We start from the raw sequence: 72,089 nt of genomic DNA on the forward strand, positions 1-72,089 counted from the left end.
TCATGCATCAAAGCCACATATTCATCCTTTAGTTAATTTTGGGCGTGACTCCACATTTTTGCTCTCATGGCACACGGGTATTATCAAGAGCACTTCCACCAAAATGATCTTGTCAACACCAATTTTGGTCTGAGACTTCTGTACTCAAGGTAATAACTTTTACAATTACCCTGTTTTCCCCAAAATAAGACATCCCTGATAATAAGCCCAATTGGGATTTTGAGCGCATGGCAATAAGGCCAAGCGCTTATTTCAGGGTTCAAAAAAAATGTAAGACAGGGTCTTATTTTCAGGGAAACACAATAGCACTAATAGCATGTTTATGCACCAAAGTATCACATTGCTATACAGATTGTTGTGGTCAAAAATGTTATAGCTTTGCTCAGATCAGCCAATCTGAAACTGGATAAAAAAAACCTTAACATTCTTGAGAATTGTAAAACCTATGCTGAACATGTCAACAAAATAAACTGAAAACACTGCAGAATGTGAGCATCTATGCCTATCCCAAATCACCTTTAAAAGAAGGGGAATTTCCTTTAAGCCTAACAGATTGCAACAGTGTTTCCAGGTAAAAATGAAACATGTCTAACATTTGTAGCAGAATCAGTTAAAACTTATCATCATAAATGCAAAAAAAAAAAAAAGCAACAGGGCAAATGATAGGATTAAGCAGTGCAAATGACATAGTAACATGGAAACATCAGTCAAGGATATCTCAAGATTTCATCAGGGCAAAAATGTCCTGAGGCAGTCAGGTTGATGCCTCATTAAGCTTCTCCAGAAGACATCTGCAGTGAGCTTTTAGATACATCAAATCTAATTTGTCATTATGTTAACAGTAGTTGAGAATGGATTAACGCTAAATTCTCTGGGAAGGCAAAAAACAAGAATGAAGTTGTAATTAATACCAAATCTACCAAGATATGACTATTGACTTTCTCGCTTTCATGGTAGAGCATTGAGCAATTATGCATGTTATACAGGTAGTCCTTGATTTACGACCACAACTGGGACCAGAACTTCAGATACTAAGTTAAGTAAGTTATCACATGATTAGATTTTTGCCGCCATTTTTACTGCTGTTAAGTGAATTATGTGGTCATTAAAATGAATCCAGCTTTCTCAATTGATTTTGCCTGTCAGAAGCCAGCTGGGAAGATCACAAATTGCAGACACATAACCACAAGACACTAAATATGAAACAGATGCAAAGCATTTGAATTGCAATCATGTGACTGCAGGAGAGATGCAATTGTGATACCTGAGGATGAGTCTTAAATCACAAACTACGTGTGTGTGTGTGTGTGTGTGTGTGTGTGTATGTCTACCTCACAATTTAGACCTAATTTATTAGCTTATATACTTAATTCATGAAATCATAGGAATTCTTTGGAATCCATTGGAAGGTAGCTTGGAGGCTTTATAATCCAAGTCTTCCCTCCCAGGGTAGGAATCCTCAGATAATCCAAGGCAAGTGGTTGTCCAACTTTAGCTTAAAAATCTCCACTCAAGGAGTACCAATGGTTCTGGGAAATACACCATTTGCTTTTGTCCTACATTTAGGCATTAGGCAGAACAAATTCATACCTTCTTCACTGCAACAGCCTTTCAAGCACTGGAAGACGGCTATCACTGATATCATGTCTCCTATTACCCTTCTCTTACTTAGGCTAAACAAATCCAGTTTTTGAAAGAGTTCTTCATAAGAATTACCTTCCAAGTCTTTTATCATCTTTATTGTTCTCTTCTGCATTCTTCCCTGGCTCATGCTCAATCTGTGGTCTACTAGATCTTTTTCAGGAGATCTTTTTCACAAGTACTATGGCTGAGCCAGTTACGGTCTATCTTCTACCTGTGCATCTGATTTTTTTCCACCTAGGTGCAGAACCTGACTTTTTTTTTTTTTTTTGCCACTGAATAGTATTTACTTGCATAAAGTCCAATTGTTCAAGCATAATGAAACATTTCGAACCTTGAGCATGTCATCTGATAGCTTTGTGCTATTTGCAAATTTGGTAAGTTTCCCTTCCATCTTTTTCTCCAAGTAATTTATAAAAATGTTCAAGAATTCTGGGCCCAAGACAGAACCCTGAGGTATCCTACTTTCTATTTGCCTCTTATGTAGACATATTTCATAATATAACTTCTGAGATACAAATACGACGTTTATAGCTTTAGCTGTCAACCTTCAAATGATAAATAACAATCGAATTTGGCCCACTCCTGACTGTACAGTAAGTGGCTCTGTTTTAATTAAATTTTTAGCACACGTCAGCTACTGATAATAGTCAGTTATCTAGCTCACCAAAAGGAACAACAGAGTACACTAGATATATATTTTGTCTTATGACAGAAGAACGATTTCCCCTTTCCTGAAAAGCATACTATTTTTCCAGACTGACAGTCTAACTTCTGCTTCAAAGATCTTGATTTTTATGAATCTCACCCTTCATTTACAGTTCTGCAGATTCTTCATATAAAAAGATAGAAAAAGCAGCTGCTATAGGTGAAAGATTTTTCATGTAGCAAAAAAAGGCATAAAATGTGTATTTATTTATTACTGCTGCCTTTTGATTTCTAAGAAGGAAAAAGTGACACTACCAGAATTTTGCTACCTCGGGTTAACATTGTGACTTTTTTCTTTTTGAAACAGGAGCTTCATTTGCTGCTCCCCTCAGGGGTTTAAAATAATTTAAACCAAGCTTGGTTTTCATAATTATATAACAATCAAGACTGGACAATAGGCTATGATGTTCCATCTGTACTACGAGGCTGAAAACCTTCTCTTCGGAGACTGCTTAAGTCCAAACGTGTTAAAACTTCACAGCGAACCAAGAGAATATCATCTTTTATGTATGTTCTTTGTTTTAGGGCTTGCAACTGCATAAAAGTTACATATCCAAAGCCCTTTGGGTTGCGATGGACCATAGGACGTTGGAAGGCTAGCAACTCAGGCTTGGTATCCATTACTTCTTCATGGTTGTGTCTTGGAGATCCTTCAGACTGATCCAAAATTGATAGACGTATGGTGCCTTGGAAAGGCCAAGGGAGGTGACTGTCATAGTCTCCTTGCATGGTATGAACAAAAAGAGAAATGTAGTTAGCACAACGTTGAGCGCTTGGTAACTGGATATGCAGACGCAAGCAAAGTTTATATCCTGGTTTCCCTGTGTAGAAACCTGGACTATGGATCACAACGGGTCTTTCTTCCTCCTGGGCTTTCAGGTACGCACTGAAATTTTCAATTTTCCACAGGAAAATACCATTACATTGTTGGGCTTCAATGTCAGCCATTTTTTCCTCTAGAGTTCGGATGGTGCGTTTGAGATCTCCCATTTGGGAGTGTTGTGTCTCCATTTTTGCAATGAGTTCTCTAATTTGGTGATCTTGCCTTACCAAGCGACCTTCCAGTTGCTGAATAGTTTCCTTGAAGTTCTGGACCTCTGGGCTACACTCACACGAGGGTGGCATGCCTTGAGAGAAGAGTGATGGGTCAAAGGGTAAAGTTCCAGAAAAATTCATGGAAGTTGGAGTAGTAACACTGATGCTCCGAAGAGTCTGAGCCATCATTCTCATATGAACCTGAGTAAATTCTTGCATGTGGCGCGCCAAATCATTTCTCTTCATCTGCAATTAGACAAAAGTAAATACAACTCTATTTCTTTTGAGTAAAATCAAGGACTAAGTCTTAATGGCGAAAGGAAAATGCTGCATTAAAAAAGAAGTAGCTTTATTGCTTTATATTAGCTGAAACAAAGAAGGATAAACTGAACAGAACTGAACTATTAATATTGTAGGGATTTCAAATGGTCAGAAGCAGATCAGGTCTATGAAAATACTCAGGTGTAAAACAAAATATTTTCAGCTACTTAAAATAGCATCAGTATTAATGATCATTAATGTAATATTCGAACTATGTCATTTTGTATGTAAACAGTATTTTTAGAACTTTGTTTTTAAAATTTATATTTGTCAAGAATGTAACCCTTCACATGCTAACAATAACTTTTTAACATTAATGGTCGGGCAAACAGATTAGAAAATATGAAGACTGAAATGAATTTTTTTCTTATTTAAGTACAGGAAGAACATAATCAGCATATACTCTTTTCCTTGTAAATGTTGATTTTTATAATAAACATTTGAATAAACATTTTCACATGAATATATAAAGATTACAAAACAGCAGTTTAAGATGGGAAGCCGAAAAACATTTATGTATTTTAAAAAATCTGCAAAATTATAAAAACTTACTGAAGTATTTTATTTTCATTTTTACAGATCTACATTGTTAAAGTACTTTATTTTTCATATACTGAAATATTTTGCTTAACTGTGTAAAAATATTTTTGCTGTTACTCCTTTTTCTTTAAAAAGTCATGGTGATACTCTACAGAATTGATTTACCAACATTTTCTGGAATTTATTAGTTAATCCCCATTTTAGAATAATTACAAATTTCCACTCCAATAAATTAGCAAACTGAGACCACACACACAGATCAAATATATAGAGATTATTATTATTTATATTATATTAATTATTTGGCTTTATTTTTACATTAGTATATACTTTAACTTTGGAATAGTTTAAACTTCAACCAGAAGCCCTCCAGAATGCGTTGAGCTCAATTGCTAATCACCAGTGGCTAGTTAGAATCCTGGTTAGAATTTTGGACGTCATAGTCTAATGTTATTTGGAAGACTCTCAGCTGCGGAAAGTCATATAAAGCCAGAAGGACAAGCTTGTTCTTCTGAAATAAATATGAGATTTAAATTCTGTATGTGCTATCCATTATTCAGCAGCTCAAGGTACTGTATTTCACAGCCTCATTGGAAAGTTCCTTTTCCTCCCCTCTACATGGAATCTATTTCATCCTGCAAATTTTATTTACAATGAATTATTGCAAGAAAAGAAATTAATAATTCAGAACAAAAAACTACTATATTGGTTGGAAAGAAACTAAAAAGCCTTAGCAGACACTAAATTGAAATCCCACTAAATGAAAGCTAATTACTTTCACATTAGCAATTACAGAATTAACTCATTCCACGGAAAAATCAAAATTAATTCTGAACTGATTTTCAGGAAAGAGAGACTTTTTCTACCCTAGAGCCTGGATTGAAAAATGGGCTACATTTTGACAATAATATACACCTGAATAAACAAAGATTTTTCCCCCTCCAAGGCTCTATTTCAGCCCCAGCCTTCTTCTTCCTCTGTTGATGAGGTATGCGTAGTCCTATGCAAGGCAGTTGATTGTTGTGCCATGACTTCTTCCCAAGACTACTGTATTTGATCTTCTCCAAATTGTGCAACGCTTCTCATGATGCTTCTGAGGCCTCCCAAAAGCTGGTAAGATGCCCTTATGCAAGTCTTCAAATCACGGACTGCCTTATCACAATGCTTCTGAGGCCTTCTAAAGCATTGCCTTGGTAAAAGCCTTGGTGGCGCAGCAGACTAAAGTTCTGTTAAGTAATACCAGCTGCCTGCAATTATTGCAAGTTCAAATCTCACCAGACTCAAGGTTGACTCAGCCTTCCATCCTTTTGAGGTAGGTAAAATGAGGACCCAGATGGTGGGGGCAATAAGATGACTTTGTATAAAAAAGAACACTGCTTGGGGGGGCAGAAAGCCCTACTAAGCAGGTATATACAAAAGTATGAAGGCTATTGCTTAACGCATTGTAAGCCGCCCTGAGTGTCCGGAGAAGGGCGGCATATAAATCGAACCAATAAATAAATAAATAAATAAATAAATTGCAAAAAGGCCGTGTGTGATTTGTAGGAGCATGCAGCCTAAATTTTCTTTGTCTCAGGGCTAACCAAATGATCATAGTGGGATCAGTCTTTATACATTTTACATTAATTACAATACTGTTTGATAAATATTCTTCTAAAATCAGCAAGCATATACATATATAAAACTAATTTAAATTACCTTTTCAAGACATCCAAATGCACTAAAAGTACATGGTACTGGAGCAATAGGGCAGTCATTATCATAATGATTAGGCAGCTATAAAAAGAAAAAAGAATGATCTGTAGTTTCCAGAAATCCCACTGAAAAGTAGATATGTATCATTTATAACAAAACAGAATTTATTAAATTAATATTCCTGGTAGTGAAAAAAGTTGAAAATTCATAGCAAATTTGACATATATTGTTTAAATGTTTACGCTCAAGTTCAGATCATTTTCCAGGCATCAAATAAAATAACAGATTCAAAAACATTGCCATTATTACTGTAAACATAATTCATCAGTAGCATTATACTCCACTGAAATTACATTATATTAAATGTAATACTTTTAGATGGTATTGGCAAGTTTAAATAAATTATTTAATTTATTTTTATAAATTTAATTTAATTTTATACTAAATTTATTTAGTTATGTATTTTTCTTTTGGATAACAAGACCCAATTAGCCAAAGTTTTGATAAAACTGACAAGCTTTGCAAACATCATCATAAAATGAATCCTAGGATTATATTATTATCTATTCTGTTTTACGTTGCCTACAATATGAGTGGTACATAAAAAAAACTGATTCAATTTCTATTTAATTTGGCTGCCAGATCTGTTATTGGAAAACAATGGAAAATAAATTTTCTTCAGATCAATGGTATCACATTGATAAAAAGCTTTCAGATACTCAGGTCCCAAGATATTTCTGCCTGTACATACAAACACACACACAAAAGTCTTTTGAATCTAATTATAATATAGATCTAAAATCAGGTAGGACAAAACACAAGATAATGTTCCTCCCTGGCATTTAACTCTATGTAACAGTTCACACTAACCCTTTGCTTCATGATAATGAAAGAATTCTTTATAGAATAGAATTCTTTATTGGCCAAGCACAATTGGACACACAAGGAATTTGTCTCCCATGCATAAGCTCTGAATGTACATATGAAAAACAAGTGATAAATCATGATAATGATCATAAAATACAATCATCACGAATCATAAGATACAACACTCAGTCATAAGATACTAAATAAAAGCAATCAACATAAATCGTAAGATACAAACAAGGTGATAGTCATAAGATGTTAAAGGAATAGGTAATAGAAAAGATGAGAAGGATAATAGTAATGATATTACTATTAATAGTAATAGTGATAATCAGAACTATGACTTAGCAATTTGTGCTATTAAGGCTTTGAGCAAAGTAATAAATAAAAAGCAAATAAAATATGTCCCTTACCTGTTCTCTGATTAGCGCTGTATTACAATATGTACAGAAGACATTTGCCAAAAGGCATATTTCATCATGAACCTTTATTTTAGTGAAAGCAAAAAAATAAAATAAAATTAGTTGTCATGGAAAGGGAATGATTCATAATTAGGATTATTGGATATTTTACAATCTAGGATACAACTTCTCTCTCATAATTGCAGAAGATTGTGAAATAAGATTGTCTGCCTTTCTTCCAGAATAAGAATTTTGAATTAATAGAGGGTACCCACTCAGATGAAGTCAGAGGGATTGAGAGCATTTTATAAAGCCATGCTTCTAGGGTAGAACTATTATCCTTTTTCTCAACTCATGTATGTAGGCATGTACATTCAAATTTTGTTTTCCATGGGAGTTACCTTCTTGAAAAATCCCATGGAAATAGAAACTGTGTTTATCAAAACACTTATGTGAAAACAGGTGAACTAGTAGCAGAATGGTGTGGAGATTCGTTAGCCCAATAAACACCATGAGAACAGGAAGGTGGTTTCCCTTGGTGTAACTCATGTCAATGCTGCTGGTAAGGCTCTCAAACTTTTTTCTCTACTGCTATGGTTGTGTACAGCTGCATTGAGACATTTGACAAAAAAGTAACTTCTACAGAATCTACAGCAGAATATTCAGATGAGGAATGAGTATAGTTTATGTACAATTATGGTATGTATATAGCCATTGACTTATAGCCATAATGAAGCCTGCCCATTACAATGGTAAGTTGTGATGATCATAAAAATGGGTCACCCACATGACTTTTTTTGTCATTAAGCAAAGCTGGCAGTCGCCAGGGGTGGTTTCTACCGGTTCGGGCAAAGTGCATGCAAAGCGTGAAGCAAACTGGTTGTAACACTGTTGAAACCCACCACTGGAGTACACCGGTTGTAAAGTAAACCCAGTGTTCATAATGGTGTTTTTTGCTGAAAACCAAAAATGCCAGTTTTCAGCAAAAACATCATAAAACATAGTAGTCACATGACGAGATGTGGCAAACAGCCTTAAATACAAGTCTGTTGTTGAGAGCCTGTGATTGTAGCAGTGCCCTCCTGTCAGAACTTCAGAACCAGGTTGTAAGTAGCTCTAGGGAGATCTATTGTAAGTTTGAATGGTCACTAAGCGACTGGTCGTAAAGGACTACTTTTACAGTTATTTTAAAAGTAAGTGTAACACAAACATTTTTTTCAAATCATTTAGGACATGATTGAACAGAAGGATAAAAAAAGCCGTATACCACTTTCTGCTCTGACACCAATAAATACTGGTCTACATCCAATATTATCTAGAAAGAGTTTTCATTGTTTTCATCTAGATTAAGATAATGACCAGGCAGAACTGAAGAAGGATCATTTCCACAGAAAGATGTTATTACCTCAGTGGACTGAGGAATAGGATACTCCATTTTATGGAATATACCATTTTATATGAGACAACAGAAAGAAACTTTAGAACAGAGCCTGTAGTACAGTGGACTAATGCACTGTTATTAACATCTGCTGCTTGCAATTTCTGCTGGTTCGAATCTCTCCAAGGCTCAAGGTTGACTCAGCCTTCCATCCTTTCTAAGGTAGGTAAAATGAGGACCCAGATTGTGGGGGCAATAAGCTGACTTTGTATAAATATACAAAAGTATGAAGGCTATTGCTTAACGCATTGTAAGCGCCTGAGTCTCCGGAGAAGGGCGGCATATAAATTAAAGCAATAATAATAATAATAATAATAATAATAATAATAATAATAATAATAATAATAATAATAATAATAATAATAAATCCATTATTAAAATAAGCTTATTAAATTAGTATAAATATAAAAACAGTTCTGTTTTGCAACATACCTTTTTTTCTTCATAAGGCATACACATGGCACAATTTGGACAAGCAATTTGCCGCCGTGGACATTCTAGCTTAATATGTTCTTGCAACTGGTTCTTCTGGAAAATCCCTTGACATTGAGAACATTTTTCTGATGCGAATCCACAATGTAGCTCATGATCCTGGGGAAAAGCCATTAGAAGAACAGTCACCAAAAACCAAACCAAATCAAACCAAAGTTCTACTAATTTTTTACATAATTCCTGAATATAGCGTTTAACCATAATTATAATATTAGCGGACAAAAACATTACTGGTAACTAACTATAGCTTTAACAACTATAAAAGCAAAAATAGACAGATGGTTTCATATGGTTTTTCTCAATGGTGTTATAGAAATATTGCAGTGGTGAAATCTAAAATTTGTTACTACCGGTTCTGTGGGCGTGGCTTGGTGGGAAGGGGGGTAATGTGACTGGGTGGACGTGGCCAATTTTTTTTTTAACTTTTAAAACCATTTTTTTTACCTCTTCGACAAAGAGGTTTAAAAATGCTTTTAAAAGGCTCTGATGATCCCAGCTGAGTTGCCTGATCGGGAGAGGCTTTTTTTCTTTTAAATGCCTCTGACGATCCAAGCTGAGTTGCCTGATAGTCAGAGGCATTTAGAAGAAAAAAAGCCTCTGCAGATCAGGCAACTCAGCTGGGATCATCAGAGCCTTTTGAAAGCATTTTTTCTACAACCTCTGAAGAGGTTGTTGAAAAAATGCTTTTAAAAGCCTTTGACATCCCAGCTGAGCCGCGCGATCATCAGATGCTTTTTTTTTTTTAACTTTTAAAACCATTTTTTCTACAACCTCTTCGACAAAGAGGTTTAAAAATGTTTTCAAAAGGCTCTGACGATCCCAGCTGAGTTGCCTGATCGGGAGAGGCTTTTTTTTCTTTTAAATGCCTCTGACGATCCATGCTGAGTTGCCTGATAGTCAGAGGCTTTTGCTACCGGTTCTCTGAACCATCCGCCTCCATCACTACTGGATTAGACGATCCGGTCCGAACCCGGAGCATTTCACCCCTGAAATATTGTCATACTTTGTGACCCACAATCTATTTTTTTTTCATTTAAAATCAACCTGTATTACAAAATCAATAGTAAACTTAAAATGTAACAAATATTATGACCTGCTGCAGTCAGAGATAACACTCGTGAGCAGCTGAAATCCATTTATGAAGTACTCCTAAGGGCATGGCCTTCAGAAGACTCTTAATGTTATTACAGGTGGTTCTTGGTTTCCAACTTCTTTGCTGACTCAGCAAAGTCAATGGAGGAGCCAACAGGAAGTTGCAAACCATGAGGACCTCACCCGTAGCGATTTGCTTAACAGCAGCAACTGAGAGTGTCAGAATTGCTGTCACTAAGCAATGCAATTTTGTGACATTGCACTTTAGGATTGTTGCTAAGCTATAGCAATTCCAGCCCAATTAACACTGTAACTGAGGACTATCTGTAATTTATTCTAACAGATTTATCCATTTTATCCATTTCTTTCAAGAGTTGTTGCTTTGCATATCCTAAGTATCTCTTTTTATAAATCCTAAATATACTGATCAGAATGATATAGAACTGAACTTTAATTCTTAAAACAAAATACACATTAAAACTTACCTCTAAGTGCCTTAGCTCCATCTTTTGACTGCAGCCTTTGTTGGGACATTTCACTGTCAGTGAGAGGATTTCACGTTTTGCAAAGTTATCAGGGAAGAGTTGATTTTCTAGTAAGATTTCATTGTCTATTGGACATTTATGACCTGCATCTCTGTCAAAAAGAAACAATATAAATGTATGCATCTATGCATGCTTGTGTGCATATACTGGTATGTGTGTGTATGTTTGTATGTAGCTGTATGTATTAATACCAAATAGCATTTGGCTATAATATGGTTCTTCACATTTCTTCAAACAATCAGCTTTGGTTCAAAAGTGTCTCACATGAACTGGAAGTCATTTTTATTCCTGCTTGATTGCCCCTCCTCACAGCCACAGTCTGCAAATGTCTTCCTCTAACTACATCATCTTTTATAGCTCATAGCAGATTAATTGAAATACCTTAGGAGTGGTGGGAATAGAGATTGCAGCTGGGAAGGGAGTCAAGGAAAAGTAATATTCCAGATTTTTTTTTCTTTTTGCTTGCATTTATCCAGGTCGCAAAATATACACTTCCACTCTCTCTGTGTGTATATGTATGGCTAACACAAGATATAAACATATTCATTTCATATATTTACGACATGTAACGTGGTGTATTTATTTCTTAGACAATATATGTGTTTCATTTCCATTTTTTAAAATATTTAAAACAGAACATACAGAATCAGAATCAGTGGAGAAACCGGAATTTGTGGTTTGATGCTGAAAGAGAGTTCCTGGATATGTCCATATATCTAAGGTCTGGACTTTTTAAGTCAGAATTTAACATACTGAGTTTCTAGTGCTAAATGGATGGATATACGTATATGTGGGATTCACACTGCTATACTATTATTTTTAAATAGATTGTAAACAATTAAAATATAACTGAACCAAAAAAAGGTTTAATTTTTTAGACATTTGTCTAATAAATTCAGACATTATGAAAATCAAGAAATGTTTATTTGAGGAAGGGAAAAGGGAAGCTTATATTTAAAACTTAGTCATTATAGGTGTTGAACTTCATGGGAAGGTTTTAAAATGATTTAATTTTTTTCCAGTGGAATAAAAGCTAAGGCCCATGATTCTAGTACTAAAATAATGGGAAAAAGTATTGAGGACTTGAGTTCCTACAACATCTGTCACACTAACATAATTTATAATGCAGTAGAGGCCAATTGCTTGATCACAATTCTCATAACAGCAATCCAACTTCCAATTAAAAATGGACATTGTAATTTTAACTTCCATTCATAGTCTACGTTTACCATATATTTCAACCTTTATTTAACATAAAAACACAAAATACTGGGAAGCTGCCTTGGTTTTTAAACAAAATAACTTTCATAATAATGGAGACAAAGCAGTGTAGGTGGAGGAATGAGATTAATACATTATAAAAAATAAAGATTTACTGAAATCATTACACTGCATTTTCTTATCCAAAACTGCTATCAAGTGCTACTCTTCATTTTTATCCATAAGGCCAAGTGATAGTTATGTATCATATGCAAGTCATTTATTCAAAGAAATAAAATGCCACGCCATTTATTTAAGGTTTCAATGGCTCAGTTTTAAAACTTCTTTGCTTATGTGGGGCAATCACCAGCTGACTGTTATAACTCAACGATTACTATTAAGACCTGAATAAAGGTAAATATTTTGCACTTAAATAAGATTAACAGAGTCTGAGGAATCGGCCACTTGCTTGATACTATATTGATTCTTAGGACAGAAATGGGAAATGAAAGAATACAGTGATGTGGTCTCCTGGTTATTCATTCTTTGTTAATAAGATGATTGTTCTAATTTGAACTGCTGTGGGTTTTTAAAAACTGTTTTAAATTGTTTTTTGATTCTGTTAGACACTAAGTCTACTAGGGCAGCAGCTATAACAAATTTAACTGAATCAACCCATCAGTAAATTATTGTGCAATACTGTATTTTACTTATTGATATTTATCACAGCTCTCTAACAGTAACAAAGGTCTACTTTATATCAGCATATCACAGTTTAAAATCAATCAACCATCAAACCAATCATACACAGAGAACACAAACTGTGTCATGAAAGACCACAACTGAATGATTAAAAACAATTCTGACCTTGCAATGATTTGTTGAATTATAAATAATTTTGGAAACGGGTAAGACAAAAAGGCCTTAAAAGCAGACTGTATGAATTTCTCTCAGGTGATTCACAGTAATCTTTCCTTTGATACCATTCATTCGCACTCACAAGAAATTTTAATTTTAATTTTTTGAAGATTACACAAGAAATCTGATGGAGCAATTAACGGAAAGGATGCTGTTAGGATACTGAACCTGGAGCACTACTGATTTCCTTTCAACATGCTCACTGTCTTACCTTATGGATTTGACAATGCAAGCTTTGCAAAAACGATGTCCACATGGCGTCTGTACTGCTTCCCGTAGAGCCATTAAACAGATAGGGCATTCATATTTACTTTCCAGTGGTGGGTCAAACTCCACATCATAGCCTTGGGTTTCCTCCATGAAAGAGTTTGAAAGTGTCCCACCAGTACCATTGCTGATGGGGGCAGTGAAGCTTTCCTCCTTGGTCCCAGCACTGCAAGCACTGGCCATGGCTGCACAGCAGTCACTCTCTTGATCATTGATTTCAAAACTTGTGTTACTATGTAGTAGACTCATAGTAATTTAAGAAGTGGCAGGATACCTACAGGCATGAAAAAGAAAAGAATAACTTGTCATATTTAGATGTTTATTACATTATTCCCTTTCGGAATATTAGGAAAAGTGTAATTTTACACGAAAGTGCTACAAGAGCAAAAGAGCCATCACTGGAGAATATTCTATACTTCTCCATATCTTTTCTAATGCTTCTAATGTGTTTAAGTATCATTTTATACATTGCTTTTCATTCCTTTATATAATGACTTATAAGATTTAATTTTGGGAAACCTTACCAATTCCATCCAACTACAACTATATTTCTACTCAATCTATACTTCTTTCCTTTTTATTCTTATTTTTTTCTATGATTTAATCCTTATTTACTTCTATATGAGCAAACCTCTTCAACTTATTTAATACCAGTCACTTATTTGAGGCAAAATGGTTACTGTAATGCTGAAGATAGAATGTTCCAAATCCATGTACCACTCAACAAATGTACATCCTAATAGTTCAATCGTATCCTATTTCTTTCACAATCACTGTGACTCATGTTTTATTATATTTCTATCATCCATCCATCCATCCACATCAACTTGTCTATCTGTCTATAATCTAAGTTGCCATTATCAAAACCAATAAAAAAAATCCCTTATATTTATGCGAATGGATTATGAGAGTAAGGATATATAATTCTACTATGATAGGATAAAAAAAAAAGCTAGATCCATAGCTATTCAAGAACTTTATATAAGTACAGTAGAAACTATTCCATGTTTGTTACACATTACAAGAATGCACTATCCTATGTAGTGGAAGGTTTGAGCAGTTTCTATTCAGATATAACATGTTTAATTTGAAGCTTAAGAATGCAATTCTGCCCAATCTGAAGGAGTGTTCAATTTGGCAGAATTCCCCAGAATTTTTAACGAACAAAGTAGCTACACCCTTCACAAAACTGTTTCCTAGACAGTGGGCATTTTGCCAGTTAAACATTTAAAGCAGGATGGACAGCCCAGGAAAAGAACATGCTTAAGCTGTACTTACATTGCCTTAATTCAAGAATTCAAGAATGCCTGGCCAAGTCTTGGTAGAAAGGATTTATCTCTTACAGAATTCAGGGCAACTTTTAAAAAGTCCTCTGTACACCAATAATCATTCCATTGATGCAACGATAGTCCTTAACTTGCAACCACAATTGAGCTCAAAATTTCTGTTGTTAAATGAGTTTTGCCTCATTTTACAACCTTTCTTGTTACAGTTGTTAAATGCTGTTTAGTTAATAACACAGTTAAGTGAAACTGATTTCCCCATTGACTTTGATTGACAGAAGGTCACAAAAGGGGATCACACAACATTGGGACACAGCGACTGTCATAAATATGAGTCAGCTGCCAAGCATCTGAATTTTCATCCGTGACCATGGAGGTGCTGCAACACTTATAAGTGTGAAAAATGGTCATAAGTCATTTTTTTCAGTGCTGTTGTAATTTAAAATGGACTGTTATAAGTTAAGGACTACCTGTATACTGTAGGATATATTTACACCTTGGCACAATTAGTATGTGAAATCATGGAAAAAGAAAAACTCAGGTGATAAGGGATTACCTCTCTCTGCTCTTGTGCATTTTAAAGAACTAATAAAGGGCATTAAAGATAGAACTGCTTTTCAACATCATGAAAAGTAACTTTATAAAGGTATTAAGTGAAAAGCTGTATTTTGTTTGAAAGATGAATTTAAGATATTGCATTATTTGCTAGTATTCCCAAAGATGATAGTCCTCCCAAGACAGTATGCCAAGTGTTATTTCCTATTATAGAAATTCTCATCAGCAAAGCTTCCAATAATTTGATAAGACATTTCTGCCTGTCAATGAACAACCACATCATAGTATTCTGAGTTCCATGTAATAAAGAGTTAATATCAAAGAAATGACATTTAGTCTACAGAAGATACCTCAAAAATAAGAGAGGGGGCAAGATTTTAAAAAATTCCCATCTCTCTTCTAGAAAACTACTGTTAACAAAAACATGATCAATTTTGAAAAGACAGCTGTCAAATAAACTGACATTTTGCTTATTTCAGAAAATTTCTTTATTAAAAATATAAAAGAGAAATATAATGGAATATTTAAAGTACAACTTGCAGTAAAGGTGCAATCCATTCAATCATCAAAGCTTTGGTTTGTTTAACTCTTATTTTTTTTAAAAACAGGATTTAAGAATTCTCATATGGGGAATGTGTAAAATGCACAATTCTCAGTTGCAGCCAAAATACCTCATCTTCCAGGAATGGGATCTGTGTTCCTTTCCCTTTTTTTCATTCTGTCCTTTTCTTACAAAGCAATAAAAGTCAAAAACCCAATCCCTGTTTGTTGAGCAGTATCAGCAGCAGAAGATATCAGAACAACTGTCAGTAAATTAGCAGGGATAATATAGATGATAAAGTCATTAGTGCTTTATTTGGCCAGCCAAGAGCTTCCATTATGAAATTTCTTGCCTTCCAAATAAACCTGGATTTTTGTGAAAGATAGTGTCAAATACTTCTTAAATGATCTTACGTGTGTGTGTGTGTGTGTGTGTGTGTGTGTGTGTGTGTGTGTATGTATGCATAGATTCCTTAAGATGCAAAACATAATTTTATACATTAATGACAGCCTGATTTACTTGTTTATTCCATTATTGGGGCAATAAGGCGCAGTGGTGGCAGTGATTAGAATGCAGTATTGCAGGCTAACCCTGTCCACAGCCAGGAGTTCAATCCTGCCAACTGCCCACAGTTTGATCCTGAGTTCAGTAAAATGAGGAGCCAGATTGTTGGGGGAAATATGCTGACTGTATAAACCACTTAGAGAGGGCTGTAAAATCACTGTGAAGTGGTATATAAGTCTTATTGCTACTATTGGGAATAATGAAAAGAAGTTTACGTATTGTGACATAGTGATGAAGAAAACATGTATGCCTTTATATTTTATCATACATAAAATTAAATTTCACAAACACTTTCTACAAAAATGCCCACAGGATATTGCATCTTCTTTTTATAACTTATGGATATCAATGACTTTAAATAACTTTATCTTTCTTTGCTACACATTTTATTTTGCCAATGATTTTATGCTTCTTGAAAATCCTAAAATGTTTTCTCATTGAATCTATTCCAAGACACTTTGGAATAGTGTCTAACAGAAAGTAGCCGTATTTGTTTTTTGAAAGATTTAATAGTTATTTTTAATAACTATACTTTTACTTCATGATGCAAAATGTTGAAAAAGATGATATACAGTTTTATGTTCTTTAAAATCATGAAAGTTTGAACTAGGAACAAAGGCTATAAAAAAACTATTTGCCCATTACTACCTAAATGTGTATTTAGTTCTTCTGAATTCTCCACAGAATAAATTATTTCCCACTATACTTTCCACGGAATAAATTATTTCCCACTATAAAAGTATAATGCCTGTTTTAGGGGTTATTAATGCACACTATATCCAAAGCTGGGCAATGGAACTAAAACAGTTTTAAAATTTACTTTAAAAAAATTGGGATGTTGTGAAATTACTTGCATTGTTACCTAAAAAGTAGTGAAGCTATTCTACAGGAACCAGACCAGAAGAGCAACATATCCCACAACTGATGAAGAATTCTTTAAATATAGGGACTATTTTGAAAATATAAATTTCCTTATCTCTGTATATCACTTAGGAAACAGTTACAGAAAAAGTTACTATGTGCATTGCCTATAGAATTATACAGTGTATTCTATCTCCTGCCTTTACCAATTTAAAAGGCTTCACATAATGCAACTGAAAAATATTTCAAGGTGTGTATAAATATATACATATACAAGCAGACCACACTTAATGTCTGGCTTGTTTAGCAACCGTTTGAAATTTTCAGTGCTGAAAAATTTATGCTCCATCCTTGCATTTACTACCACTGTAGTGTCCCCGCAGTCAGGTGATCATCATTTGTGTACTTCACAATGGGTTTCCAACAAGCAGAGTTTATGGAGAAGTTGGCAATAAAATTACAATCATGTGATGTCTCACTTAAAGCCCATGAATGATTTGCTTAACGTTCTCAGCGGAACTGAGGTTGTAAGGCCATCATGGTCTTGTGGTGTTTTGCTTAGCAGTGGGAATTCTTGATTCCAATTGTGGTCGCTAAGCTATATGTAAAATAAATAATAGCCAAAAATATCTAGAGCACTTAGCATTAAAGTATATTATTTTCATGCACCTTCTCAATACAACAATATTACTAATTTTGAACTACATATTGCTTCACAACAGCAACAGTTTGCTAGTTGAGATTATGAAGAGAAAAGAAAATAGTCCCATCTATGAAAAATAAACAGCAATAAACATTTGGTCTACAATTACGCTTTCAGTTATGCAGCTGCGTGCAACTATTTTTATTCATGGAAGTTACCAAAATAGGATATTTTAGTTTTACTTTAACTAAAAGAAAGTTTGTTTTTCTTATAAATTCTACATAGTTTTTTCTATGAAAATAGAAATATCACATTCTTACACCCACTTTATTTTCTCTTTAGGAATGCTAATTTTCTCATAAAATATAATTTCTGAACTTCATTTACCTGGTCACTGAATGCTTTTTCCTCCTTCTACCCAGTTTTTGTTTATTAGGACTAGATCAAAATTTCAGTTTTCATATATTTATTATTTTGATTTATAACCTGGGTTTATTTTATACAACTCAAGGCAGTATTCATCTCCTAGTCCTAGAAGTCTTTCTTTGTACTTCCCAGAAGAGGTGCTGAACTGGTAAATGGAAGCCAGCTGGATCGTTTAGGGCCAGACATTTTCTCTCTCAACCCAACCCATTTTCACAGGGTGGTTGTTGTAGGAAAAGCAAGAGAAGCAAGCATTTATGCATACTGCCTTAAGTTGTATTAAAGAAACCCAGGTTATAAATCAAAATTAATAAACATATGAAAACTGAAATTGTAATTTTTCAGATGTTTATATTTTCCTTCCTCTTTTTAAAATATTGTTTTGAGGTATGCAGTCTGATCCTAAATGAAGGCCAGGAAAGCAATTGTGTGAAAGGAAATTAGTTGCTCTCAATGATGCTTAATATATACTGGTATACTAATTTGTGAGGGGAATACATATCTAAATTTCATCTTTGCTGTTTAACTTAACAGCATAGTTACACGTGTGTTACTGGTGAGAATATATACTTAGGGACACTTTATTTCTAATAATCTGTTGTTAATGACTGACTTTGGGAAAACTTTAAAACTAAATAGCAACCTTGATTTGAAGAGGAAAAAACAGACAGTTAAATTACATTTATCAGCAACAGTTTCAAAAAGCTATATCTTTTCCTGATCCTTGTGCCATCCAAGGAAAAGTCAAATTTACTTTAACAAGGCACCAACATTTATTATAACCTGTCTGAAAGCTCCATATTGGGTTTCCCCATTAAATCCAGATTTCTGCATAGCACTTTCTCTGCCTTTGTATATCAGAGCTAAAAACAGGATGTATTTTGAATGACATGAGTGAAATGTAATTTATATCTTTCTTTTATCATGCCCACCAGTTTCATCATCTCAGACAGCTACTTTCGTCATTCAAAGACATTTGCTTGAAGATAGATTTAAGAGATTGTTTACTATTTGTAGTTTAGCAGAATTTTGTTGGCTTCATTACTACTATACTATGTATACACTACATAGTAATAAATTCTCAAACCTATTAAAAAGCTATAATACTTCAACTCTTACTTTCAATTCAAAAATAGTGAAGAAATAGTGTATGGAATTAAGTTACATGATCCTCAGTATACACAATACTGGAAAGTAATTTAATTCAGTTTCAGTTTCCGTTTAAAATCATTGCCAATTAAGGAAAGCCCATTTGTGTTAAAAAGGAAAACAGAACCAGTTGTATAAGTTCCAATTTCTATTTCTGATAACAAACAGACAGCAGTTTTAAGAATTCACATCTTGATCCATTAGCTTTATATTAATGTGATGATATCAATATGATTTTGGAATGTGCTTCACTTTAATTTCAACACTAAAAAATTATACCAACAAATTCCTCTGTTAATCGAAACTGTGGAAAAAGGAACGAAGTATGCTCATTGTCACATTTAAACATGAACAATGCATGGAACGTATCTGTCATCATTGCAGTATCTGATACTAGAGGTTCAAAAAAGCTGCTTTTGCAAACTAGTTTAAGTACTTGAGGAATTATTCAAAAAGAGTACAAACGTCGTAAACAGAGTGAGGGGAAAACACTTTTTCTTCCAAGCCACTAAATAATAAGAGAATATTCAGTTTTAAGGCCAACTCAGAAGCTAGGTTTCATTATGCTAAACAATGTAACTACATTAATCAAGAAAATAGGTTTAAAATGCTTATTACAGTAGTGGGAAAGCCCCTGTTCAAATCTTACCTAAAGAGCAGGTAACCTTTGATAGTCATTCTTTATTTCAATATATTGATTAGAAAACAACAAAAAAACTTTTATCTTAATATGTGGTCTGTCAAATAGAACTAAACACTCTGTTTCATTCCATCCAATCTGTCTGCAGAACATCTTCTATTCATTTCATTGTAATTTATTGGATTGTTGTGAGTTGTCCACAGCTGCTTGGAATTGGGCAGCATAAAATTTAATAAATTATTATTAAAACATGGGGTTAATAAATGTGAAGGCTATAATATCTGGTATTGAGAGATACAGTAAGGTATATGGGATTACTTTAATGTTAACAGAGAGGTGCTATTTTTATGAGGCCTGAAATACTTCTTGCAAGTTCTATTCAAAACAGACAGGTTTCTACCATATATATTCTTCAGTCTTTGCAACTACAGACAAAGCATACTTTGAGTGCAATTATATGACATAAAAGCCAGACTCCTAATCCATTGTCTTTAAAATATGTGCTGTTCAGAGTTAAATTACATTTATCAGCAACTCTTTCAAAAAGCTTTATCTTTTGCTTGATGGAGATACCCTTCTGACCTCAATTTCACTTTTTACTGTTGGTTTTATCACAGTGTGCCAGGACCTCAATTACAGGATGACTTCATTTTTGGGGAAAACAATTTTGTGTTCTAATCAAGTCTCTTGTAAATTCATGTTAGCTTTTATATCACTGGCTTACAAGACATTCTTCTGATGGATTAACAGATAATCTTCTATTTAATGTGTTTAATTATGACTATGTTTTATGTTGTATGTTAATTATTAAGAGATTTTAAATTACTAGGAACTATCTATTTCACTATGATATACAATTATTATTAAGAAATAAAATGGTAATACTAGGCTGGTCCCACCATGCCTGAAACATCCAGCAAGGACATTCAATATCTAGTAACTTTTAACTGGTAAGATCAGGCAGCAGTGATAATATCATCATGATAATTACAAACAGAACCAGTTTGTAAATTTTTAAAAGGTAATTTAATTAAAATTTCTCCAGTAGCAAAATCAACACTTTGCCCGCACATTAGATATTCCCACCTAATCCACATGATTAAACATAAGAAAGCAGCCTTTCTGAAGCAAAGTGAAAATTAAATGTGCTATTTCAGAATTAAAATATTAAGGAATTCCGGTTTGAATACTTAAAAAAATAACATAATCAAAAGTGCCCACCCACAGCAGCACAGGAAACTGAATATACCCTTTTAAAGCTTCGAGGGCTAAACATTAGTAATAAGGTGTTTAATAAACAACCATGTTAGGCTTATGTCCTGGCTTCCTTTATTTCAAACCAGATCTTGATTTAGGATAGTTATTACTACACACTGTTAAATGGGGTAGTAAGCAGATATGATCTCAGAAAAGATCCTGGTTGCCACATAAATGAAAGCATTCCTGACTTCCTTTTGCTACCAAGGTACATATTTTTGCTTTGATGTAGAAACTAGCTATTTTTTTACAGGTCCGACCCAAAAATATACAGGAGACAGACAGAAAAAAATATATAGACAGCCAAAGAAGGGGTGAGACAAATGAAGAAACTGCCAAACAACAAGTGGGACATATAATCCTCAAAGGCCAGGAAAAGGGAAGGGACAACAGGAAAGAAGTTGCACTGTTCCTACTTCTACCTCTTAACTTTTCAACTTTAGAAATTGTTCTATTTATTAAGAGACACAAAGAAAACACACACATTTTCTATTTATTAATAGAATATAAAATATTAGAGCGGTAGAGTGTGCACTCTACCCATGCTCCCCAAATTCTTCACAATTTTATGTGACTTGGGAAAAATTGGATTTTTCACCTCTCCTCTATATTGCAGAATGTTCCATACAAAACTAACAACTCCAGTGTGTAAAGAACACACAGTTCAAAGTAGGGCCCCTCGGTAGCAGCTTCCAAACTAAGTTGGAGGGAATAAAAGCACCAACTTCTAACTCTCACCATACTATACAGGTAGCCCTCAACTTACAACAGTTCATTTAGCGACCGTTCAAAGTTATTTTAAGGTGGTAAAATGGGACAACATTCACTTAACTGTCTCACTTAACGACAGAAACTTTGGGCTCAATTGTGGTCGTAAGTCCACTACTACCTTGTAATTCCCCAATATAGAAAGCGACGAGTGGCGAGGAAAGCTCATAGGTGGAGTCAGCTTGGCAGTAGGCTGTTACGGGCGGACATTTAAGCAAACGGCCACGGGTGTAGCCCGGACACAAGAGCCCAACAGAGACGACTGAGCCTCCCTCACTGAACCCACTCGGGGTCCCACGAACCATTTCGGACAGTCCTGTAGCCAGAGGCGCGGGCTAGGAAAGGGGACCACCAGCAACGAAACCGGGCGCCAGAAGAGAGGAAGGTCGTCGGCGGAGAGACAAGCAGCCCCACGAGTTTTGCACTTTTTACAAGTTTTTTTTAAAATATTTTTTTTACACGCGCGCTAAGGCAGGCACCAAGCGGGCGAGTCCACCCCTTCCCCCGTCAGAGTTCCCCCCCCCCCGAAGGAAAAAGGAGAGAGTGAGGGGAAAAACAAGGCGCCGCGCTTACCTCTCGCCTCTCCGAGCTTTCTCCCCAGCCGCTACGCCAAGGCCGCGACCGAAGCGGACTGACGACGGGAAGGGGGAGGCGGCGAAGGAAGCAGAGTGAACGGAAAGACGCTTCCGCCTCCGCCGGGCCTGAGAGGGCTGAGCTGCAAGGAACGAAACCGCGCCACAGCGCCCCTCGGCAGCCAGCCAGGCAGTCTTCCCACACCCGGCCGGGCGAGCCCTTTTGCAACGAGTGGGCGGTCAAAAAAAAAAAAAATAAATAACCAACGCAACCCCGCCCGCTTTGCTGAACTTGCCCACGCGGGCGGGGAAAATTGCCCTTTTGGCTTGCTCGGTTGCGCTCTACGTTTGGAAGCCTGGCCTGGCTTGGCTTCCCCTCCTGGCCGAGCCGCCTCCGCTTTGCCTTTGCAGAGCGCCATCGGCCCGCGGAGCCTCTCTCTCTTCTGTGAAGTGGGGTTGCCGAGTCCACCCACAAGAGCCGCGTCCGATGTTCCTTGGGTCGATGACGGGATCGGGTGTCCCGTTTCTAGAGGCGTAGCTCGATATGTTTAAAACTCCGAAATGTAAACCTGGCCCTCAATAGCCTTCCACGGAAGAAAAGGCTGGGTGGGTTACACAGTTGTGAGTGCCCGCTCCTTCCCTTCTTGTACCGCCTTGTACATTTCAGTACAGTAGGACTTTCCTGATAATTCTGTTTAAGGCTTGTTTGCAGACCTAAGTGAAGGCAAGGAATGCAACTGATTTGGAATTTGTAAAATAAAAATGCTACTGTGAAGAAAGATACATCTGCCTTTTGTACCATGGTTCTATGCAGACATCTTGTTAATAGTATTTTTTTCAGATAGTTTTTAATTCGTTTTCAAACAAATACAAAACTGTGTAAAATAAAATAAATCTGAACACATTTTGTACAGTTTTACTTTCCAAATTGGACGGCTCATTGCATTATTAATTTCCTTTTGGATCCTTGCATTTTTAATTGTTTTTGCTCAACGACTCTCCCAAGGTTTTCTGAGAATGGGGACAATCAACCAATGGAACAGAAGTTGCCTTCAGAAGTTGTGGGAGCTTCCTCATTGGAAGCTTTCAAGAAGAGACTGGATTGCCATCTGTCGGAAATAGTGTAGGGCCGTGATGGTGAAACTATGGCACGTGTGCCAGAGGTGGCACACAGCGCTCTCTCTGATGACACACGAGCGACCGCCCCAGTTCAGCTCTGCCGTGCATGTGCATGTGCCCATGCCTCCCACCAACCAGCTGGTCTTCGGGTCTCTGCCCTGTGTGTGTGTGTGGGGGGGGGGAGCGCATGTGGAGAGCGTGCACACATTCATGGGGGTGGGGCACATGTGTTGGGGTCACGTGCACAAGCATAGGGGCATTCGCGGGGCTGCTCACACATTGCATTTTGGGGGTTCGGGCGCACTTGCATGGACTCTTTGGGCACTCGGTCTGGAAAAGGTTAGCCATCACTGGAATAGGGTCTCCTACTTGGGTGGGAGTTGGACTAGATGACCTACAAGGTCCCAACACTGTTATTCTGATCCTCCCCCCCAATACTATTATTAGGGTTGTTGCCTCCCACTTTATACTTAGGGGTTTGATTTCACTTTGGTAAGTCTGAATTTGTCTTCATTTCGTTTTGTTATTCTACTGGTTTCAGCCTTTTTCAATAGTATATCAAAATTATCATAATTTTTCTTTCTTTTAAAATCCTGGCTTCCTCATCTGATTTTCTGTAATCTTGAAAATTTGATGATATTTCCTGCCACATCTTCATTTGTCATTAATAAGCATATTAATGAAACAGAACTTTATGGTCTGCCACTTAATACTTCAGTTTGATGAAGAATTGGCTGATTTTTAGCCGATTCCTCATCGGCTAAATGATGAGGAATCATTTCTCATTTTTAGCACACTTGCTCATCCTCTTCCAGAAATTGTAACCCAGAATAGTAACTTCCTAAACACAACTATGTGGAAAGCTTCATTAAATATTGTGCTGGAATCAAGATATATTATGGGGACAATATTTCTATAGTCTGCTATGGAGTTACTTGATCTAAAATAATAAAATAAGGATAATTTGGCAATACTTGCTTTTTATCAAAGCCATGTGGATTTCCAGTGATTACCGTATTATTTTCAAGACTAGATTTGTTTCTTTTTGACTTGCTCTATAATCCTCCTAGGAACTGATTGTCAGATTGGTTGGTCTAAACTCTATAGTTTCTTGGATCTTCCTTTCCCTCACTTTTTTGAAAATAAGGATATTCGCCCGCCTTCAGTCTCTTTAGCACTTCACCAGTTCAATATAATTTCTACATAGTACAAAAGGCAGAAGTGTCTTCATAAGCTGTATCCACAGATATTGACCTCTGCCCATTGAATCTTTCAGTAGATAGAGATGCTGTTTAATAGATTACCAGCCTTTAAAACCAGTAACATACCCAGCAATAGATGGGTTAGATCAGTACTGGTTACTCTTTTGCCAATATTAGCTCATCTTTAGTTGCAGACACCTTTAATCTATGGCTACTGAACTTACTTATTTGTTAAATAGTGATGAATCCTATATTTTCTAGCCAACAGATTAGCTAAAATTGATGAAGATTACAATCCAGCACTCAGGAGATCTGGAGATAAAACAGTTAATTTGAGAATAAGGAAATGCTCTATTAAATTCTTAAATAAATGCACAATAATGTTTTAAAATAATCACATTTTTCAAAATAAGCCAAAAGCATTTCAGCACAAAAGTGCTCATCAATGGCCTAATGTACCATCATATGGCTAAATACAATAAATCAATAGATTTTTTAAATGTTTTATATATATGGCATCAAAAGAAAGCAAAAAACCCAGCAAAGCAAGTGAGTTTTGCCCCATTGTATGACCTTTTTTGCCACAGTTGTTAAGTGAATCACTGTAGTTGTTAAGTGAATCGTGGTTGTTAAGGAAATCTGGCTTCCCCCCTTGACTTTGCTTAAGGAAACTGGCTGGGAAGGTTACAAATGGTAAACACGTGACCCCAGAAAACTGGAACTGTCAAAAATATATGCCAAGTGCCCATATTTTGATCATGTGAGTATGGGTTTGCTGCAACGGTCATAAGTGTGAAAAATGGTTATAAGTTGCTTTTTTCAGTGCTATTGCATCTTCCAATGGTCACTAAACAAATGGTTGTTTAGTGAACTGCCTGTAATTTTAAATACTGTAGCCAACCTTGGACTATGGCAAAATAAAGCAGAAAACACTACTTTAACATGGGTACGGCTAAAAACAACATAAGCCTTTTTCACTCATTGGGATAGGAAGGAGATGAAGGCCAAGTTATGGAGACCCAGCAGGGAAAAAAAAAGATGTTGACAAAGCATGTTTGTATCTTGATGAATACAAATGGGGAAAGACTACAGGTAGTCCTTGATTTACAACAATTCATTTAGTGACTGTTCATAGTTACCACGGCCCTGAAAAAAGTGACTTGTGACCATTTTTCACACTTACAACCATTGCAGCATCCCCATGGTCAGGTGATCAAAATTCAGACGCTTGGCAACTGGTTCATAAGTATGATGGTTGCCGTGTCCCGAGGTCATATGATCCCCTTTTGTGACCTTGTGCCAAGCAAAGTCAATGGGAAAGCCACATTCATTTAACAACCACGTTACTAACTTAACAACGGCAGTGGTTCATTTAACAACTGGGGCAAAACTCACTTAACAAATGTTTCACTTAACAACACAAATTTTGGCCTCCGCTGTGGTCGTAAGTCAAGGACTATCTGTATTAAGCAGCCAAATGACACCTGCTTTTAAAGATCAAATGACAGTTATCATCTTTAATTTTTGACACCCATTCCAAATCACTTTTGTCAAGTTCTCATTGCTATTTTTTGTGCTGAAGCCCTTTCTATGACCTGATCTTTCCAAATTTTCATTCATTGGTTCTAATTGCTAGTTGTCTTTCTCCATATTCCCCATCCTATTTTTCTCTTCAACAACCTCCATGATGTTGTTGTTGTTGCTACCATCATCTACTAAAATAATGTTCAATATTAAAACAATAATCTGGACACATACACACCTTGCAGAAAGCCACAGCCAGTACTGATTTGTGAATACTGTCCTTTTTCAATATATAATTGTTTTAAAAATACACTGCACAATCCATGCCTCTTGGATCATCACTTCAGAGATATTTCCCTATCTAAAGGACTATGAGTGGGCCAAAAAGCAGTGGGAGAGGCACCGATTTCCAACTTCCTGCTGGTTCCCCCACTGAGTTTCCCTGTGGGTAGCTCCCTTGTGGCTACCCAGAAGCGAGCTACTCACAAGGAAAGTCTATGGAAGAAATCTTCCTTCCTTCCTTCCTTCCTTCCTTCCTTCCTTCCTTCCTTCCTTCCTTCCTTCCTTCCTTCCTCCCTCCCTCCCTCCCTCCCTCCCTCCCTCCCTCTCTCCCTCCCTGGAATAAGAGAAGAAGGGAAGGAGAAATGCAGCCAGTTTACAGAATTCTCAATAAAGGAGCATTGTAGTCATCTATTTCCTGATTTGAAGAGCTGAAATACATAAATAACGGGATGGGTTGGGTTGGGTGGGGCAGTAAAGAAGAAACTGAGTGGTAGAATTTCTGTTGTAATGCCAGGACATAAACCATATGACATGCAGACTTGTATCCACTGTTGCTACACAAGCATGAAAGACTGACATTTGCATGGTGCCACCATAATAAATACACATTTGATTTTTTGAGTCATGTCTCTGCCCAGAGATGTTGTAATAACTAATAAGCAGTTTGAACGTTCATAAGAGATAAAAGAATTATTAAACATTCCTCTTCTTCTGTCATCTTTCTTTTTCATCTCTAACTCCTACCTCACAAATCAGTTTCTATCCCATTAGCTTTTAACTTTCTATTTTCCTAGATATGGAAGGATGTAGTCAACATCCAATGTAGTTTACTCCAATTCTTGGATGGATGACTACAGGGAGATTCCTGGATTGTCAGAATGGAAAGTAAAAGAAAAATCCCAAAGAAAGCAAAGAAAAATTATTTTCTTATAATATAATGCTGCCAAGAAAACTAAATGGATATTGGACAGACAACTTTGAATCTAGGCTCTTTATTTTTTCCTTGTCAAGATTGGTGGTAACACCTAGTTTATCTAAGATGATATCAAACAACTAAGAAATTTGCATCTGATTCATACTTGTATTATCAGGAAATACCAGATCAATAAGCTGGACTTTTAAGTTGAAAAATATTCTGGAAGGATATGGAATGGAAAATCACTCCTAAATTTTTACCAAAAAAACCTAGGCGAGTATAATGTCACCCATTAAATTGAGATTGTTTTCATACTTAATTCCAGTGATCCTAAAATGCAGAGGTCTCTGAAGTATTTTTTTTTCCTGTAAAAGAAGTGCCATATGATGGCACTATTATTAGAGTGAATTGCAAAATTCCTACAGCAAAATATATTCATTTTCATCAAGTTTGTTTCAATCACTTCATCCAGGCTTGCAATTCCTTGATCTCTCCCTTACCCAGCAGCCACCAATTTCCTGGCTGATGGAAAGGGAAAGAAAGGAAGGGAAGGGAAGAACCCCCATGAATCCTTCCCTGCCCTTGCCAGCCCCCATGCACTCCCCCAATCTGTGTTGCCCTTCCCCATGTGCTTTCCTTGATTCATGCTGCCCCTCTATTATGTCTTCCCTGACCCACGCAGGACTTCTTGCACATTATTTATTTATTTATTTATTTTATTAATTATATTTATATACCGCCCTTCTCCCAAAGGACTCAGGACGGTGAACAGCCAAGATCAAATACATAAATATAAAAATTAAAAACAATTTAAAACCAGATTAAATACTTTGGCCCATAATTAAAAACATCCCATTAAAATCCAATTTAAAATTTAAAACCGTTAAAATTAGGCTAGCCCAGCTTGCTGGAATAACAGAGTCTTCAGGGCACGGCGGAAAGTGTGCAAGTCCGGGATCCTCCGTACCTCTGGGGGCAGCTCATTCCAGAGGGCAGGAGCCCCCACTGAGAAGGCTCTCCCCCAGGGGGTCGCCAGTTGACATTGTCTGACCGACGGCACCCTGAGGAGCCCTGCCCTGTGGGAGCATACTAGCCGGTGGGAGGCTGTTGGTAGCAGAAGGCGGTCCCGTAAGTACCCAGGTCCTAAGCTATGGAGCACTTTAAAGATGTTAATCAACACCTTGAATCGCACCCGGAAGACCACTGGGAGCCAATGCAGCTTGCAGCAATACATTCCCATGTATCCTTTCTGAATCCCACCAATCTCCTGGATGCCTTCTCTGACTTGCACAACAACTCTTCTGTGCCCCCATGTGCCTTCCCTGACTCATGCAACACTTCTTATGCACCTTCCCCAACCTGCACATCTTTCCCAATCTATGTGGCATTCTTGGACACTTCCACACACTCTTCCTGATCTGTGTCACCACTGTGTGCTGGCCTTGACCTGCACAGTATCTCTTGCACACTCCCAAGCACACTCAGGCAAACTCCCCAACTCAAGTCACCTCTTGCATGCCCTGCACAGCACCTCTTGCGCACACCCGGTATCCTTCTTGATCAATGCCAAACATCTGCACACTTTCCACAATCCATGCTACATCTCTGGCGCATAGCTGCACACACTTCCCAACACACGACACCTTTCATGCATTCCCATGTACCCTTTCTGACCCACACCTATGCACACTGCCTCTCCTACCATTTATCATCCTGCTCGCCTTGTGCTTGGAATACCTACTGGCTTCCCCACTTCCCCACATTCCCCACATTCTCCATGCAAACTTCCCAGAAGGAAAATAAAAGGGGAAGTTAGCAGAATTAAAAGAGAGGGAGGGAGGGAGGAGGAGAAGGAGGAGGAAAAGGGGAAGGGGAGATAATGAGAATGATAAGGAGGTAGGGAGGAAGGGAAAGGAAGAAAGGAAGGCTGAGAGAGGGAAGGGAAGGGAAGGGAAGGGAAGGGAAGGGAAGGAAGGAAGGAAGGAAGGAAGGAAGGAAGGAAGGAAGGAAGGAAGGAAGGAAGGAAAGAAGGAAGGAAGGAAGGAAAAATTCCAGTAATGAAAAATTGGTTGGAATGTATAGTTGAAAAAGTAGTCATAAATGAGCAGATTAAAATATTATGAGGATTCCAAATATAGACTTATAAAATCTTGGCTTATAATAAAACAGAAATAACTATGGTTGAAAAGAAGAAAGTGTGGATAATTGATGTGACAGTACCAGGAGATATTAGAATAAAAGTAAATAATTGGAGAAGATCACAAAATAGCAAGATCTGAAAATAAAAAGGTTAGGCATAAATCTACCATGATGGTTAGTTTTTGCCACATCAACAAATCTTTGAAAATCTGCATATTGACAAATTTTCCATCTGTCGGCTACAAAAGGCCACATTGTTTGGTTCCGCACATACGTATACTATACTGATAAATTACAGCATCCTATGTTCTTGTGTGCATATAATAGTAATAAGTTATGGAATTTGGCCATAAGATTGAAACAGTGGTTTGGGTTTAGCATTACATTTGTTTCAGGTTTAGGATGGCATCACAATACCCTTTCCCCTCCCCCAAAATCATGTTTGACCCCGAGCCAGGACAATTGACAAATTCACTCTTCCGCTCTGTCTTTCCAGTGAAAATCAATGCATTTTCAGTCCACAAAATTGGCTACAAGCCATCTGGAAAGGGCTCAGAGAAATCCAACTGTTAAAGATAAAGACATTTTCCAACTTTATTTCATCTGTCTCCAAGAAAGCCATATGCTTCTATCCATGCTATCGAGATGCAGCCAGCGGGTCAGCTATGCCCATTTTCTTGCTGAAAGGTTGGTTTGATGTCAGTTCAATTTGGCAGCTGTTTTTCTGGAATCATAGCAATTCAAGGATATTTAAAGAATAAACCTGGGAATTTACAATGCTTAGTTCCAACTGGCCTTTTATTTCCCAACACAGGCAGAACTATGTTATGAATTGTATAGACTTAGGGGAATTGTTTCCCAAATTCTTCCTTTTAATAGCAGTTCTTCTGTATGTAAATGAAGCAACTTGTCTTGTAAACACACACCATTCAGGAAGAAATGCCCATCACAGAGAGATCCTTTAACTGATAAACAAGAAAACAAACAAGGGCTTAAATATGGTTTTTTTTGTTGTTGTTGCATCACTTCATGAAAAGAGGCAAACAGCCTTCTACACTGGCCACCCGAGACCTCAGACCTGTTCAGCATCAGAACCTCTTGGCTTTACATGTTAAATACAGAAAGAAGGTTATTGCTGATAGGAGAGCTAAGTGAAAAAAAATCACTTAAAAAAAATCAATCATTTTTGTTTTATAGTAAGAAAAATGACCTTGATGGAAATATGTAAAAACCATTATCTAGGCAAAAGGATTTGAAACATTTTTTAAGTCCAGAGCAATAAGATAATATTTGGAAGTGACTCAGGTACACACCTTCCTAATTGATTAAACACAGCACGATCAGACTTGCAAGATTATGTTAATGTAACCAATCTCAATAAAAATAGTTTATTGATTTGTATAAGATGTTTTACAAGTAGAATTTACCCCCAGCAAGAATAGCCAGAATGTTCAAGAACAAATTGGAAAAGTCCTGGAAATGTCATCAGACACCGGGTTCATATTACCATATCCGGTGGACATGTGTAGAAGCTAAAAGATACTGGATTATAATCCACACATAGTTGGAAAAAATGATAAAAAGACACATAGACTTTAAGCCAGAGATTTTTTTTATTAGGGATTGTGCCAGAAATATACAATAGAGAATTGAGATATTTGATTGTGAACATTTTAACAGCGGCCAGAATTGTGTTTGCGAAAAATTGGAAAAATGAGAAAATACCAATGCATGATGAAGTTATTAAGAAAATTATGGAATGTGCTGAAATGAGTAAATTGACATTTGAAATTAGAGAACAAGAAGATAAACAATACTATAGGATATGGGATTTATTTTATCAATGGCTAGATAAGAAAACATGGAAATGAAATATGAAACATGAAATGAATGTTATAAATATAATATTTGAAAATAATTTTTATGAAGCGGTAAAGCCATAGTTAAATAAATGATAAATGAGGATGTTTATTTGTTTGACAATATGAGAAATTAAATAACTAGTAAATTCTGAATATGGAGATGAAGCACAAAAGATTTGTAACCAACCGATACACAGTTTGAAATTGTAATGGAAGATGGATCTATGTTTTATGTTTTGTTTAAAAAATAAATTTTTTTCAAAAAATAAAATAAAAATAGTTTATTGGAAGTATTATTTATTTCTTTTGGATTAATTAATTTCCTGGTCTGTTTAACCTAGTGGGCTCACATTTTGCCAATTGTTTTTGAAGATTATTACATTTATTGGGGACAAATCTGCTTATCATCATCACTATTATCATTGTAATAATAATCAACATCTGTACCCTGAGTCATTTCTCTGTGCTCTTTTCTTTAGGCTGTTGCACAGAGCAACAACAGTAACAATATTATCAAGTGGCATGCATATGTGTCTATCATGACATTCCCTTTTGAAGCATATGCATAAAAGGGATCAAAATCAGGAAGCCAAGGAAATAAAGACATACCTTAAAACTAGTGTGCACTCCAATGTTTACTTTGCCATATCTTTCTACCCTTGAAATTGTTCTTGCTTTCATCATGTCCATACAAGGCTTCTTACCTTGCCTTTTGTTCTTAAAACCTACCAACTCTCTCTTTCTTGGGATTTCTGCTCTTTCCAGTCACAATTTTCTTGATCATCTTCTTCTTGATCCATTCAATTATCTCTGTTAATTTTTTATCCTTCCTTCATATATTAATTTTGCAATTTAATCTTCATTTATACTTTCCACATGACTAAATCCCCCCAATCTACTTCTTTTGTACTTTTCTATTCAATCCACTTTAATTTAATATCCAATTGTTCTTAATCATCTCTTTTGGTTTTACCATACTCACTTCTTAAGTAATCATTCCCATTACATTCAATTTATATTTACGTTTTTACTAACTTACCTAGCCAATGTTGATGTCTATATAATAAAGATAGGAGAAGCAAGCTCTTATATGGAGCCATTTTAAGTTACCTCAATCCACATCATTTCCTTTTTGTCAGCATATGCACTTATTAATTTTTTTTCATTCATTTTCTTATCTTCAGCAAACATTCTATCAAATCAAAAAAATCTGTATACTTACTATGGTTTTTCATCATTTATGTAAAATCCAACTTGCAACTTTGTAAAATATAGTTACTTTGGGTTTTGTTATACATGTGCTTTATTTATTTATTTGTTTGTTTGTGTTTGTTTACTTATTTACTTACTTACTTATATCCCACCTTTATTATTTTTATAAATAACTCAAAGTGGGGAACATATCCAGCATACCTTCCTCCTATTTTCCCTGCAACAACAACAATCCTGTGAGGTGAGTTGGACTGAGAGAGAAGGACTGGCCCAAGGTCACCCATACTGTTGCATCATACAATCTATCCAGTCATGCAGGTTCTGTGTCAACAACATGGCATCTTCTGCATGCAAAAGATACTCGCATTCATGTTTGCACAACACAAATCTAATGTCTCTACAGGCTTTCCTCATCTTTTATTCATAAATACATTAAACAACCAAGTGGGCACAATGCATCTGTATCTAGTCATAGCTCAATGATTCTGCTGTGCAGATGATTCAACAACATCCTTAATTCATAAAATGGTTCCTTGTGGTTCTGCTCTTCAAAACCATGGAGCAGCTGCAGCTGCCCAAAGCTCGGTGTGAGATTGTAACACTCACCCAACCCCGCAAGCCTTCTATGCGCACACATTAGCTACAAAGAAGAATTCATGTGGATTGTGTAGCAACTTCCCAAACGAGTATCATCGTTTTGTGAATGTGGGGAATACAACTAGTCATTGCTGAACAACCATTTATTCAGCAATGGTTTGAACTTACAACAGTATTGAATGAGAGGTACTCATGACAGGTTCTCGTAGTTGTGGCTATTGTAGCATTTCTGTGGAAAAGTGACTGTGTTTAAGGTACTTAGCAATCAGCTTGCAATTGCGATGTTGCCGTGTCCTGTGGTCATGTGATCACAACCTTCACAGCTAGTTTCTGACAGTCAATAGTCAATAGTGAAGCCTGCAGGAGGTCACAAAAGGCAATCATCTGACCACAGAACACTGTGACTATGCAGGATTCGCCTAATGATGGCAATTGGGACTGCTGTTGTAAGTCAACATGGTCACATGATATCACATCTTATGACTGTGTCACTTAGTGACAAGAGTTTCTAGTCCCAATTACTGCCAATAAGCAATAACTTCCTGTAGATCTAGAAAGGGTCTACCTGGATGATATGCACAAAGTTAGTGACAGTGGTTGTAAATAGAGAAATTGTTGCCACTCTCCTAAAAGCATCACATTTAAAACTTTTTCCCCATAGGAAGGTTTTATGTATGGGTTCTCTTCTCATTGTAACCAACACCATCATATTTAAATATGTGTGAATGTAGCTAATAACCAGTGGTGGGTTGCCCCCGGTTCGCACCGGTTCTATAGAACCGGTAGTAAAACCAGAAGGAGGCTCCACCCACTGACCCTAATGTCATCAGAATGCTTCTGCGCATGTGCAGAAGAGTCTGCGTGTGCGTGAGCAAAGCAAGCACATGTGTGCAGCCCCATTGTGAACCGGTAGTAAAGGTAAGTAGAACCCACCCCTGCTGATAACAATATGCTATACCCTAAGATACTTACTCCAGAGGTGGTATTCAGCAGGTTCTGACCAGTTCTGGAGAACTGGTAGCGGAAATTTTGAGTAATTCGGAGAACCGGTAAATACCATCTCTGACTAGCCCTGCCCCCATCTAATCTCTGCCTTCCGAGCTCCAGCTGATTGGGAGGAAATGGGGATTTTGCAGTAACCATCCCCTGGAGTGGGGAGGGAATGAAGATTTTACAGTATCCTTCCCCTGCCACACCCACCAAGGCACACCACGCCCACCAAGCCACGCCCACAGAACCGGTAGTAAAATTTTTTGAACCCCACCACTGACTTACTCCCTACTTAATATTCTATCTTGTATAGAAACAAAATATTTATTATGTCTTCAGAAAGGGGATAAAGCCCATAGTGCTTATTTCAACTTCATTAATCCCATTCAGGTGTTCTTTGAATGGTGTGGTGGCCTAGAGGTGGAACTCTCACCTCACAATCAGGAGACTGTGAGTTCGATTCTAGGTAGAGGGTTATATTTGTCTCTCTGGGCACGGTGAGAATATATCTGATGAATATTCGGTAACTCCATATTGGCAACAGGAAGGGCATCCAGCCAGTAAACACTCAGCTCCATTCAGTTGCCCAGACTCCACCCTGCAGGGGATTATGGGGCTATTAAAAGGAGATGATTCAGGTTTTCTTTCAATTAGACTATTTAACTAAGCATGCTATATAGGGAGGCATTACTGTATTGGGACTTTTGCTGCTCTTGTCCCATATTCTGGATTTTTGGTGGAAAGATATGTAGAAATTTAAGCCCAAATAAACAGCTCACATTTATATGCCATATAGGTAGTTGTCGACTGGGATCTGAATTCCCATTGCTAAGCAGGGTGGTTGTTTAGTGAGACACGCCCAGTTTTATGACCTTTTTTTAGTCATGGTTATCAAGTGAATCTATTAAGTGAATCATATGATTGTTATCATATGCAAATCTGGTTTCTCATGTTGATTTTGCTTGTTGGAAGCCAGCTGGGAAAGTTGTAATGGCAACTACACAAATGGTTCTAAGTTGAAGATTGCCTGTAGTTCTCTCTTCAGACAAGGTCATGGTTAGCATGTAGTGTGGATGTTTTTATTACGTGAAGACTTTTTTTTCTCAGACTGAGCTAAAAACTTTCTGGAAAATCCAGCTGTAACATTCTGCCCCTTAGTTATTTTTTATTTTTTTTTTAAAAAAAGGAACGCTGTGATAGTACAGAAGATTTTTACATATAAAAGACTGTATGTAAACTGTGTGTATGGTGTAAAGTTCTTCAATTTAAGCTCAGCTCATGGTGACTGTATGGAGATGTTCACAGCTAATAATAGCAATAACATTTAGACTTATATACCACTTCACTGTGCTTTACAACTCTCTCTAAGCAGTTTACAGAGCCAGCATATTGCCCCCAACAATCTGGGACCTCATTTTACCAACCTCGGAAGGATGGAAGGCTGAGTCAACCTTGAGCTGGTCAGGATCAAACTCCTGACAATTAGCCTGCAATACTGCATTCTAACCACTGCACCACAATGGCTGTTTTATAAGCAGTTTTCTATTACCTTTTTCTGGGATCTTCTTTGACTTCCCAGTCTGGGCTGATATTCTATAGAGAAATCCTGTTTAAGAATTAACCATTCCTTTTTGATGCTTATTTTTGGATGATGATGCTTATTTTCTGAACCCAGGCAAGGTCAGCTATGCACTGTTCCTGCTAAGGTAAAGCATTCTATCCAGGGAAGTCTGTATTCCTAAAAAGTTATTACAAATTTGCTTGTTTCTTAAATGCAGATCACAAAGCAACTGAAAATGAAAGGACATATTTTCAAAATCAACTTTACTGTAATGTAACATGAAACTAGGAAGAAAGATTTTGAGCTTTAATTCCTTAAAATACAGTGACATATTACAATGCAGAAATAATTTCCACCACATGGTGGTGCTGACTGAGCGCAAGATGAATCTTTTTTTTCATTGACTCATGATTTTGTGGTTTATCTCAATCGGGTGGCTGAGACCTAACATACTAAATAATGTAAATGAGACACCCAAACTGGCATTAAGTGTACGGCAATCATATTTCTGCAGGATGATACTTTCTGAGGGGGAAAAAGATTTATATCTGTGGAAATATTTGGCAGACATAATTTGTTGGAATGTATGTATTCCAACGATGTAATTATGCAACCATAATGATTTTTTTTTCTTTTTATAGATAGAATAGATAGCACTATCCATTAGTTCTATCCAAAACATTCAAAAACCTTTTTGGAGGGTGGGGGGAAGTAAAGTGAAATAGTTATTTTATGCATCAGTCTTTGGAGACAACTGAAGCAGTTTTGAAGATGTTGCATAAACCTAGCAAATTATGTGGTTTCTTTCACAGTTAGAAAGGGATTTTAATTAGTTTACACAACAGTACTATTATTAAAGGTGTAAGAATTCTGGATAATAACCAAAATGAATCCAGGCTGGATTTAGTCCCAAGTACGAAGACGTAATCAAACTGATATTGTATGGCTATGTTCAAAGTGCACTCAGTACAGTAGGAAATGTTAATTTGACACGATTCATGGAATTATTTCTCTTACTATTTCCTGCACTGATTACTCTATTTTATTTGTTGATTTATTTATTCCTTTTTATTTTTTTAAGGTTCCTTTTAATTTATTAATCGTGTCGCCTCTTGGATGGTTTGTGATTGTTATTCTGATGACATGAATCATTGTACTATTTTTCCACTGTTGGGTTCTTCTTCTTTTTCTTTATCTTGGTTGTTTTTTTAAAAATATTTTCATTCAGTCTTGCTATTTAATGTCCTTCTGCATAGACTCTTGTCCAGATTTTTCTCTGTTGCTGCTGGCATCCTTCACATGTGTTGGGACTATAATGTCCCGATTCCTATCCAGCTGCTCATAATCTCTGAGTAGATCTAACCTTACTATATTGTTCTTTGTCTATCTATATCTCTTTTCTATTTCCTACCATTAGATTGCCTTCTGACAGCTGGCATGGGTTGTCCGCTCCTATTATAATGGTCAGGTGAACACCCACAGGCTTGAGAGTAGATTATAGTCAGATATATTTTAAATACAGCCAAAGTCCAATTTTTTGTTTATTTTCTAAGCTTCTATTTTCCATTCGAAATTGCTAACTCCAACAGCTTTCTTCTTACATGGTTTCAAAAACCTAAACAATATGCTTCATTTTAAAATGAAATGAAAACCAGTTGGCAGTTATGTGAAGTTCCTAGAATAATAGGGCTTGATGGGACCTTGGAGGTCTTCCAGTCCAACCAGCTACCCAAAGCAGAAATCCTTAAAGCACATCACAATGCTTCCAAAGAAAAATCATCATTGGTTGATTTAAACAATGTAAAGTCAACAAAGATCAACAAGCTATATTTTGTACTCAGATTTTGTTCCTGGATTTGGGGAGCGGTGGTAAGTATAATTTTATATTTCTCACCAGAAATATTGCCAATGGTAGAACCTAACTTTAAAATATAGTTTTGAAAAAAAATTCAGCAATTGACAACAAAAATTGGCTGAAGCCAAAGTTGAAGCATCTTGGTCTGTCTTGGGATAGAATACACTTTTCCAAATCAGGAGAGTTTTTATTCTCATTTCTCCCACTTCCATATTTGTTTCAACATCAATTGCTATGATACAATGAACCAATTCAGTCAAATTAACTGTAGTATTTAAATTAAATCCAAATGATTAAATATTAAATTTAATAATATCATAAGGGAATATATAATGATGTCTTTCTACAGTACTTTATATAAGATTACTGAGTTAAGACAAAGTTGTATTGATCTCCATTTCTTTCCTCATAAATGAAGGGAAAAAGTGACAAACCCTTAGTATTTAATAACTGAGCTGAGAGCCCTGAGTAGCTGAATTATCAGTTGTTTTCCAGGAGATTTTTGCCAGTGTAATATCATTACGCAAAGGAAGAGCTAATAAAAGAATGATTGTTGATGACAATATTTCCAGCAAGAGTCATGAGGAAGGTGGGTTGAATCCTAGATCATTTCAGTTTTGTTGGCTGCAGTGCTAGTCTCAGGACATCAGAAGAGCAATGGTTTGTTCCCACAAAAGTCTGCTTTCTACTTATCTCTGTGAGTGCATCTCTTTGAGTCAGTTTCTTTTAACTCGTGGCAATTTCATGGACTAGATTCTGCAGTTTTCTTAGCAAGGTATAGAATGTTTTGCCATTGCCTCATTCCTAGGGCTAAGAGAGAGTGACTGGTCCAAATCACTCAGGTGGTTTTGTGCCTCAAGAGGGACTAGAACTCATGATGTTCTACCTGATATCTTAATCACTGCACCAAAGTGGTTCTTTTTATCTGTCTAGAATCTGTCTACAAAATTGGGAGTAAATGGTTGAGGACAACAAAGGAAAGGCATTCAAACAGAAAGTCCAAATAATAAGTCTCCAAACTATCATTTCTGTAGTTAATTTGTGCTGAAACTTAACAGCTTATTCAAGAAAGTATTATGTAACTAGTTTGGTTATGCTGTCTGAATTGATTTTTGTTAGAATTCTCTTTGTGTGATTGTGGCCTTCCACAGTTTTCACTTTTTTAAAAAAGCTCTCTGTATATGTGCAGGACTTCAAAGCAAGCCTTTTGTCCATGTGAAAGGTTGCATGGTGACTTCTGTTTGTTAATTCCTCTACATCTGGGTAAGAAGTTACCAAACTTTTCCTTCTTCCTTTTTTTTCTAATTCTGGGCTGAAAAGCAAATTTCTTAAAGAAATATAAGATAAGTGTCTTGTTCCTAAAGGAATGCAGTGGCTCAGTGGCTAAGATGCTGAGCTTGTTGATCAAAAGGTCGGCATTTAAGCGGTTCGAATCCCTAGTGCCACATAATGGGGTGAGGTCCTGTTACTTGTCCCAGCTTCTGCCAACCTAGCAGTTCGAAAGCACATAAAAAATGCAAGTAGAAAAATAAGGACCACCTTTGGTGGGAAGGTAACAGTGTTCCGTGCGCCTTTGGCATTTAGTCATACCAGCCACATGACCATGGAAACATCTTCAGATAGTGCTGGCTTTTCAGCTTTGAAATGGAGATGAGCACCAGCCCCTAGAGTTGGGAACGACTGGCACATATTTGTGAGGGAAACCTTTACCTTGTTCCTAAGATGAGTCAAAATAATGCAAACTTTCCCTTTTTGTACCTGTGATTGATGTTGTATAGTATTGTATCAGGTGCTGGTACGCATCGTAGTATTATGATGTAGGCTTCATCATTGCATTCAGTGGATGACTGAAGGTAGAAGGGCTAAGAACTGCCCAAATTTTCAGGCTAAAACATGTCAGGATTGCATGCCAGAAAGTTCAGCCTTACTGGTGAAAATTTATTGTAATTATTATTTTACTGAAAAATCCTTGGATCAAAAGACAGTACATGATCTTAATTACTAACCAAAGTTTGACTAAAAATCATCAAATGATTCAAAGTGCAGATTGTTCAAGAAGCAGAAGAAACAATAGATTGCAAGAAAATTGCACAAACCTATCAGAAACAATGACATTACACATTTACAAAAATGATTCACTGGTAGATCTGCAAAAAATATGTGACATGAATGAAAAATTGAAAAAGTAGTTGAAAAGTCACAAGTTATAATGTTGTAGGGTTTCTGAATATAGACTGATAAAATCTTGGCTCATAACACACCAGATATGACTGTGGTTGAAAAGAAGAAAGTGTGGATAATTGATGTGGCAATACCAGAAGATAGTAGAATTGAGCACAAAGAATGGGAGAAGATCAGAAAGCGTCAAGATCTGAAAATTGAAATTAAAATTTTGTGACATAAACTGGCCAGGGTGGTCCCAGTGGTTATGGGCAAAATCTTGGTGGCACCCATAAAATATGTGCATTTACAAAATTTCCATCTATCTATTACAAAAGGACACATTGTTGGGATATACTACACCAATAGTTTATGACATCCTAGATTTTTTGCGGAAGAACTCAATGCATATGGAGGGAACACATGCTAATGAATTGGCAGCCATGATTTCACATTGTTGTATGTATAATAATAAGCATAGGTGGGCATGGAATGTTGCAAGTACACCAGACAGTTGAAGAAGGAAAAGAGGATTGGAAGAACATCTGAAGGACAATGAAGAAGATGTACTGAAGGTAGTGTACCATGAAGACTTACTGAATGCCAAACAGACCAAACTAGTCTTTTCTTGGAACAGCTTACATCCTGTGATTAAACCTTTAACACCATCAACAATAACATCTCCCTAGCCCAGGATTTTAGGAAGAACTTGATAGGTGGATAAAAATGCCAAATCCAGTCTCAATATCTGGCTAACTGTGCAAGCAATCATAATAATTACATGCTCTGAGGTGGATGAGAGCTATGCCAGAGATTCAATCATACTGGAAATATCTCTTCAGAAGATCCAGAGGAAGAATGCTTCTCCATAAGTAATACGATGAGATGTAACTTCTAGAAATCCATCCCGGATTGGTCATCACAAAATCAACAAGGTCCATGTTAGGAGTTGGAGGTCTTGGACATCTGGTGAGAAATGGGCTATAGAATCAGTGAGCAATCAGGGCCTGCAGCTGCAGGACTACTGGAAGAAAAGTTGTGTACCCAGCACAAATGTATCATATCATGCAGTGACACCTTTAACACTGTCAAACAATGTCCTCCTATCTCAAGTCCTTGGGAAGGACTCAGTAGGTGGATAAAATGCCAAATCCAGCCTATATATCTGGCTGATTGTGTGATAAACCATAATAAACCTTTAATATTTTAAAAGCACAACATTTGTCTACCAGGTCCTTGGAAAGGATTCAACAGGTGGAGAAAAACACCAAGTCCAGTCTAAACATTTGGCTAACTGTGTGGCCAACCATGATAATAGGAATCCAAGTTCCTGCACCATGCAAAGGTTCAAATATTGGGTATAAAATCTATAGCAAGAAGAGCAAGCATGTCCATAATTAACACTGTTTTGATGAGCAGTGTGGCATGTTAAAAAAAAAAAAAAACCAGGTGTCAGCTGGAGCTGAGACTCCTCAACTGTGGATGATAGTAAGCAAGTTGTGGTTAGTAACCAAAATGTTCAGGGAGTTGGGAGGGAGAAGGTTAGAGTGAGATAAACAGCAGCCCAAGGAACTTATAAAGCACAGGAAAAAGGAGAAACTTGATCTAGATGCCAACTAAGCAGCCATACAGACTTGGGAGTGGAAGAAGGTAGGCTGATCATATTTATTACAGTTTTCCAGTTTATTGTGTGATTTCTAAGACTGGAGTAAACAAATGTTTCTTTTGCCAATTATTTTTGTACACATATTATCAAATCCACCCAGCAGACCGTGACTCCATTTCAAGGAGAATACAGACATAAATCAATTAAATATTCATCTGAGAATCTGGGTCTAAAGGAGATGGGGTCACAGAAATAAGGCAAGGAAAATAATGGATATACAAACCAGTAATCCTACGTTTTTGAAATAAGAACTATTTGCCTATAAGTACAAATCTGGTTGTACTTTTAGATCCAAGTTTCATTCAGTCAAAAAAAGAGATCCTGCAAGATTTGGATAGAAAGCATTTAGTATTTTTTTTTGTTTTAAAATTTTAAAAAATGAAGTGAGACATGAGTGTAATTGACACGATCTGTGGCTACTTATCAAAGTAAACACTAGGGCTACTGTCCAAGTTCTATTCCTTTGCTTAGAGTTTACAGGTGAGATGTTTCAACTGGATAGAATTATCCAGTAGAGCTAAATATGCAGAGAAATGTAGGAGTAATGTATGAGAAAAAAATTCCAAATGAGACCTTTTAAATAATCTCCTGAGTAAGTACACATGAGTTATTATTCAACACAAGACAAAGTATTTGATTGGAGAGGCATTAAGTATGAGAGAATCTTCTCCTGACATTTTAGCTCTGAACTTTTCTTAGCAAGAAGATGAAATTAATCTCATGCAACCTCTGAGCAACATAACTATAGCAAGCATTAAGTCAAACTGTGCTGGTTGGCTCGATGGAAGACAGTTATGACTAACTTTGATTTAATCATATCCATTGCAGTCTGCTTCACTGCAAAGAGTGAAAGCAACCTTGTCTATTCCTGTATCCTCCAGGTATGTTAGACCACAACTCCAATAATTCTCAGCCAATGTTGATTATATAAGTTGGAAATCACAAGAGCAGTGTATTATATATGTAGGGAACCAGGCTGGAAAAAACTTGACCTCGAATAAACTGGTTTCTTTAAAATGTCTAAGAAATAATATAGAAGGCCATCAGCAGTTCAATCTTATCCATATTTGTTAATCCATTTAAAATGATAGGCATATTTTTAAAGTAAACATGATCAGAATTGTTTTGTTAATAATCTGAGCCCTTACTTTAGTCAAATATACCCCTGATACATGTTTGCAGCCCTTTTTTATTTGATTTATCAGAACAAAATCCTAGTGCTATGTCAAGGTATGATGTAAGAGCTACAGAGTACTTCAACTTGTAGTATAAATTATATTTGGCCATATAGACTTAGAAAGCAAAGGATACACTTTTTATTTCATTCTTTTGAAGTGACATGTTTAAAAGTAGAGAATAAAGCTGTTCCATTGTGATTGCATAGATCTCACAGTGAAACCAGCATATCTTTTTAAAAGGAATATTTTCATTTAAGTATTGGTCCTATGGAAAACAATGACTAAATGAATACATGAATGGAGCCATTTAGAGAAAAAGCCCCAAAGTTTAGAGTTTTATCATGACTCAATGGTCCAGACCATTAAAGGCTTATTCTAGAGCAAGCTAAATTGAAGTTTAAACTAGACAACACTGATATCTAAGAAATAAGCCCCATTGAAGTTAATGGGATTTGTTTCATAGTACCTTATGAGGATTGGGTCTAATCTTCAGCATGAGACTATTCAAAGAGCATTTATAAATGTCTATTGTGACCTACATATTACTTACATTTAGAACATTTTCAGGTGAAAGTCAAGTAATTACTCTGATGTACTTTAAACCAATCTGTCTCATATAATAAGATTTTTAGTTCTTGTGGGATTATATCCCTTGTCTGTTGCATACGCTGGCACGGTAACTCATAATAGCATTTCTATACTGGTTTCAACCATTTGATACATAGAAAAGAGCTGGTTAATATTTTCCCCAATTCTCACAATAAAACACTGGGATGGCAAAACGCTAAAACTAAGTAAAGCATTTAAAAAAGAGTTTGGAACGCAAACAGGGAATTTATGGTCATTGGATGCTGTTGGCTTTGTATTGTTAGCCAACATAGCCAACAGGTAAGAAATCTGGATATTGTTGGCAAATAATACTGGTAAGATGAGATTAGAACATTGCTTATTAGTTCAGTTACTACATGTAGTGAATTTATTGAGGAATTATATGCTTAAGGCCTAGAAAAAAAATTTGTGTGGGTTAGACTTGGCCACTCTGCTTTATGTGTTTTTGATGTTATTGGCTTGATATAATTTGACTTTTTTTCCTGGAATAAAATATAATGGAAGAAAAAGCTTAGGAAGCACAATCTATCTACATCTCTGTGAGCTTCTTGGATATGACATAATTTAGTGGATATGAATTCCTCTATTAGAATTTAGAAGCACTAAATTATAATTATACAACAACGTACAGAGCTGTGGTAGCACAGTGGTTAGAATGCAGTATTGCAGGCTAATTCTGCTGACTGCCAGCAGCTCGATTCTCACTGGCTCAAGGTTGACTCAGCCTTCCATCCTTCCAAAGTGGATAAAATGAGAATACAGATTGTTGAGGGCAATATGTTGATTCTGTAAGCCACTTAGAGAGGGCTGTAAAGCACTGTGAAGCGGTATATAAGTCTAAGTGCTATTGCTACATTTAGTAGACTGTTGGTTTTTTTTTTTTTTTCTATTTCTGTTAGGCAAATTGTACCAGCCCATGTTTCCATCTCCTTTGCAGTTTTTAAAAGCACAGCCTTTGTCCAGTACCCTGATTAAGATTTAGCAAAGGCTTCCAAAGAGATGGCTTGCAGTGTGCGCAGTGAGACTGAAACACCTTTCATTGAACAGTTTAAAAAAGCTGTATCTTTTGCAAACCCACACAACTATTTCAAAAGTTGGCTCCAGGGGCAGGAGTGGACATTTACCACTTCACTTTGCTAGTGGCCCAGTGAAAGTATTGCCTGTGCATGGCCATACATGCAGAGACAACCAGGCCCTGCTTTCAAAATAGTTATGTGAGCTTTGTGGAAATTGTGGTTGCTTTCACAATTTGAATCATCTATTTCAAATGCTTTGGATAAATAAGCTTGATTTGTATTTGAACGATTTAGCTGTGTTCTGGGGGAAAAAATGCCACTGAAAACCAACTATTTTGCCATAGAATTTTATCATCTGGGAATGTATGTGGAAATGGAGCTGAATGTTTTTTTAAAACTTCCCAGACCAACCTACAATCCTCCTGATATTTTGTGGAGGTCTAACATTAAAGTAATAATGCGGTCCAATTCTGCTTAGTCCAAATGAAGTCTCCCACTGAGAATATGGGCCCTTCCCCACTTGTACTTAACCATGATTCAAATATGCCTTGGCAACATACTGTGTCCTATGACATTGTCTTCATCTGCCCAGCCTGTGAATGCTTTAAGATGTCTTTAGCTCTACTGGTATCAAAGTGTGTTTTCCCTTAAATAGAAACTTCTACTGGCAGTTGTAACCTGTGTAAAATCTGCTCTGTTTTGCCACTAGTTTACTTCAGAGACAAAAAAACATGGTAGTGCATGGGAATGAAATCAAACCAACTGTTTTGAGCGGATAAGAACCTTCCCTCAAGTCGCTGGTTTGGATTGTCTGCTTCCATCCTGCTGCTGACTCTCTAAAAATAAGAGCATTAATTGAATAATAGCACTAGGGTGGTCAGCCAGATATGCTGCAAATATTTTAACTCTGTGACCCTTATCACAAAACTGAAACAGATAGATGATTGGGCACCTCTCTATCCTAATAATTACTGTATTTTTTGGAGTATAAGACGCACTGGCGTATAAGATGCAGCTTAGTTTTTGGGGAAGAAAATAGGAAAAAAAATCTGCCTACCAGGTATTCATCTAACTAGCATCCTTAGTCTGGTCAGCTTCAGCACATTAGTTTGCTGGTTTTTTATCCCCTGCTTGGGGATAAAAAACAGCTTCTAAGGCACAGCTGAGAGGAAGCAGCAATGAGAAAAGCAGGCAAAGCATGGGGGGGAGGAGGGAGATTGCTTCACTCAGCTAGCTCCTAGTTAGAGCTGAAAAAAAGCTTCTAAAGAACAGCTGAGAGTCCGAGCAAAGCATGGAGATTTCACTGGCTAGGGCCTCGTTAAAGCACAGTGGAGAGTCGAGGGAGCAGGCAAAGTTGGGAAGATCGCTCGCTAGTGCCTCGTTATCGCCTCGTTAGGGCTGAAAAAAGTTTCAAAAAAACTACATTTGGAGTATAAGATGCACCCAAATTTTCAGCCTCTTTTTTTTGGGGGGGGGGAGAGGTGTGTCTTATACTCTGAAAAATACAGTAGGTCTTGAGTAGAACTCACTGGAATCTGGGACTCAGCATTTCGTACCTATAGAAAGAAAGGGAAATGAAGAAGAGAAAAATCCTAAATAAAAAGGTTGGTTGTGATTCAGCTCCCTTTATATCTCTGCCCATTTATAAACATTCAATTATATTCAATATACAGCCTCATGGGACGTAGAAGGAAGGACACAGAGGAGCTTAGAGTTTATCAACAGAATCTACAGTCAAATCTGTCCATTCCTCTTGCATTGCCAAGACTGGCAGATGTTTGTCCCAAAGGCTAGTGATGTGCAGAAAGAGAAGATAGTAAATTTGGAGGAATCAACCAATTAATTTGCTTATCAGCTACTACACATGCAAAATCAAGAGCACCCTTCAGCAACTATTTGGAAGAACCTCAATAGAAGCATGAGAGAATCAGCAGTGGGGACTGCAAATTTGGTGCCAGTAGTATTTTCTGCTGATTCATAATTCATGATTTCTATCATGATTGAATAGATAGTACTTTAAGGCTGCAATCAGAAAAACCCCGTGTAGGGTTCAAACTCCTTGAGTCAAACATAGATTTGGGATATAAACATATAGTTGGATGCAGATTTAATTCTACCATTACCAAATATAACCAATTTTTTTTCCATATGGTTGTAAAATAAATTTTATCTGATTCATCTGATGGTTAGACATCAATGGGTATATAAGATACCCATTTTTCTTTTTGAAGCATGTTTCCCTCCCATGTTTTCACTACTGATTTTCTGGTGTTTAGAAAGGTTGTATACTTAAAAAAAATGCTTTATTCATTGTTTATTTAAGAAGCCAAAATTCAACTGCTGTATTGTTAATAAAAGTAGGATTTTTTTTTTTTAAATGGCAAGCTTGTTCCTAGGGAAAAGAACTTATGATATCACTTGGGGTAACCAATCAGCACTCTGCAGAGCTGTAGATCACCAAAACTGGAATCTTTATATTCTATTTATATTTATCCCAAAAGATGGGATAAATGTATCAACCGTAAGAGACCTGCTTCTAAAGAAAATGAAGTAGTTCATTCAGATTTGTTCTTGTGTTTAAATAGGAACACATGTTCTTATGTGTTTAGAGATGCTTTATCAAGATAGCATCTGTGGTTAAAGACTGGTAATATTCCTCTTTCTTCTCATTATGTAGGAATATATTCATCCCTCTCCTAACCAACATGTTTATACACACTGTCAGTGCTTGATAAGCATTTTGGTAGAGATGAAGTAAAATATTGTGGACTATTTATTAATGAAACATTCTTAATATTTAGCATTGGTTTTTATTCATTTTCTATCAGGTTTTATTCATTTTCATCAGGTTGTTAATCATGGAAATTCCTTACCAGTTTCTTTTCTCTCTCTTTCTCTCAATAGGTAATTCAACATCTGCCAGGATGGAGAAGCTACCCCCACCAAGCATAAACTTGTGTTTTGGACCAGAACATGTCCAACAGCCGTATATGAAGTTTTCTGAATGGAAATTCAAGCTGTTTAAAGTGAGACCGCTTGAAAAGCCTCTTCCTGAAGACAGCCACCAGGATAACTCTGCTAAAGAAAATGTGACAGGGTCTCTGGACATCACTGACGAACAACCTAAGGTAGCAGCTGTAATGTCACAAGTGCCCTTTGAAACAGACACTGAGTTGAATAAAAATAGCTTGGCAAGAGAGAAAGATGTCTTTCACATGAGCCAAAGGGAGATGGAAGCTCACCAAGCAAACCTGCAGCACCTCTGTCGCATCTGTGGAGGCTCATTGAAAGCTGACCCATACAAAAAGTGTCATCCAGTTCATGGGCCAGTGGATGAGGAGACCCAGGCTCTTTTGAGAAAGAAAGAGAAAAGAGCCACTTCCTGGCCAGATCTTCTTGTCAAAGTTTTTAAGATCGATGTAAGGGGAGATATTGACACCATCCACCCTACTCATTTTTGTCACAATTGTTGGAAAGCCATTCAAAGGAAAGTCAGCAATGCCCCCCATGAAGCACATCTTCTAGAGAAAGACCCAGTGGAATGGCATCCCCATTCAACAAGCTGTGACATTTGTGTCACTTCCTTTCGTGGAGTCAAGAGGAAAAAAACAATGCTGAATTCACAGCTGAGCAAAAAACTCAGGATTATTGCTGGGCATGCGAGAAAAATAAGATGCATCAGAAAGGTAAAGCAACTGAATAACAAAAGTTTGATGAAAAAGATTTCAAACTGTAAGCAAATCCATCTCAGCACAAAAATCCTTGCGATAGACTACCCTGTGGACTTTGTAAAGTCAATATCTTGCCAGATCTGCGAACACATCCTGGCTGATCCAGTAGAAACAACATGTAAACACTTATTTTGTAGAGTCTGCATTCTTAAATGCCTTAAAGTAATGGGAAGCTATTGCCCATCCTGCCGATATCCTTGTTTTCCTACTGATCTGGTGAGCCCTGTAAAATCCTTCCTAAGCATCCTCAACAATTTGGTTTTGAGATGCCCAGTAAAAGGCTGTCATGAGGAGGTCTTTTTGGAAAAATACTGCCAACATCGTTCTAATCATAAAGGGGCAGAAAGTACAGACAGCTATGTCTATATCAACAAAGGTGGCCGACCGAGACAACATTTGCTTTCACTGACCCGGAGAGCTCAAAAGCACCGCTTGAGAGAACTCAAGCTTCAAGTGAAAGATTTTGCAGAAAAAGAAGAAGGAGGAGATGTGAAGTCTGTGTGCTTAACTTTGTTCCTGCTGGCTTTGAGATCTAGAAATGAGCACAGACAAGCAGATGAATTGGAAGCTATAATACAAGGGAAGGGATCGGACCTTCATCCAGCTGTTTGTTTGGCAATCCGAGTCAACACCTTTCTTAGCTGCAGCCAATATCATAAAATGTACAGGACAATAAAGGCAATTACAGGAAGGCAAATTTTCCAGCCTTTGCATGCTCTCCGAACAGCCGAGAAGTCCCTTCTGCCTGGTTATCATCCCTTTGAATGGGAACCTCCTTTGAAAAATGTGTCTAGTAACACAGATGTAGGCATTATTGATGGGCTGTCAGGAATACAACAGTCTGTGGATGATTACCCAGTGGATACAATTGCAAAGCGATTTCGATATGATGCAGCTTTGGTGGCTGCCCTTATGGATCTAGAAGAAGAAATTTTAGAAGGACTGAAAACTCATGACTTGGATGACTATTTGAAAGGACCTTTCACTGTAGTGATTAAAGAATCCTGCGATGGAATGGGAGATGTCAGTGAAAAGCATGGCTGTGGCCCAGCTGTTCCTGAAAAGGCAGTTCGATTCTCCTTCACCCTCATGAACATCACTGTAACTCATGACCATGGCAGTGCAAGGATTTTTGAGGAAAACAAACCCAATTCAGAGTTGTGTTGTAAGCCTTTGTGCCTTATGCTGGCTGATGAGTCAGATCATGAGACACTCACGGCCATCCTGAGTCCTCTTATAACAGAACGAGAAGCCATGAAACATAGTGCACTGATCCTTTATATGGCTGGTATTCCTAGAATTTTCAAATTCATATTTAGAGGCACTGGATATGATGAAAAACTTGTCCGTGAAGTTGAGGGTCTTGAAGCATCAGGCTCTACTTACATTTGTACACTTTGTGATGCCACCCGCCAAGAAGCCTCTCAGAACCTAATCCTGCATTCTGTAACCAGGAATCATGCTGAAAACCTAGAACGATATGAAGTGTGGAGGTCCAATCCTTACCATGAAGCTGTTGATGAACTACGTCACAGAGTGAAAGGCGTCTCTGCCAAGCCTTTTATTGAGACTGTGCCTTCAATAGACGCACTTCACTGTGATATTGGCAATGCCGCTGAATTTTACAAAATATTCCAGTTTGAGATTGGTGAGGTGTACAAAAATACCAGCGCAACCAAAGAAGAGAGAAAGAGGTGGCAGTCAACTCTTGACAAACACCTTAGAAAAAAGATGAATTTGAAACCTGTAACAAGGATGAATGGAAATTTTGCAAGAAAACTCATGAGTAGAGAGACCGTGGATGCAGTCTGTGAATTAATCAAATGTGAGGAGAGACATGAAGCCCTCAGAGAATTAATGGACCTTTACCTGAAGATGAAACCAGTATGGAGGTCTTCATGTCCAACCAAAGAATGCCCAGAACTTGTATGTCAATACAGTTTCAACTCTCAGAGATTTGCTGAGTTGCTGTCGACTAAATTCAGTTATAGATATAATGGGAAGATTACCAATTATTTTCATAAAACACTTGCGCATGTTCCAGAAATTATAGAACGGGATGGTTCCATTGGTGCCTGGGCAAGTGAGGGGAATGAATCAGGCAACAAACTGTTCAGACGCTTTCGAAAGATGAATGCCAGGCAGTCAAAATGTTATGAGATGGAGGATGTTTTGAAGCATCATTGGTTATATACTTCAAAGTATTTACAAAAATTCATGAATGCTCATAATACATTGAAAAGCCAGATGGTCCAAATTAGGCCAGAACAGACTGAGAGCGATGTCATGATGATGGAGGATTCTTTGGAGATTCCTGATTTCATGGACTTCTAAGTGGAATTAAATTTTTCATTGGTCTTGCAGCTGAAAAGTCAATATTCATTTGCATCCAGAAATAGTGGAGAGGTTTTTTTACACTGAGCTGTAAAAACCTTGAGGAAAGCTGTTTGATGGTGGGCTGTGCTGTTCTAACAACAGGTCCATAACACGAAAGTGTGTGTGAGCAGATGTGGCCTGGCTTAGCAGCCAATTTTAAAGAGGAAACCAGAACCAAAACCAGTAATTATTTTTCTGTGACCACATTTAAATACTATGTAGAAGGCAAAATAGAGCAATTTCAGTAAAATTTGTAAAAGGTTAATGAGAACATATTGCTTTTATAAATATTTATTAGCCTTTTATTAGCCATGAGCAAATATTGTCCCAATATTTTAAAAAGGGGGGACAGAAGACCTGGGAAACTAAAACCACTTACTTTGAAGTCTATTAGTGGTCAAAATACTAATACAAATAGTGAAGAAGTACTATTTTCCTTTAGAAAATAATTTAATTAGCTATCTAATTAAACATTTTATTTTTAATAGCTTCTGGCTCCAATTCCTGATCAATCAATCTGCAATATGGAGGCATTTATATACAGGCCTATTATAGCATGCAATTACAACTCTATATAGTAATTCAATATTTTTAAAAGTAATTTCTAATCAATTTCATTATCCTGAAGTTTTAAATTTTAAATAAACACAAATGAAGATTTGAAATAATACATTTAAAATTTATTTTAAATTAGAATATATATGTATGTATGTATGTATGTATGTATATATATATGTAGGTCTTTGGTTATTCGGGTCTTCTCCCACGTAAAATTGGAAGTGTCTTGGCGACGTTTCAACGAAGTCTCATTCGTCATCTTCAGGCTTCGTGCTTCCAGGAGCCGAGAACACCAAAATGTGAAACTATGTCATTTCTGTTTACTATATTCTTTGAGTTTTGAAAGAGTTGACAAATGCTGTAAATGGATCATGGTGTCAGTTCTTTAACTTCAGTAGAGCTTAACAAGGGTAGGATATATTTACAATAATACATTTAAAATAGTACGTATATAAAATAGTACATATAAAATAGATATGATTTTGCTACTCTTCATTAGCCAAACTAGGTAACGCTATTAGTGCTGATGATGTTACCTAGTTCAGGTAATGAAATACCCACAACAAAACAACCAAGCTCAGAGGGCACAAGGATCCCTCATAACTAATTCATTCTGGACTGGAGATAGAATAGATCTTTGTCCCATGATTCTTGTACCATCAAATATATTTTATGAAATTTCTCAGTTCATCATAAAGCAGAATTTGCTAGCAGAATCCTATAGTGTTGTCTCACATTATGTTATTTTGTAATGCTTTATAACAGGAGTAAAGAATCAGTGTCCTTCCAGCTGATATTTGTTTTTAACATCCAGCATTTCCTTGAGGTTGCATTTCGATAAAAGCTAGAGAGAAATGAACATGAGCTTTCCATTATTGACTAACTATTTACCTTGAAGGACTGTTTGGGGAATATTGCTTGGGGAACATTGTTCAAATTGTTCAAATACTTCGAAAGAGCAACTAGTGTAGCCATTAGTAATAAGCTTTCCCCATTATAATCCATCTAAACTAGGTTAGGAGGTTTAAAGGGGTTAGAAGAACAATTCTGATTGGTTGTCAGATTTCCATGGGGCCATGCAGAGGTAACTTGGTAGATTGTCTTTTGAGTCCCAGGCTTGGTTGAGCCTTGCTGGGTGATGCAATGAAGGGTAATTAAATGGCTCTGCTTGAAGGAGAACAATTAGAAGAACAATGTGGCGAAGAAGGAGAGAACTACAAGGACCCACACACTGTTCACAAACAACAGATTTTCAAGATATTCCTGAAAATAGATCCGAGAAATATTTTATAAGAAATGCTTCTCTGTTCAGAAGCTTCTGAGGTCAGATTGCTTTGAGTGTTGTGTTTCTCAACCTTAGCAACTTTAAGACCCAGGGACTTCAACTCCAGAATTGGAAGTTGAAGTCCACGCATCTTAAAATTTGCCAAGCTTGGGGAACATTGCTCTACAATCAGAAACCAATGAACTGGGGATAGTGGGATAATTGAAACATGGTTTCATCGATCATACATATTTACATAATTATAGCTCTTTATTGTCATGTGGAGGGGTGGTGGTAGTGTCATGGAATGTGAAACCACATTGTTTCATTTATGATAGATGTCTGTCACAATTCTATCAATAATTTCTCAGAGCTTAAAAGAATTCTCCATGAGTGCATTTTATCTAACTTTGCTTTGCTTTTAACTGCCTAGTAGGATTGTAATTAATATAAACTTAGCCCTTTTTTTTGCTATTACTTACCTGTTAGTCCTTACCTATAGACTAGCCTATATTTATAAAAGTATTTACGCATTAGGATGGCAACCACAGGATATGTTTTGTATTTGGTTGGCAAAGTTGAGCAAATATTTCTATTGATGTAATATCAGACTGTTTTTTATTAAATAAACATTCTATTTTAAAACAAACACTTGCATTTTATTTTTACATAAAGTGATTTAGCTGAAGCAGCAGAATTTACAAATGGACACAGACACAAATATACACCCAGTACTTAGGATAAGCTAATTCATATCCTTTACTTTTAAACAGTATCCTTTACTTTCATTTTCATTGTGTCCTAAGCTTATTGGTTTGTTTCTATTTATAAATTAATGCCAAAGGCAGATTACAATCCAAGGGGGGGGGGGGAGTGTTTCTATACAAGGCAGTATTGTATCACATCTGAGTTCTGCTTTTTCTTTCGAAGAAAGCTAGGATGCTATGTGCACCCTAGATAAATATAAGCACTCTGAACCACATTGTTTTTTAGTAAAGCCTTAGGATTTAACAGATTAACAGAGTTGGAAGGGACCTTATAGGTCCATGATGGCGAACCTATGGCACGTGTTCCACAGGTAGTACACGTAGTCATATCAGTGAGCACACCAGCTCAGCTCTGGCGTGCAGGCGCGCGCCGGCCAGCTGGTTTTCTGGCCTTCTATCGTTTTTCTATCTCACCTGGTTCCAAATCTTCTCTATGCATCTGGGAAGGGCGAAAACAGCCTTTCCTGCTCCCTCGGAGGCCCTCCGGAGGCCTGAAACGGCCCATTTCCCAACTCCTGGTGGGACAGGAAGTGATGTTTTTTACTATCCCCAGCCTCCAGAGACTCCTAGAGAGCGGGGGGAGGGGGGTTGCGCACGTGTGCGCAGGGCAGGGCGCATAGAATTATGGGTCTGGGCACGTGCGCATGAACCTCCCCCACCCCTCCTCTCCTGGCACACGATGGCAAAAAGATTAACCATCACTGTTATAGGTCATCTAGTCCACCCCCCTGCTCAAGCAGGAGACCCTATACCATTTCTGACAAATAGCAGTCCAATCTTTTCTTTAAAGTCTCAAAATGGTAGGTTAAATGAGGACCCAGTTTGTGGGGGCAATAAGCTGACTTTGTATAAATATACAAAAGTATGAAGGCTATTGCTTAATGCACTGTAAGCCGCCCTGAGTCTCCGGAGAAGGGCGGCATATAAATCAAATTAAAAAAAAAAAAATGACAAAGCTCCCACAACTTCCAAAGGCAAGCTGTTCCATAGATAGATTGTTCTCACTGTCAGAAAGGAGTGAGTAGTATAAATTACTTGAGACATTAGTTTGGAAGTTACATTTTGACTTACACAAGACTCTTGGTGGGTTTCCTTGGCCTGTGCTGGTACCAAGCAAAGGAAATACTTTTTTGCTTTTATAATTACTGTATATAAATTTTGTGTTTTCTTTTCTTTGTCCCTGTTGCTTAAATAAAGGCATCTCTTTAGCTGAGAGATTGGGAACTCATTTAGACTAAAATAATACTCTTCCAAATTAGATTATATTAGAAGATTAGATTAGATTAGATTAGAATTCTTTATTGGCCAAGTGTGATTGGACACACACAGAATTTGTCTTTGGTGCATATGCTCTCAGTGTATATAAAAAGAAAAGATACATTCATCAAGAATCATAAGGTACAACACCTAATGATAGTTATAAGGTACAAATAAGCAATTGAATCTTACTAGGAAACAATATAAATCATAAGGATACAGCAACAAGTTACAGTCATACAGGCATAAGTGGGAGGAGATGGGTGATAGGAACGATGAGAAGATTAATAGTAATAGTAATGCAGATTTAGTGAATAGTTTGACAGTGTTGAGGGAATTATTTGTTTAGCAGCATTAGGGGAAAAACTGTTCTTGTGTCTAGTTGTTCTGGTGTGCAGTGCTCCATAGCGTCATTTTGAGGGCAGGAGTTGAAACAATTTATATCCAGGATGCAAGAGGTCTGTAAATATTTTCACAGCTCTCTTTTTGACTCGTGCAGTATACAGGTCCTCAATGGATGGCAGGTTGGTAGTAATTGTTTTTTCTGCAGTTCTAATTATCCTCTGAAGTCTGTGTCTGTCTTGTTGGATTGCAGAACCAAACCAGACAGTTATAGAGGTGCAGATGACAGTCTCAATTGATTCTTTCTGAGTGGAAGAGAGGAACAATAAGATAAAAGCACAGGCGTGCATCTGAATTTTTTTTTTTTAGTGCCAAGAAATGCTCAGTGTATTGACTCAGGGCTAAGCAAAATGGTTTATTGTGAAGCTTGGGGAGTTCTGAAGAGGCTATAAATAAGTGAAAGCACTTAACACTTTTTCTTCTCTTCAAAATTACATTTCCTTTCTCCACTAAATGGGTATAAATAAATGCGCCTCACATGCATACATCTTTAGTTGTGGGTTTCTTTTTGCTCTTGTTATTAAATTGCTCAAACTGGGATTTCAGAGTAATAATTTTCAGTAGTTTTTCTATCTAAAGATTTATGTGTCTTTATAGCAGGATCCACAGCCAAGAAATCTTGACTGAAGCTAATTAAATTAATTCACTACATCAATTTAACTATTGACAGAATTTCAGTTTCATTTTGATTTATCTACTTTGAGGGTCAGGAGTGAAGCAGCATACTCTGGAACAATAGATACCTTTATCCACACAAACTACTTTCTATTGGCTCACCATATTCTTTATAGCAATGTTGCTCAACTTCAACAATTTTAACATGGATGGATTACAGCTTCATGCATGCTGGCTGGAAATTCTGTAAGTTGAGGTCTACCCATCCTAAAGTTGCTGAAGTTGTAAAGCACTGTTTCACAGTACTGGAGGTAAAGAAATTGCCCAGAAAGGCATCAATTTATGGCCAATATTGGTTGACTTTAGTAAGCAGTCAGGGGTACAACTTGAGTGGTACTTGAGTGACAGATCATCAGGAAATGACAAGACTGTAGCTAGATTGGGAAATTAAAAACAACAACAACCTGGAAACCTGCAACACAGATTATTTTTATAGTGTTGCCATGAAACCTATATCATGGATGATCTATGAATTCATTATGTGAAAAGAATTTGGCTTCATTTAAGAATTACTTGTCATACAAATGTTAATATCATGAAGAAAACTTTCAGTGAATAACAAATATCATGTTGTTGTTATTGTTAGTTGCGAAGTCATGTCCAACCCATCGCAACCCCATGGGCAACTTTCTTCCAGGCCTGTCCTCTACCATCCCCTGGAGACCATTTAAGCTCACGCCAACTGCTTCAGTGACTCCATCCAGCCACCTCATTCTCTGCTGTCCCCTTCTTCTTTTGCCCTCAATCATTCCCAGCATTAGACTCTTCTCCAATGAGTCCTTCCTTCTCATTAAGTGGCCAAAGTATTTCAGTTTCATCTTCAGGATCTGTCCTTCTAAAGAGCAGTCAGGGTTGATCTCCTCTAGGACTGACTGGTTTGATTGCCTTGCAGTCCAAGGGACTCACAGGAGTCTTCTCCAGCTCCATAGTTCAAAGGCCTCAATTCTTTGATGCTCAGCCTTCCTTATGCTCCAACTCTGCTTTACTATACTGGTTTTAATCATAATCATTTCCCAATTCTCATTATTTCACCTCTACAATTACGAAAGTTAAACAATTACTTCGGTCCTAACTTGGTCATCTTCAAGGATCTTTGCAAGATGAAAATGCTGTGCTAATCTTACTACCTCTGTGAATAGCAATAGACCATGAATTTAAGATGTCCTGATACAAAAACAATGTCCTGAAGCTCAGATGATACTTACAAATAATATTTGTCCAGGAAATGTTTTTCTATTTTCATGTTCTATTATCATCAAAACAGCTTTTGAAATACATATTTTGTTATTTCCTTTACCATGGTTGAATACATCTCATGGACAAAGCTGTTAAATGCATTCAGAACATCCATGGTCTTCTTCCATCTTAGTTCAATGGTGGGGAACATGTGGTCTTCCAAAAGTCAATGACCTGTACCTTTCCCTAATCCAAGTTCTCATCTAACTTCTCATCCTACTCTAATCACAGCCCTTTTCCCATAATCTTTTCTTTTAGCCTTATTTTCTTTTACTAATGCTAGCGTAAATGAGTTGGAACAACTACAGTCTCTGTCCAGAAGGACTATGCAATGCTTTGGTTTTGGAGACAAAAAGATGCTTTGGAGCCTGTTGGGGCACTTATAACACAGCGGTTAAAAGTTCCTTCAACCAGCTGCAGCTGTTTTTCAGGCTCACACAGCTGCCTTCTGCCACAATGGCAGTATGATCTAAGAAAAAAAAGATGCATTTAAGGAGTTTCAGATTGGTGCTACTTGCATCCCTGGTGCACTCTGAACTACCTTTCTGGTTTCAAATAAAATAAACCATAATTATTTTAAACAGTGACAATTCATGCAGACATATCTTTGGAAGACTAATAGCAGATTTTCCTAGGAAAAATGACAAAAGTAGTTAACAGCAAAATAAGGTTCATTAAGTTTTCTCATTTCTTTCTTTTTTTAAAAAAACTTTGGTCTTAAATCATTCCTATAGAATACAGATTAACAGGGTTGGAAGGGACCGTGGAGGTCTTCTAGTCCAACTTTCTGTTCAAGCAGGAGATCCTGTACCTGTCCAATCTTTTCTTAAAAATTTCAGGTGATGGAGCACCTACAACTTCTGGAGGCAAGTCATTCCACTTATTAAGGAAATTTTTCCTTAATTCTAGGTTGGATCTCTCTTTGTTAAACTTCCATTTGTTACTTTTTGTCTTGCACTCAGGTGCTTTGGAGGATAGGTTTACTCCTCCTCTCTGTGATAGCTCTCAAATATTGGAAGAGTGCTATCATGTCATCCCTAATTTTCTTTTCTCTTTGTTAGGCTAAACTTTCCTAGTTCCCACAACTGTTCATTGTATGGTTTAGCCTCTAGTCCCGAAATCATCTTTGTTGCTCTTTTCTACACTCTTTGTAGAGCCTTAACATCTTTTTTATATCATAGTGACAAAACTGGATGCAGTACTCCAAGTATAGTCTTATCAATGCAATATAAAGCAGTACTAGCACTTTTTGTGATCTAGATACTATCCTTCTGTTGATGCAGCCTAGGACTTCATTGGCCTTTTTGGCAACTGCAGCATACTGCTGTCTCATATTTAAATGATTGTCCTTCTAGGACTTCAAAACAATCAGACACAAACACAATTTTTCCCCTCATGCTATCACTCTGCTAAAAAACTAATTCCCACAAGTCTTATGCCCTTGGATGCCAAACCACCTAGTAGGGCTGTATTACTTTTATCATTATCCTTTTCATCTTTCCTATTACCTATTTCCTTAGCTTCTTATGACTATAACTTTGTTGTTTGTATCTTATGATTTATGCTGATTGATTTTATTTAGTATCCTATTAAGATTTATGTTGGTTGGTTGATTGATTATTTAGTATCCTATGACTATCATTGAGTGCTGTATCTTATGATTTATGATGATTGTACTTTATGATTATGATCATGATTTATCACTTGTTGCTTGTATATATGCTGAGAGTTTATGCATTGGAGACAAATTCCTTGTGTGGCCAATCACATTTGGCCAATAAAGAATCCTCTCCTCTCCTCTCCTCTCCTCTCCTCTCCTCTCCTCTCCTCTCCTCTCCTCTCCTCTCCTCTCCTTCTCATAGTTACTGCTGTTGACCCAGGTACCATCTATTCTACACTTGTACATTTGAGGGGTTTTGCCTCAAAAAAGTGTAAAACCTTACATTTCTCACCACTGAATTTCATTTTGTTAGATAGGGCCCAGTGTTCCGGTCTGCTAGATCCTTCTTGATCTTGAGCCTATTTCTTAAAGTGTTGGCTATACTCCCCAGTTTAGGATCATCTGTAAATTTGATGAGTTTTCTTTCTAATTTTCATCTAATTTTTTTATGAAAATGTTGAATAGTATCAGTACTATCGCAGAACCTTGTGGTACCCCATGGCATACTTTCCTCCATGTTGAGGTAGTTCCATTGAGGATTACACATTGACCCAAGTTGGTCAGCTTGTTGCAGTTAATTGGTTCTCTTACTAAAAGTTTAAATATGTGGTTTAAATATGTGGGGAGGAGAGTTCTAGTGATCTGCACCCTGAATTTTCTGAATCAATCATTTATTTCATTACATGGAAGGATACATTTAGGGGACAAGGAAAGGAAAATATGATTTTCGAATTCCATTTAAATGTCCCTTGGAGAAACATAGAACTGTTTACTGTTTAAATTCCTATGTAAATAGAATAAGGTGGCATTCCAAGTTCAATATAGTATTAGCTTATTTATTCTCTAAGAAGGAGTTTGAACAGAAAGTTGCCTCAGAGTAGAGGAAAGAACTTTAATTTTTCAGGAGCTAAATAAAACTTTAAGTAGAATTCTGCACAATGAAGCCTAGATATGATTATTTACTAAGAACGAAGCCTTGATTACAAGTACATCCTGATCTGATTATCATCATTGTATGAAGATTGAGACAGGAAACTTTGGCTATTATAGAGCAACTTGAATTACAAGGTTATAGATGAGGAGTCTAACTTCAGAAGAAGATGAATTTAAGTGTTTCCTTCTCAGAGAAGTAATGCTTCTTTGAGATAGAATGATTTTGAGTAAACTAATAAAAAGCAAAAGCAAAGAGCTTGATAGAATTTTAAATAACTGTTATTGTAGCTGTTTGAAACTAGTGCCTGTGAGCTGCAAGGTAGAGTTGATTCAAAATGGCAGCCGAATAACTAGAACTGATGTGGCTATAATTTAGCTAATCTTCACAAGCCAACAAGAAAGAGGCAGGTAATTCCATCTTCCCTCCAGTATGAAGCCATTTTCTCGAAAACTCTTTGTGTTAGGGTGACTCAATCATTCATTCCCTCCCTTTTTATGTTGACACAATGAATGCTTTAAGCATTCTCTAGTGCAGGAGTGTCAAACTGGTGGCCTACGGGACAGAGGCACCACACACAGGCCATGCCCACCCTAGCCACGCAAAGGGAAAAAACATTGTGATACATGACGGCAACATGACACTGTGAGTTTGATACCCGTGCTCTAGTGTTTTGTAATCGTTTTAATGGTATTAGCTCCACCTTTTAGAAAACAAATCAACCTTTTAGAAAACAAATCAACGGAGAGCATTGATTTGGGGTTAACTCAGTTCAGCCAGTTCGCACCACTTCGGGAGAACCGGTTGTTAACTTTCTGAGCAGTTTGGTGAACTGGTTGTTGGAAGAAATTATTAGGGCAGAGAACCGGTTGTTAAATTACTTGAATCCCACCACTGGGTTAACTATGCAACTCACGAAATCACATTAAATTTAAGGATGTTCTGAAATTGTTACTGCAAAAAAGGAGAAGGAAATAAACCTTTCTTTCTCTTTCTAAAGTTTCCTAATAAGCATCCAATTTAACAGCTAAAAACCTGTATTTATAATGAGATGAATATTGTATTAATTTGTGGGGTCCTTAGTGCTTTCTGAGCTTGGTTGTTTTCTTGCAGTCATTTCATTATCCAACTAGATAACATCTTCAGTGCTAGAAGAGAGTAGAGCCACGATGGCGGATCTATGTCATGCGTCCCAGAGGTGGCATGCAGAGCCCTCTCTGTGGGCATGTGTGCCGTCACCCCAGCTCAGCCAGCTGGTTGTTGGGTTTCTGAGGCGTGCATGCATGCCATCCAGCTGGTCATCGGATTTCTGGCGTTCTGGTGTGCACGCCTTCCGGTTTGGGCACTCTGTGCCTAAAAGGTTCGCCATCCCTGGAATAGAGATTGCTCTGTTTATATATGGTGGCTTGCCCTGTCAGTGTTGGTAGGAGTGTTGCTTTCTTCTTGATAGCTTTTTAATTAGTTTATTACCGTGACCCTGTCTTCTATTTTTTTGAAACCCAAAATAAGCACTTGGCCTTATTTTTGGGGAGGTTTTATTATTTTGGGGTGCATGGAGGAAACCAGGGGAAATGGTGGGAACCAGCTATGCATGTGTTTAAATATTTTCGAGAAGGGTTTATTTGGGGGGGGGCTTATTTTAGTGCATGCACGCAAAAGCCCGATTGGGCTTATTATCATGGGATGTCTTATTTTAGGGGAAGCAGGGTATTTACTGTTTGATTGCTTGTCTGAGTTGGTAGTTCCTTGGTTTGGGTATTGTAATATATTGCCCAATATTTTATTTTTATATATTATGATTTATGTATTGCCTTTTATTTTTATTTTTCTCTTGTTTGAGACTCTTTTATTTTTGGATTGCTGCACCAAAAAAACAGCAAGAGCAACAGCATTAAGACTTATATACTGCTTCATAGTGTTTTATAGCAGTGTCTAAGCAGTTAACAGTATCAGCATATTGCCCCAAACAATCTGGGTCCTCATTTTATTGACGTTAGAACGATGGAAGGCTGAGTCAACCTTAAGTCAGATTGAACTCCTGGTTGTGGGCAGAGTTAGTGTGCAATGCTGCATTCTAACTACTGTGCCAAGAATAGAAAGGAGATGAGAATCACTAAAGCAACCTGCAGAGAGAGGAATTACATCAGATTTGCTTTAGAAAATGTTTCAACAACTGGGCAGTAAGTTACCCGAATCACTTGATTATAAATTGAAAGCTTTTTTAAAAAGCATGTTGAAAGAGGACATGAAAGAAGAAGAAAATTGTGAAGAGGAAAGAGGTGATGAAAGAAGAAATGGAAAGCTATGTAAAAATAACATGGCTACTAAGGTTTCAAAGATAGAGATATTACCAAAGTCTCTCTCTCTTTTTTTAAATTTTATTTATTTCTTTACAACAAAATATTTATTCACACACAGATCGCGACCAAAGTCTCTTTTGAACATAACGCTGTGAGTTTGGTTTCTAAAATAAAATCTAGTTCTTTTAGATGGAGATTAAATGAAATGTTGTTACAGAAGGAAGCAATAGTGAAGGTTTGTAAAAAGAAATTAATTTTTTTTTGAAAATAATTCAAATTATTATTAATAATTCAAATTATTAGAGATCATTTTATACGATATAATTGTGAACTTGAAAAGATGGGTCAAGACAAAACACAAGTTAACATATAAAATAAAGAGAAAAGAAGAATTAAATATTTCCAGATAAGATAAATATTAACAAATATTAACCGCACAAGAAACATTTTATAAATAAATAATAGGTAAACACAAATAGCTAACATATCAAGAAATATTAGAATTTTGTACAGGTACCATAAAGTAAAAACAAAAGAAGAATTAGTGGCAGAGGGATATAGATGTCAATGATTGTCTTTTTTACAATTATTAGAAAGATTTAAAATAGGCAAAAGAATCTACAGTTTTGAACATTACAGGACTAAGTTTTAAATAGAATTGTGTACAAATTATGAATATAGAATTCCTAATTTGTAAAGTGTTATTGAAACTTGAAAGAGAAGAACAAGTGAAAGAATGTATGATAAAGTGGGCTAAAACTTTGGTTATATTATACAGCTAGAACAATGGGAAAATATGTGGCTGAAAAGATATTGACAGTATGTGATAATCTTAAAAACAGAGTTTTTATAAAATGATGTGCTGTTGTATACAGTATATCACCAGAGAAATTTTCTAGAACAGGGGTGTCAAACTGAAGGCCCGCGGGCCAAATCTGTCCTGCGGGATGCTTAGATCTGGCCTGCGGGGCCACTCTGGAAACAGCAAAGGACTTGCCCGCGATGCCTCTGCCAGTGAAAATGGGGCTTGGCTCCTCCGAGCTTGGTTTTCACTGGCAGGAGCCTAGCAAAACGAACTAAAAGCAAAACAAACAAAAGGAGAAATATTTCCCCTTTTGCATTTGATCATCCAAGAAGGGACAGGAAACGAGAAAGGGAAAGAGGAAAGGCAAAGAAAATGAAAGAAAGAAAGATGGGAAGAGAGCAAGGAAGGAAAAATAAGTAAAGAGGGGAAGGAAGAAGAAAGGAGAAGAGGGAAGAAAAAAGAAGGGAAGGAAGGAAGGAAGGGAGGGAGGGAGGAAGGAAGGAAGGAAGGAAGGAAGGAAGGAAGGAAGGAAGGAAGGAAGGAAGGAAGGAAGGAGATTATAATGAGAGGGAGGGCGGGTCTGAGGGAAGTACTGCCTTAGCACTTGGCCACCACAGGTGCCACCGACACAAGTGATGTCGAGGTGACCACGTCCACCCCGGTCCCCTGAGATCAAACACAACCCTGATGTGGCCTTCAATGAAATCAAATTTGACACCCTTGGACTAGAATGTATATAGGCATTTCCAATTTATGTTCAATATGAAAATAACAAGGACATTTGATCATGCTTGGTGGATGTATTTAATTTTTTTTTCTGAATTCCGGCCTGGATTCTTCTGTTTCCAAGTCATCATTAAAAAAAAGGAGACATTAGTTTTTTTTATTCCATTAATGTTGCCTTTGCATCTTCTACCCTATCTCTCATTCTCTGCAGCTTTCCATTAAATGAGGAGCATAAAGTATCACTGAATTAAATTCCAGAAAAGAAGAATATTCAGTCTTCTTGGCATGACAAGAAGACAGGGATGGGTTCTGCTGCTAATTAATTTCTTAGACATATAGTTCTATTCAAGCTGTTCACTTTCCCTAATACAGGTAATCTCCAGCTACAAGACAGCATAATAGGCTAGTCTACACTACACATCTAGGACGGTCTATCAGCTTGAAAAATTTCTGCCCCCAGTTTCATGAAGGAAGAGCTAGGATTTACTGCTGGCTTCATCTTTTCAGACCTAGCTATCCATAAATCAATAAAGCAGGAAAAAGAATTGTGCTGTACTTCTTTGTACTTTCTCTTTTTTTGAGAACCCAGTATGTGCAGGACTCTCAACAATTGGGGAATCTATATACAGCTATATACTTAAAGGAACTCCCTACTTCAGGCTGTACTTAAACCATGCAGAGAGGGGATATAAACCAGAAAACATGACCCTGTTCTCTCTTCACTTGATTCGAGTACTGTAGGGAAGCTAATGTTTAAGCAAAAATAATAGCAGATTATCTTTAAAAAAAAAAAAGCTTTCTCTGCACAGTTGTTCTGGGAGTGTTGTGTGAGTTATGTATTTATATAGGATAATTATCATTATCTGAGTCTCTGTAGGCAGCACTACTTTACTTGTGGAGTGTTTCATTACTGATTTGGTACAGACAATAGTCTCTTGCTTATGTCAGCAGGATCACTGTGTCAGTCTGCACAGAGCAAGAAAAGTAATCTGTTTAGCAGACAACTCATATAAAACACCAACAAATTTAGCTTGGGTCTTTGGAAATTCCTTTACACATTTTGCAGGTAATCACATGCTTTGGAGCCATGTATAGCATAACCTTCTACAACCAATTTTCCTCCAGTTGCTCTGGATTAGAACTCCCAGTGCCATCAGACAATGTGGCCACATAATTTCCATTGGCTTTAGGCAACATGAGGATAATAGGCATTGACGTTCAAAACTTTTATAAAGGGAAGCATGTTCAAGAAACTGTGATAGATCAAAGAAAACATTTTACATTATATTTTATCCTTAAGTTAGAAAAAAAATAGTATCCTGATGAAGCTTATCTTCTTCTCTTTTCTTTCTTTCTTTCTTTCTTTCTTTCTTTCTTTCTTTCTTTCTTTCTTTCTTTCTTTCTTTTTTTCTTTCTTTCTTCCTTCCTTCCTTCTTCCTTCTTCCTTCCTTCCTTCCTTCCTTCCTTCCTTCCTTCCTTCCTTTCCTTTCCTTTCCTTTCCTTTCCTTTCCTTTTTTACAAAATTTAAAACTTTAGGCAAAACAATTAAGAAATAATATCCATTTCTAAGATATATCAATGTAGAGGAATGGTAATCTCTCACAAGTATTCTTGAGTATTCAGAATGGCTCTTGAAGATGAAGGAATAGCTGTGAACTAATTTATACTTTGAAAAAATTCCTATACAGAAATTACACATGTCAATTAGCGTATATAATAATTCTACACATAGATAAGATCATTTTACACATTGGGCCATTTTTATCTGTGTCTTCTATCAACACCATGTGAGCTTGGTGTATCTCCTGAGTTAGGAGAGGCACATTTTTAATCTCCAGCTCTAGTATCCAAAAATTAGAGCACAATGCCTCTTTGCCCACTCATTCAATAAAGTGGATATAAAGGGTTCTTGAGCCCTGTTGCCAGGCAGTGAGTTATCTGTAATAGCATTGTAAGGCAGATGTGAGTAATCAACATTCAGTTTTGCAACACCATCAGTCAAAGCATTCCTAAACATTTTTTCTTACAGAATAGGTTTAATTGTCAAATTGAGGCTTCTTGTTTTTAATACAGAGGTGTGCCACCTTTTCTAGCAAAGAATTATTCTTGATTTGTGAGTTGCATGAAAGCAGCCATACTTTCAGAGCCAAGGAGCACCAGGAGAAGTCAGAGGGGTCAGGTCAAAAGGTAAAATGGATTTAATTCAAATTTTATTACCATGAATTCAATAATGCTCAATGTATTTAGCTATTTTTGGTACATTACAACTCCAGCTCACCAGTAAGCATTGGAGGGAATCTATGAATTTGCATGTTCATATTTTCAAGCTTCAGTTTTGGTATTGGTCCTCAGACTTTTTGTTCCATAGGGTTAAAATAAAGGAATTTCTAAGCAATTTGTTATGCATATAATGCCATACAAATGCAGGGTAGACTGACTAACATTTTCTGACTATTTACACAGAAGCTGAATGGATAATATTTTTAATGATTCAGCTTTAAATTCTTCCCTATATTGGCAGAAACTCACTTCAGGTGCTTCTCCATGGAACATCCCTAAAGTACTCTATAGATGTTAAGGATGTGCATAGTGATGAGGGTGCATATGGACAAAGAGTTTTGACTGCAAAGGTGGATGATGCAGTTCTCTTTTCAAGGCAAATGAATTGCCTATAGCAAATTCACACATGTTGCTTCAAAAGCACATCCACCAAAGCCTCATACAGCTATTCAGACTGTTAGAAGAAGTCTTAGAAGAGTCAATGTTTTTTGGAGAAAAAAAAATCAGTGCATATGAGAACAAACCATCACAGCTCCCAAGTTATCACTTTTATCACCCACTCCTTCCACTACTTCATAAGAACAAGTTGGTTTCTTTGTAGAGGATATCACAAAGCCATTTGTTTTACTAAGAGGGTTTATTGTCTGCATTTCCACTGTAAAATAATTTGCCCTAAGAGGGCTCATATAACAACAAAAGCAACAGCAATTGAGCAGATACATACATAAAATAATAATAATAATGAGAGCAGATATAAACTACTTTAAAACGAAGGATTAATTCAGAGGAACACATCAACTAGAAAAATCAGCTGCTTGCTGGCAATAAAGTATTTTTGGAAAAAGGAAAAGTGAGGCTTAGTAGAGCACATGCCTTGGAGGATGGCAACCCCAAGTTTTGATTTCTAGCAACTCCAAAATGTTAAAAACATATTGAGCTATGTGGAACAATGAACTGTCTTAGGAGAAATTACATTTTTATTTGGTAGGCATATATAACTAACCACAATCCAGGGTATATTTTTTCCCATCACAACAATCCTGTGTGGTGGAATGGATTGAGAGTTACTAGCCAAAAGTGAGCTTCTGTGGTAGAGTAAAAATCTGAATTTTCATAGTCAAACAGCATGTTCCTAGTCTAACAGTCTCCCAGTGTGACTTAGCATAAGAGTGCTTCCTATGACTCTTATGCAATGAGTTCTGCAATCAAGCTATGATCATAGAGATTAGAGATTATTTCCATGCTGTTGCTTGAATTTCTTTATGAAAGATATTAGGTAACTCCCCACAGGTGGTGAATCAGAAGGGAGTGATGGGCACAAACCATTGGAGATAAATGGTCCTTCAGAGATCAAGCGCTGTGACACAAATTTTGAATTCCACTCAGAAGTAAATAGGTAACTAGTGCAGTTTGAATCATACAAGCATATGATTGCCTACATTGCTGCATTCTGGATTAACTACAGAATAGGTTCTGGATGATTTTCAAAGGCAGCACTATGTAGAGTTCATTACAGTTATTAAAAACATGAGACTTCTGACTCCCTATCTGCATTCAGATAGGGTTGAGTTCATTGTGGGGAAAGAATTTGGCCAGCAATTTGTTTTGTTGTTGCAGAGGCAAACATGGCTTCCTTCTTTGACAATCTGGATTCATTTTGGTCTAACTTGGTTGGGAGAAAAATGGCAAAAAAATTGGCCCCCCAAAGGTTTTACACAATGGCCATTTTGTGTGAATGTGTGAGTGAGAAAGAGCTTTGAAATAAAAATTCTGAAATTGTTTTACATCTTCAAAGAAAGTTTGCCTCAAGACTAAACACATGAAACAGCCTTATATGAATTAGATCACTGATATTCTAGCACCATATCTCTTTTGCAAAAATATTTCCATTAATTATACTAAGTTTTATTGACATTGGCTTAAATACTTTGCTATGTAGGCAGTCAAGAGACTCAAAAGAGGTAGCATTATTGAATTTATCTACCCCCGCCCTACCTTATAATAACAATATTGCCAAATGCTGAATTTAAACAAAGCTATAATGATCTAGTTAATATGAAGGTCTGATAATGCCTATAATGTTTTAGCAGTGATTCTTCTGTGTTGTATAATTATATTTATAACTTAAGGTGAAACAAAAATATTTTAAAATGTTTTAAAATGAAGGCCCATTACTATTTGGAAATTTAACATCTGCTGAAGTTAGCAGTGGTTTTTGATTTGGTACCTAAGATTTGCACACTAAAATATTATTCATGACTGTGATTTCTATTCAAACAGTTTACGAATAAAGGACTTTTTTGCAGGACTCAACATTTTCATAGGCTTTTTTCTCCGTAATGCTTTCATGGGTTTCTTTTCTATAGGAGGAATTTCCTTGGGAGTTTTCAATCCCCTTGCCAAACTGATATGTTCAGTGCAGAAATACTTGATATCTACTTGTGACAAATAAATAAGCATATTTTCAGACAAGTCCATACACTGAGCATGGACCCAGTGGCCCTCACCATTTGAACAAAATATCATGGCTGGTTTGTTGAGTTCTGTGGAGTACAAGGGCACCCAGGTGTTGATGTCAACATTACAATCTGCACAGCAGGTGATCCAGTAGCCCGATTCAGCCTCATTTTCATTATCATCTTCATTACAGGTGTCCGTATCTATGTCAAAGCTGAAAGTGAACTCCTCTGAATCTTCAAAAGGAGTGGACTCTCCAGCATCTTCTGTAGAGCTCTGACTACATACTTGTGCCATCTGTTCTAAGCTCTGATCATTTTCTACTTGACATTTTAATATGTAGAAATAGTTTGCATCTGAAGTCAGTTGCCTATTGTCTCCTGGTATACCAAATAAAATGGATCCATTTCCCATATCACTCCCAAACCATATCTTGCAGTGCTTGATATCTGGAGTCCATTCTGGTGTCTCTGTTTCCACTATCTCTATTTTGTTATCATCTAGGTTGATAGTATTACAGATCATCCTTTTCTGGTTGTCAGAATGGTAACCTCCTACAACAACAAATTCCTTTTCTCTGGTCTGTGTCATGATGGCACTGGAGACTGAGATTCCTCCAGGCAAAATTACACAGCTCACAGCTGGACTGCCTAAGGGAAGATCAATTTTTATTTTATAGAAATTGGGAGGTCTGATATTATTTTCCAGGTAATGTCCTCCTATGATATAGATAATATCATTTTGGACAAGAGAGAGATGAAAAGAAAAGCCATTCTGAAGTTCTGGGAGAGCATATGAAGTACAACATCCGAATTCAGGGTCAACCAGAAATATATGTGGCATACAATCAACCACACTATTCCATTTTTCAGTTGTCCTCTGTCCAAGAGCTATGTAAGATCTTCCTCCAATTATAACTATCATACTTTTGCCTAGACTGTGAACCACATTAATAGTATGGCCGTATCTGCCTTCAGGGATCTCTCCAACTAATTCTTTTTCAGTACATGTAAATGTAACTTTTTTGTTATTCTTGCTAGCCAGACATATAACATACAGTTTATCAGAAAGTTCATTGTTTGGTGTTTTCCCTCCATGGATGAGATATTGGCATTTCTCTGACTCTTTGATAGTGCAGATAGCAGGATATCGTAGGGGAGGAAGGTAGCAGGAATCCTTGGAAAAGCATGCCGGCTTCAGTTTAAGTTCATCCTTTTTGAAATCAAGAAGGAAAACCCCAGTAGGACAGGACCTCTTTGGCCAGCCCTTCTGTCCAAATAGGAAAACTTGCCCATCAAAGTTCATCAAAGAAAATCCTGGTTGAATCAGAGAAGAATTGTTAATGGTTGGTATCATCTGAAGAGACATCTTGTCTGGCAAAGAAGTCATGCTGTCGTCTATTTCTGAGAAACAGAGAACAAGAACACAAACCATGGGATTATCAGTTTTGTTACCACTCAATTGGGTGTGACATTGCCTGAACAAATGCAATACATTCTACATGGAGCTGCCCTTGAAAAGTTTCTAGAAATTGCAACTAGTACAAAATGTGGCATCTAGGCTGCTAACTGATCTAAGGGACAAGAATAGTATGAAGCCTACATTTAAATATCTGAACTGACTATTAATATCTACTAGGCACAATTTAAGATACTGAGCTTGTTGATCAGAAAGGTCAGCAGTTCAGTGGTTCGAATCCCTAGTACAGGTCTCCTGCATAAGCAGGGGGTTGGACTAGATGACCTCCAAGGTCCCTTCCAACTCTGTTACTGTTAAGGTATTGCTATTAACCTTCAAAGTCCTGAATAGCTTAAGCTTAACTTAGTAAGGGTCTCCCTCTCCTCCTCTTTACTTAGATGAGCATGAAAGACCCTTTGACAGATGCTCAGAAATCTGATATGCCTACCCTAAAATCTTCCCTCTGTTTTTTTTTTTTGGTTGTTGTTTCTTTTGCATCTTTGTGGTTGGCGCTCAGCAATGGATTGTTTTGTAAATAAAAGTCAGAGATTCTGGAAAAAAAAAAAGAAATCTGGTACGTGATTTAGGGGTGTGTCTCGTGTTGTCCCAGACTATGGGAAGCTCTCCACATAGAGATGTTTTTGCTTCCCATTCTCTCCATATTTAGGGCAATGGCAAAAATGCATCTCTTTCATCAAGTTTTTAACTCCTAATTAAACAGAAAGGTGGGGTTCATTCTTAATAATGATAATAATAGCAGCAGCAGCAACAACAACAACAATCTTGTGGCCCCAACATCATTGTCTTCAACTGAAGTAATACCACATGATTTTTTTTCTTAATTCCTTAAGAAAAATGCTAAGAACCTGGCAAGAAAAAGAGTAGTAAAATGAATAAACAAAATAAGACGCAATAGAGATTGGGCGAGATCTCTTAGTCCTGCTGCAGAGGAATAAATGTTTAGTGAGGTTTTACAGGAGCAGAACAATAATAGAACTGTGCATACCACTTTTTGCTCAGCTAAATAAAAAGAGAGGGAAGATTGGAAAAAATAAATGAACAGCAGGATGGATCCTTCAAATTGGATCAGTTCTACAGCCAGATGTTGAGGAAAGAGGAACTTGGACTACACAAGCTGTCCTCAAGCTAAAGCCTTGGCTTATGTAGATCTTATCCTTCTGGTACTTTCTATGCATAATTTATACTGAAACCAAAAGGATATGGGTGAAAGAACTGCCATAATCTTCCACAACTGCCTTTCATTTCAAAGATAAGGCCAATCTACTGAGTCCAATCTAATGCCCACTAAATAGTAATGTTTGCATGTATAGACTAAGCTATAAAGTTCATGTTTTCCTTTTCCCACAATCAAAACTTTTTTTTTTGTGGTGAGGATTACATTAAGAAAATATATTTTGTTTTCATATTGGTTAGTTGTAGTTTCATTATATATTGGAAAAGTAATATATGAAACAGTTTCATTCAGTTTCATATACATACATACATTATTATTATTATTATTATTATTATTATTATTATTATTATTATTATTATTATTATTATTTAGTCTTTAGTGAGATTTACAGCCTTTGAGGCTGGTTAATAGCTCAGCAGCTCGAGTCCTAACCAAGGACCTAGGAACTGTTAAGGTATTGTTGGAGTAATATTATTATTATTATTATTATTAATGGAACTTGTATGCCGCTCTATCTCCAATGGACTCGGGGCGGCTCACAACAATTAAAACAAAACAAACAAACCATTAAAACAAAAATCCAGGTTAAATTTAACAAAAATTCAATAAAACCCAGTTAAAATTCTATTAAAACCCCCATCAGTCCAGGGTGGCCAGGTGAAATAGCCACGTTTTCAGCCCTGGCGGAAAGAGCGAAGGTAGGGGGCCACCCGGAGCTCCAGAGGGAATTGATTCCAAAGGGTGCGCCCACAGAGAAAGCCCTCTCCCTGGGGGTAGACAGCCGACACTGTCTGGCCAACGGCACCCTGAGTAGGCTCTCCCTGTGGGAACGCACCAGGTGATGGGAAGCTGTTGCTGGCTGCAGATGATCCGCCAAATATCCTGGACCTAAGCCATGTAGGCTTAGGCCCGGGATATTATGTTCTCCTCCCCTCCCCTCCTCTCCTCCCAGATGGCTGGGTAACAAATTGACCAGATTTAGGTTGATTCTAAACTATAATAAGTATGAATGACTCCAAAAATGGAATTATATTCTTAATCTGTGGCATTCCAACTGCTGCTAAATCCCATTTCCAGCAGGTCAGGATAAGTAATGGTGCACAAAACTTGGAAGTGAGTTCAACAAAAGCTGAAGGACAATATTCCTTCTGCTCTACTTAAGGAATATGACCATACATGAATGGGCTAAATAATCTAGCAACCTACTTTTACTATCCCATTATTATTTGTGTGAATTTAACAGAGTCATTTCTTCATGAGACAATGGCCCTCACCCTACAAGAAGACCAATGGGATAGTTGATGGATATTGAATTCGAGTGAGGTAATGCTGGCAACCTCTTACATTGGGAAATAACTGACCATAACCCTACAGATTTTGGCTAACAAATGTTTTTTATTCCATGGAGAAGGAACCATTGTGAGACTTGGGACTGAAAATGAGCAAGGACAGTTAATTAAGATCTTTTCACATGGATACTGCTCTCATTTTAGAAGAGTGGGTCTGAACCCTTATTCCTGCCCTTTTCTCCTTCAAATTTCTTTCATTAGGTCTTCTATTAATTTATAATGCTTTTATATAAAGACAGATTACATAACACTATATGACACTAGCCTTCTCCAATTTCCAGATAAATAGGGTGGCAGGTTTGCAAAGACTGATATGCACAGTGCAAATAATTCACTACTTAAACCTTCTTTGAGAATG

The 72,089-nt window shown here is 36.9% G+C and overlaps 3 protein-coding genes across 3 annotated transcripts; 1 reads left to right on the top strand and 2 right to left on the bottom strand.

The window, feature by feature from the left end:
- Window positions 1-2,571: 2,571 nt before the first annotated feature.
- TRAF6 (TNF receptor associated factor 6) lies at window positions 2,572-22,463 on the bottom strand. The gene is made up of 7 exons (XM_070931212.1): window positions 22,418-22,463; window positions 13,105-13,434; window positions 10,716-10,866; window positions 9,079-9,237; window positions 7,221-7,292; window positions 5,944-6,021; window positions 2,572-3,630 (listed from the first exon to the last, which is right to left on the bottom strand). Exons 2-7 carry the CDS (start codon window positions 13,407-13,409, stop codon window positions 2,749-2,751), a joined length of 1,647 nt encoding a protein of 548 aa, XP_070787313.1. The 5' UTR covers window positions 13,410-13,434; window positions 22,418-22,463; the 3' UTR covers window positions 2,572-2,748.
- Window positions 22,464-47,228: 24,765 nt separating this feature from the next.
- On the top strand, window positions 47,229-50,369 carry RAG1 (recombination activating 1). Its single transcript, XM_070931213.1, has one exon. It carries the CDS (start codon window positions 47,229-47,231, stop codon window positions 50,367-50,369), a length of 3,141 nt encoding a protein of 1,046 aa, XP_070787314.1.
- A 17,171-nt stretch (window positions 50,370-67,540) lies between these two features.
- RAG2 (recombination activating 2) lies at window positions 67,541-69,118 on the bottom strand. The gene has a single exon (XM_070931214.1). The coding sequence runs from the start codon at window positions 69,116-69,118 to the stop codon at window positions 67,541-67,543; it is 1,578 nt and encodes a 525-aa protein (XP_070787315.1).
- Window positions 69,119-72,089: the final 2,971 nt, after the last annotated feature.

The sequence above is a fragment of the Pituophis catenifer genome, unplaced genomic scaffold (genome assembly GCF_029215685.1).
Source record: "Pituophis catenifer annectens isolate HBS135680 unplaced genomic scaffold, rPitCat1.0.hap2 SCAF_1, whole genome shotgun sequence".
NCBI classification, from domain to species: Eukaryota; Metazoa; Chordata; class Lepidosauria; order Squamata; family Colubridae; genus Pituophis; species Pituophis catenifer.

Bases quoted from the DNA above. Each gene is read 5' to 3' on its own strand.
- RAG2 (XM_070931214.1), bottom strand. From the start codon at position 69,118: ATGACTTCTTTGCCAGACAAGATGTCTCTTCAGATGATACCAACCATT.
- RAG1 (XM_070931213.1), top strand. From the start codon at position 47,229: ATGGAGAAGCTACCCCCACCAAGCATAAACTTGTGTTTTGGACCAGAA.
- TRAF6 (XM_070931212.1), bottom strand. From the start codon at position 13,409: ATGAGTCTACTACATAGTAACACAAGTTTTGAAATCAATGATCAAGAG. The intron at 10,867-13,104 runs GTAAGACAGTGA...TCTTTTTGACAG, and splicing joins TGCATTGTCAAATCCATAAG to AGATGCAGGTCATAAATGTC. The intron at 3,631-5,943 runs GTAATTTAAATT...GTCTAATTGCAG, and splicing joins CATTTGGATGTCTTGAAAAG to ATGAAGAGAAATGATTTGGC.